The sequence below is a fragment of the Silene latifolia genome, chromosome X, assembly GCF_048544455.1.
Source record: "Silene latifolia isolate original U9 population chromosome X, ASM4854445v1, whole genome shotgun sequence".
Classification (NCBI taxonomy): domain Eukaryota; kingdom Viridiplantae; phylum Streptophyta; class Magnoliopsida; order Caryophyllales; family Caryophyllaceae; genus Silene; species Silene latifolia.
In genome coordinates, this window is record NC_133537.1 from 193,877,765 (window position 1) to 193,949,853 (window position 72,089).

Genomic DNA, 72,089 nt, shown 5'->3' on the forward strand with positions numbered 1-72,089 from the left:
ATCCTACCTCTACTTGCCACTCTACTAAGAGCAGTTTGTTGAGATTATAAATATTGTTTGAGGGTATAGAATAGACGACAATTCAAGATATCATCAAATACAAATAATAATAGCAACCAAGATATGCAAATGCTCAATAACCAATTCACATCTCCGAGACACATATTCATCCCGCCAATCCCTGGACTGCGGTATTCACATGTTATCCACCAGCGACTAAGCCTGGGGCCTTCCCATTCACACGTTATCCACCAGCGACTAAGCGTGGGGCCTTCCAATACTCATCCAACCAATTCAACAATATAATATATGTGTAGCATGAATACTCAACAATGGATTAATAATAATAGTCCACATTACCAATCATCCAGCAAATAACATCCAACTTCCAAATAATAAACATATGTCAATTAAACAAAATCATATTCGAGTTGAGTAGATAACCTACCTTTGCAGCTAAAATACAATTACGGAGTCCAAGAATAAATTAGAAATACACCACTTCAAATCCGCCACCTAAGACAATATTATAATTTATTTATATTAATTTTACCATAACTAATTTATTAATTAATTACGATTAATTATTATTAATTATAATGTTTAAGAAACAAAAACCCGTCTTTAAAGAATTAGCCCAAGGTCTCATAAAACCACAGTTTCAACCCGTGTACTCCTTCCTTGACCCAACACCCAAAACCACGGCCAAACACCCCGACACAAGGTCCATACACTCGTGACTCACCGTGGTTAACCACCCACTACCACGATGAACCCAGCCAACCACCACGGTTCCGGTTGAGCCCAGCCAGTAGACCAAACACCCATGCCCTAGGACCTACCTGTACGGACACACCCAACAACACACCAAAACCACCGTGTATATATCCCACAACCACGACCAACACAATGACCCACACCTTCATTGGCCACCAGCATAGCCACTACTTACTCATGGCGGTTCCAGTGGTGGTGCCCAACCTCCCTCGAAGCAACCACCATGGCCACAACAGCCGTCTTAAGACGGTTTCAATCAAAACAACCCCAACTCCCATGTTTTCCTATTTTTCGGCTACCACAACCACCAAGGTCAAACCTCTAACTCTCCAACCGCCACCACTAGTGTCGACGCCACCACCCACGACCAACCAACCCAAACCCAGGTCATGACGTTCAACGAAAAGGGTTCAATTTCCCGTTTTAAATCCTGCGGCACAACCATACCCTAGCCCCGAAAATAACCCAATTACCACCCTAGGTCAGCTGTCGACGGTCACATAAGGGTTAGGCGAGGTCACGGTGGCCCAAGCTAGCCCATGGTCGAAGTCATAGTCCCTTGGGTTGCATGTATGGTGGTGCACGGTGGTCTTAAACACGGTGTACAAGCGATATAAACATTAATTAATTAAATTATGAGATAGTTTTATACGATCTTAATCCCTTCCTCTTTCTCTAGATCACTTGTTCTCCCTTCTTATGGATTAATTTCAGTTTTTTTATGATTGAATAAGCTAGGGTAAGGTCCCCTTTTCTCTATTTATAATTTGGTAGAAAGGCAATTAGGAACTCTATTATTATTATTATTATTATTAATTATAAATATCACTATTATTATTATTAATATTGACTGAGTAATACATGGTCAAACACGGCTAAATACAGGGCCACTGTAATTTCTGACTCAACCATTACTTATTATTTTATTCTATTATTCCGTCTCATTTATTATTATAAATTATAAACATCACAATTAATTCGTTAAAAGTTATTATAAATGTTACCAAAATACGGGATATTACAACTGTGTCTTTCATCAAGGGAAGGGTCGTAATACAGAAAGGTACTTTAGATTAAATGAGTAAATTCAAGATATAATCGAGAATGGAACGATCCCAATCCAAATTGGAAAGCCCAACAATGTCACCAACCCTTTTGGTGATCATCCTAACTTTGTTGCTATCGTAAATAACGTCGATTATTCCCATCTCATTCATCCTTGCTACCTGAAACGGGTGTTTATTGGAAATATATTCGTGGATTGCTCCAAGTTTCTGCCAAGCCCAGTGAATGAAATTCTAATTGGGGACTTTGCTATTGACTACACTCCTTATATTATAAAGAGTGCAAATGATGTTTATGGTGTCTGAGATGAGGATGAAGACGATGTCTATCTCACCGAAGGTGCAATTGTCCCTCATACTCAAGAAGGAATCCTAAGGGTAAGAAGAGATGCTCTCGAGTCCAATCATCTGACTCGGTCAGGGCGTCCCTATCGTATTGAGAAGGCTAGCCACGCCTCTACTTCTAAGGGTGTCCCAGATAAGGAACCTTCCAAAGAGCTAGCCGTAGTCAAGGTTCTAGGTGAAGGGTCGACCTCAGAGGCCTCCCTCATCAAGCAGCTCCAAAAGACTAAGGCCGATGTGTCCATTTGACAACTTATTTTGAGTTCCTTCGAGCATCGTCAAGCTTTGCTTCAAGCTCTTATGAATATGACTTTGTCATCAAGGGCCACTCCCAATGATTTGGTCACCTACATTGTTCAAAATAAACCATGGCTTACTAATGCCACAACGTTTTCTGACGAATATCTACCATCGTTCGGGCCCCAACATAATTTAGCCCTCCATATTGTTGTAGTGTGCCTTAACAAGCACATTCTGATTACCCTTGTCGACGATGGGTCCGCTGTCAATGTACTTCCTCTAAAGACCACCCACATTTTAGGCCTCGAGAAAAATGACCTCATACCCACCACGCAAACGGTTCGGACTTTCGATGGCACAGTGCGTCGAGTAGCCGGACTCGTCAATCTAGTGGTGCAGACTGGGCTAATTAAAAATAAGATCAGTTTCCAAGTGATAGATGTTTGCTCATCTTTCAATATAATGTTAGGAAGACCTTGGATCCATGGTCCAAGGGCCGTGACTTCGACCCTACATCGAAAGATTAAGATTCCACTCGACGGCGAAGCCTACACCATCAATGTCACCCCAATCATGGTAGATGGAGGGGACGTTACTTCCGAAATAAGGGCTGACATCACCAATGACGCGTGTGGTTTCGAAGTCATTAGCACAATCGAATTGAACCCCGAGTTAGAAAACTTGGACTTATACACAGGAAGCCATGTCTGTAAAATAATTCTTGAGGCTGGGAAGTATTTTGGTTTCTCTATGTACCCCCGAAGGGGGTACGCATTTAAATTTAAACTACCTATAACCAAAGGAATGACATTTGGGATTGGATATGGGCCCACTGAGGAAGATCTCCGGAAGAAAGGGGGAAGGTTGATTGAGGATCGAGATATCGACATAAGGTCATACCACTTAACTCTAAATGGCCATTTCGTGAAAGCCGGAGAAGAAATTCTTTTCATGGACTTTCCCGAACCCCTCTTTGACCTAAGGAGGAATCAAATGGTCCCGGGAATCGAATTTTTCCGAGATTTCTACTATATTACTAGGGATATCTGACAGTAATGCCGTCTAAGACTGAGTTGGTGCCTTTCGTTGAAGAAAAAGTTATGTGCTTTCTTTTTGGAGAAGAAAAGAAGTCGTGGGTACCAAACCAAGATTTGGTAAGTATGATCTTGCGAAGTGAAGGGTTTGATCTATCTTCCCTCATCACCAATGTAAATCCTCAGAGGACTAACATGGGTTGGCAGAAAACTATCAAATGGACTGACAACAAAGGGTTCCTTTTCAAGTTGACAAGGGGAGAAGGAAAAATGTTCAACCCGGATGATGATTCCGATACTGAGTCTAAGTCTGAGTCTCAGACTGAGTCTGACTCTGAGTCTGAGTTAAGTTTTAAGGTTGAGTCTAAGGTATCAGGTGTTGAAAATACCCATCCCCAACCTTTCATTCCCATATACCCTCTCCTAGCCTAAGTATTTTGGGGCTGTCCCGAATATTCCTATCCCACAATTGAACTCTGATCAGTGTGCCCAAATGTTAGCCTGTTTTGCGCAGTTTCAAATCAATAATAATGTGAACCAGTTTGGTTAAGACTTGTCTCTTTTACATTGCAATTCGATTTCTGAAAATGATTGTTTTGGTGATGATATTAAGAATGAGTTCGAAAACAAGAAGGTTGAAGAAGAAGAGGAGGAGCTAGAACCGCATCTTCAGTTAATAAAGGGTTTGGAAGAATATGAACAAAGAACATCGGTAATTGAAGATACCAAAACCATTAAAGGAACTACCTTAGATCCTGCAGAGAAACAAGGGTTCATTGACTTATTATCTAAGTTCAAAGATGTTTTTGTGTGGTCTTATAAGGACATGCCGGGTATTTTCATAGAAATTGCAGAACACATAATTCTGATCAAGCCAGGTTATAAGCCAGTTAAACAGAAGTTGTGCAAATGCGAACCGAGTGGTCTTTGAAGGTTAAAGAAGTTGGGTTTATCAAAGTGTCAGAATACTCAGATTGGGTAGCCAATGTTGTTCCAGTGCTAAAGAAAGATGGGAAAGTTCGAGTCTGCGTTCATTTTCGAGATTTGAATAAAGCAAGCCCAAAGGACGATTTCCCGTAACCTCACATCAATATCTTGGTTGACAATACCGCGAATCATGCGTTACTCTCCTTCTTGGATGGGTATGCCGGTTACAATCAGATAAAGATGGCCGAGTAAGATATGCACAAGACTACATTTACCTAATAGTGGGGTACCTATTATTATACAGTGATGCCTTTCAGCCTGATAAATGCCGGGGCTACCTATCAGAGAACGGCAACGATGTTGTAACATGACATGATGCATAAAGAAGTTGAGGTCTATGTCAACGACATGATCGTGAAATCAAAGGAGCGTAGTAGCCACCTTAGTTCATTACATAAGTTCTTTGAGAGATTGCGCAATACAATATGAGGTTGAACCCTCAAAAATGTGCATTCAGGGTTACTTCTGGTAAGCTCTTGGGTCACATCGTTAGCCACCATGGCATCAAAGTCGATACGTCAAAGATAAAAGCTCTAATGAAAATGCCTCACCCGACGACCGAGAGAGAACTTCGCGGTTTCTTGGGTCGAGTTCAATACATCAGTAGATTTGTTGCAAGGTTAACCATGATATGTGAACCAATCTTCAAAAAGCTCAAAGCTGGAGAACATATCATGTAGGATGATTAGTGTCAAGCTGCCTTTGACAGCATTAAAGAAGTGTTGTCAATTCCACTAGTTCTTAGTCCACCTATAGTTGGGTTGCCATTGTTGCTATATCTCTTGGTTACGAATACTACAATGGGGGCAATGCTACCCCAAACAGTCGATAAAGGAGAAAGAGCAATTTACTAAAATAGTAAAAATTTCTTGGGATACGAGTTTAAGTACACCCAATTGTAGAAGACATGCCTAGCTTTGGTTTGGGCTACGAAGAAATTACGACACTACATGCTTAACCATAGTGTCCATATCCACTCGAAGATGGACCCGATCAAATATTTGTTTGATAAACCGGTACCCAACGGAAGAATGTCGAGATGGACTCTTGTGCTCTCTGAGTTTGACTTGAAATATGTACTATTCAAAGTGATAAAAGGCAGAGCCGTGGCGGATTTCCTCGCCGATAACCCCGTAGAAGAAACCGAAGTTGTGGATACATGGTCATTTCCCGATGAGGATATTGTCCACGTAGAAGATGATATGTGGCACCTCTACTTTAAAGGTGCGTTTAATTACAAAGGATACGGGATAGGTGTCTTACTTTTCTCGCCAGATGGTGAACACGTTCCTATTTCAATCAAATTGGACTTTAATGTCACCAATAATGCTGCGAAATATGAAGCTTGTCTCCTCGGTTTGCACGGTGCTATCGAGTTAGGAATTAAGAAGCTTACGGTGCACCGGGACTCGTCGTTAGTTATCAATCAAGTATCCGGGACCTGGAAAATCAGAAGTGATAGTCTGGCCCCATATCAAGCAAAGATAGACGAATTAGAAAAATTCTTTGATGATATCAAGTACGTTCACCTTCCAAGAGGTGAGAACCAATTCACTGATGCCTTGTCAAAACTGGCTGCTTTAATAAATATACCCGACCATATTGATAGTATGCCCTTGTGCGTGGAATGACGTTCCGAACTAGCTTATATCAATACCATCGATGATGACGGGGAAACCGAGACCGAGCCCTGGTACTAAGCTATTTTGAAATTTAATGAATCAGGAAAATACCCACTCGACACTGGTACTAATGGAAAACGAGCCATTCAAATGCTGGCACCCCAATTCGTTAAAACTGAAGAACGGCAGTTATACAAAAACACTGCACAAGGTATCCTATTGTGATGCATAGACATGCCGACGGCAAAAAGAGTTATGGAAGAAGTCCATGATGGTGAATGTGGTCCACACATGAATGCCCATATGCTAGTCCGTAAGAATATGAGGCTAGGGTATTACTGGACCACGTTGGAAACGGATTGTCGCAAGTATGTTAGGCATTGCCACAATTGCCAGATTTTCGCAAATGTGCAACATGTGCCACCTTCGATGTTATATACTTTGACCTCACCTTGGTCGTTATCAACGTGGGGAATTGACATTATCCGGAAGATTAACTCCTATGGAACAGGCGGGCACTGTTTCATCTAAGTTGCCATTGATTACTCCATGAAGTAGGTAGAAGCCAAGTCATATAATGTACTAAATGCGAAGCACGAAGCAAAGTTCATCCAAAATGATATCATTTGCAGATATGGGGTACCACACGCGTTCATCAATGACCACGGTACTCATTTCCAAGCTTAAACTACCGTAATACTTGAAAAGTATAAAATCAAGCATCACAAGTCCTTGTCTTATCAACCACAGACAAACGGTGCGGTAGAGGTCGCCAATAAGACAATCACTGCTAACCAAAGGAAAATATCTGATAATTACCGTGAATGGCCGGAGAAAATACCCTTCGCATTATTGGGATACAGAACATCGACTTGAATTGCAATGGTGCAACACCGTATTATTTGACATATGGGATGGAAGCAGTACAACATGTTCAGTTGGAAGTACCGTCTCTAAGGATCTTGTTGGAAAGTCGGGTTCCCGAATTGGATTGGTTAAAAGCCCGATATGATTCTTTGATTGTGCTCGATGAGCGGCATTTAAATGCTTTGCATCAAGTTCAGCTCTAACAGAAAAGGATAGAGAGAGCGTTCAACAAGAACGTGAAATCCCGAGGGATCAAAGAGGGAGACATGGTCTTAAAATCAATTCGAGCTCTACTTTCAGTTGACCCAAGGGGTAAGTTCAAGCCAAACTGGGTCGGTCCCTATTTGGCAAAGAAGATAATATTCGGGGGAGCAGCACACCTGACGGATTTGGACGGAAATGATTTCGCAAACCCAACAAACTTTGATCAATTGAAGAAGTACTATCCATAAGGACTCGTTCTCAATGTTACGAAATGAAATTTCAAATTGTAATGTTTAGATAGGTAGGAGCCACGGAACTATGTCGTGCTGATTTTGTTTCAAATTGAATTATTCTTTGTGGAAGTACGAGCTCAGTTTGATCCTGTTAATAGCAAGTACGTAGGCAACTCTTTACAAGAGTACAACCGCCCATTTTTTTAATAAAAATGAAATTTTATTTATGCATAAACTGGGGATTTTAATAAATAATAGACTTTTTATTTATTCTTACGAACCATTACAAGCATTCAAAAGAAATAGCACACTGAAAAAAGACAAGATTAATAGTAATAGCAGATAATAAAGTCAATGACTACATCTTGCCCTTGCCTTTGTCTTGACCATGTAACCTATCACTAGAGGACCCTTCTCCTGTCTTGGACCTCTTTCAAGGAGGAGCAGATGTTTCTTTTCTAGGACCTAGCCTGTCTTTCGCGCTAGGTCTAGGACCCAGTCGACCTTCTAATGTGAGCCCAATTTCCCTCGAGCCCAACCTATCCCTAACGCCTGACACTGAAGAATCAGTCCTAGGGTCTGTCTTGGTCTTTGTCTTGGTCCTAGATAAAGTGGGTGTCGTTGTTTTGGTCAGTTCAATTCTCTTCTCCTCCCGCGGGTGATACTTAAGTTCAGTGCCTTCATCTTTGAGTAATTTCTTCTTAGCAGCAGCAGAGGACCCTTTGGTCCATTTCAGATATGAATTAGACACCCAAGTAACGGAACGAGGCTCCATCACATGCCATACAGTTCGAGTAAGCCATCTCTGAAGCCACGCTTCACACCTGGCATTAGTAAGTTCTAAGGGTCGTTGAATAACAGGCTCCTCGGGTGGAATCACTTAAAGGCGTCCAAGCTGACGAAGAATTCGATAGGGAAAGATTTAAACAAAATACCTCAAGCCCAGTAATGTGATGTGCCTTACCCTACTGTTGTCAGGAAGCCCAATGAAAGAGGTTAGACGAAGCCAACGGAGAAACCAGCGGATAGGGCGACCTTTATCTTGGTCCAGTTCCTCATTCCAAAATGTTAGGTCGTTGCCTTGTCCGAAAGGGATGCGAAGTCGTCTGGAAGTCAAGTTGTTAGCTTTATATGACTCAGGGGCCAGGGGCGGTCCATGAGTCGGAGTCTTTCAAAGAGCAGCACCTGTAATAATTAAAGGGGATGAGTCAAAAAGAAAAAGAAGAAAAAAAACGGAAAAAACGGAAAAAAAAAGAAAGAAAAAAAAAGAAAGAAAAAACAAAAAAAAGAATGACTCATACCTGTAGAAGACGGGTCGATCCGAAAAATGCAGCATTTGGGTCGGTTTTCTTTGCATCCAAGCCCAGGATCGTTTTAGCAAAAATTAGCAAAGCATGGCTGCGCTGGGCCGTCATCAATTCAACAATAGCAATACATTTCGCTTGTCCTCGATGAGTGGTAGGATGAATATGCCCTTCAAAAGCATATAGGTGAAGCATGATCAGTCAAAAGGCTCTATGATAATGAGACCTAGTCACTAAGAAGTCAGAAGAATCCCGAAACTTGTTCAGAATGGCAAGAAGATCGACGTGTTCTCCATCGACAATGGCGCAGACCTCGTTAGCAGATAAACCTAAGAAATCACAATATTTGTGTACCCACCCCGGAAGGAAAATGGGTATAGCTCGAAGAGCTTCTAGTTTTCACCCTCCAATGGCAACAAATTCTTCAGGTAAGGGGCAGATTTCCCCATCAGGAAAGGCGAATACGTGATTCTTCCCGTCCCAGAATTTGAGGCATTCTTCCAGAAAGGCAGGTTGCAATTGAACTTGAGGTAATGTGATGAATTGAATCAATCCAGCATCGAGGAGCCATTGGGTCTTCTGGGCCATGGTTTTCGCCCAATCCTTCAAAGCACCAATTTACACATTCATGATTTTGAAGAAAGATAGCAACGGATGAGAGAATTTAGAAAGAAGAATTCTTGATGCAAAATCTCCATCAAACCTACTCCGTATATAGAAAATATAAAGGAAGAATTTAACCGGAATTTGGAAAGTGTTCAATCCAAAATTAGGAAAGAGGAGGTAGAAGCTCCAGCCGTGGGCTTCACGGCCTTAGGAGTCGTGCCCAGCTCGTCATGGGCCGGTCCATGTTTTGCTTCGTTGTCACTTTTTTTCGAAGCCGGATTGGCTAATTTGCATCTTTGCCCCGACGGGTCAATATTTAGATCAAAACCCATACATTCTTACGTGTGTCGCCTAAGTCACATTTCATGCATATCCATCAACTTCAGAACGAAAATTCAAAATTCAAAATTTTATCTTCAAGGATCGATGATCCCTTCATATTTTCAAAATGGATCTCATTTTCAAGATCGATGATCCGGGATTTAGCCTAATTCATATTCAAGTTTTTTTCGGGTCGATGACCCAGTTCTTTTTCAAGTGGCCGTTTCAAAATGAATTCAATTTTAAAAGATCGGTCATCCAAATGTACTTTTGTGATGATTATTCGTACGTTCTCGTGTTTCAAATGTTAGCTGGAAATGCTCCAACTGGGGGCTCTAAAGTCGAACTAAGGGCCCTGAAGTCATTGGCCTCAGAGCTGTCGGAATAAAAGGATGATATCCACTGATATTTCAATTAAATACAAGAGTCAATACAAGAGCGTGAAATGGAAGAATTCCGCAGCTGAAAGCAATGATAAAAGGACATTAAATAATAGATTTTGGGCCAATGTTAGCAACGCCGAACTACGAAGCGGGTTTGATTCCATCATAAACGGATACGTAGGCGCCTGAGGATAAGGCTCAACCCACCTCCTATGAAAAATGACGAGTCGATGACCAGTATGATCAAACGAAGTGAATGTAAGAGTTGAGGCGTCCAGAACCGTGTTTCATGTATGATCTCTTATTATGGTTGGCCATCGAGCTTATATACGCAAGTTTAATGGACTATAAACGACCCGCAGAATCCTCAGTTCAATGGACTTGGGGTATACTTTGACTTTCGCCTTTGTCCATGGCTCAGTCAATGTGAGGCTAGGGGATGTAGATACCCATATCTGTCGATGTTGCATTTATTGAAAATCCGGCAAACACCCGATGATGATAGGACAACATGTACTCCGTTCAACACTGTCATTATTTGGGATATTTGTTTTATGACGTAAAATGGAATTCGTCGATGAAGAATTGTTTTAATTTAAATGATATTTAAATTAATCTTTGTGTTTCAAATTCATTTTACAACTTAATTTGAATTTGATTGTCAATTTATTTTATTGAAAATAAAATAATTATTTGATTTGAAAAATCATTTTCAAAATGTTTATTTGATTTGAAAAGTCATTTTGAATGTGTTATTTTAATTGAAAAATAGATTTCGAGAGTTTAAATCGAGTTGATAACTCATTTGGTCATGCGGTTTTAGAGCTCGTTTTAGCTCAGTTTTTTAGCACGTTTTCTTTGCGAATTGGCACGAATCACAATTTAGCTAACCCACTTGGCCATCTACCCCATCCACCCATGTTTGAATCCCATATAGCCATGCCCAATCCTTAGCCAAAACCGACATAAGCAGCCCCCAAAACAGCCTCTTACCCATGTTTGCTATAGCCAATCGAAACCTTCTCTAAACCAATCCAATCCAACCCAAACCCGTATCTTATCTCCACCACTCTATACTACCCGTCTCCCTCTGCCTTGACCACCAAGTAATCTTTCAAAATATCTTCTATAACCCCTTCCCCAAGTTTACCAAAAACCGAGTCCAACTAGGACTTTCCAAAACTCGGTTTTTTGCCCCCAACTTCTAACCCTTCGACACTCCTTATATATAACTCCTATATTCCACACATTTGCATCTCCGAAGCTCTACACACATCCATCTACCATTAACCTATAATTCACGAACCATAGAAACCCTAATTACCTCCCAAAATCCTCGACAAAATCGAGGCATACAAACCGTGTTCTGGTTTGTGTGTTCCTCGTGTAACCCTTCGTTCAACTCTAAAATATCCATTATAATTCAAGCTTCTTGTTCCTAATTCGTCTTATAACATCTCTACACATCCCTAGCCATACCCTTGTGCAAGAATCCCCCTCTATTGCTCCAGAATTCCCTCGAAAAACAGAGTGTTAAACACTTTGTTTTCGCGGTTTTTCTATGCAGACCAGTTCTATTTATGCTCATTTTTCATGCCCAATTCTTTAAAACGAGTCCTGCTTACTTAAAAGTCTTTAATCTACATTCTTTCTAGTTCTGGAAACATCTTTCTGGTCGTGTAGTCGTTATTTCAACCAAAGCAAAATTTATATCTTTACAAACTACTCTAAGTAGAGTGATAAGCAAAGGTTGGATCCCAAGGAACGGGTATCGATTTAAGATTTCATTTGCAAGTAGTTATGTCTTTAGGGTGTCACAATTTTGGATTGAGATGAGAAGTAATCTAAACTAATCAATAAGATGAATGAAAACAGTAATAAAAGGTGTTTGTAAACAATTGATTAAGGGCACTAGGGTGTCATCGGTTCATAAGGGAATCATGGAAATAGATCATACAAACATGTTCTCAAATAGATGCAAGCAACTTATTGTTGTGATGCAATCGAGTTAGTGTATATCTTACAATTCCTAGGAAGATTTAGGTCCCGGAGCCGAGTCGATCAAGACTTTACAACACCTACAAGTCAACTTGGTCTCTTCCTATTCAACTCTATGCATGGTCTAACAAGGCTTGAGTTGGCTTATATCTTACAAGCCTCATTGAAAAGATAATAGATGGGTAAAAAAATCCAAGGTTTCATAGTATAGCATTTCATCAAACATAACATGTGCATAGGTTGAAATCACAACAAGAAAGCAACTAATTATGGAAGCATATTAAATTAAGTATATATCTAATCCCATGATTGATTCCCCTAATTCCCCATTAACCCTAGCTAAGAGACTACTCATTCATGATCAAGTTTAACATGCAAATAAGGATGTCAATCATATTAACAAAGAAAAACATGATGAATAAGTAATGTAAATAATAATAATTAAGGAAAGGTAAAAGGGATTATACCAACTTGACATGATCCAAATATAAAGCAAAGAATAATAGAAGGAAACTTGATGATTGATGGAGAGTTGTCAATCCTACAATAAACTCCAAATAATCTTCTAATTACCCAGCTAAAACTAAGAAAAATTGAGAGATTAAGGAAAGATTAAGATGTGATTAATATTGAAATGTGTATTACAACTTGATTTAAGACTAAATTAAGAGATTTAGAAGGAGATTAGTACTTGATTCTAAGATTGATGTTAAGCTAGGTAGTACAATAGGGTATTTATACTAAAATTAAGTACAAGGATTAGGGTTACTAAGGGCTTTAAATGACGATGAAGACCCTAAGAGAAGCTTGATGATTTGCAAATCCCGAGGGACATGCGCGTCCTGAGTAGCAACTCCCCTGGGACACACACGTCCTGGCTTAAAGTATGCTCGGGTCTGTAAGGGGATCCACGTGAGCTGAGCCTTGGGATGCCCGGATCCTGGGCTGGGACGCTCGTCCAGATCTCGGGACGCCCAGATCCTGGGACAGGGTTCTTCTCTTATTCTTGGCTACCTAACAATCCGTGGGGACTATCTTAGGGACGCGCGGATCTTTCATCATTGCCCAATTCACTTGATTTATTTGCTTAGACCTTTAGTATTGGTCTCCTCTTCGATGCTTGGTCATTAGATGCGATCCATTTTGCTCCATTTTGCTCCATAAATGCAAGGCTAGCAATCCTCTCCTACCAAGGACAAAAAACCTCAAAGAATATGCAAAATAGGGAACTAAAGATATGAAATGACCCTAATAGTTGCTAGAAAGTATGGGAACGAGGTTAATTTGGGGACTAAATGTGCATAAATATGAGTCACATCACTTTTAGATCGAATTTTCGTTGAGAGATGAGAGAAGAATTGCAGGTTGAAAACTGTGTTTCAGATTTGCAAAAAACGTGTTTGTTGTTGTGTTCTTTGTCGACGAAGGCCCCCTTGAGACAAGTCCTACGATTGATTACGACCCAAGATGGTTTCAACGATACATGTAGGTTGAGGGTCAAATCCTCCTTCTCCTCTCTTTATTTCTTTTTTTTATGTTGTTTTATTTCGTTTATTTCGTGTATTGTGTTCGTTTGTTTAACTAGTTAACTATGAAGCTAGTTTAGTCTGAGTACGTGTTAAAGTGTCACTTAGAACACCCGCATTGACTCGAGTTAAAGGGGCTTAATTCGTCTGAAGTGATTGATAGCCTCTACTCGATTACATATCCTCGTGTTCAAGGTAGGACAATAATAAAAGGAATTACGACGTTGTGTGTCACGGTTTGACCCCTTTGCATGTTTACTCAATTCGGCCTATCCTATGACCATGCACATGTTCATTCGACTTCTGGCCGTCAACCCATGATCAATTTAGATGACATTAGATTGATTTAATAACTTAATTAGACATGTTAGGGTGCTTCGACATAGCTTTAAAATCAAACAATCAAATTCTCTAAACTAATTGAATACTTTTCATCTTTCACTCGATTTCTCGCTAGTATAGGAGTGTGTGATTAGCATCTTCCTATTAACACTCGATGAGTAAGATTCATCTTTTAAAATATGACCTAATTCAACCCTTTAGGCCATGTAGAACACACGTTTTATGCGACATACTCCAACATCGTCTCAATCTTGTTTCTAACCTTCGTTTTCAATTCGTCTTGCTAATATAACCCAACAAATGAACCTAACCTAGGAACTAGGGATGCCATAGCTTGGCCATGTGGTTTAACCATGTGTTTGATGGTGTTCATGTTGGAGTATGTGTCCTCGACAATAATGCGATCACATGTTTAAATCTCATGATAAGAATATATGAGGGAAAGTAATATTTTATTGTCAACTGATCCACATTAATCGGTAATGGTTGGCTGACTAGAGTTTGACATTACTATCGTATGACGGTGGTGATCAGTTGATTCCTTAAGGTCATACCTCTAGGGTAACACTCTTAATTGATTAATTAATTAATTGTATGTTGATACAAGTTAATTAATTCCTTAAAATTGAACAAATGATTTTGTGAGTGAGAATAGGTATCTTTTTATAATTTGATTAAATAAGATTCGTACTGAGTAATTAAATTGTTTTATTACTTAGATTTATTTATTGTTTATGAAACAACTAAAATAAGAATGAATGGTTTATTATAAATACAAGATGTTGTGATTTATAATTCAATGACCCATTTTAATTAATTGTAATTGTGAATTACTAGTTAATTTTTGTACGTGATTTATTTTGTTTAAATATTAATTTAAATAAGTTAAAAATGCATTATTAAACAACATGTCTAGTAACATGTCCAATATGTCACACTACACAATTTAACATTTTGACAAACTTAAAATGGACCCTTTTTTTATCTAAAGGGTGTCGTGTAATTAAGGGGTGTGGGAGGTTGGTTGTGTCTTGATTATTTAATTAACAAATACAATTATACCGTACTAATGTAGGCATGCAAGGCTAAGTATCTTAAGAAGAAAAACTTGCAAAGGTATTGGGTACCCTTCCCTTGGTCTACCCGACCACCCCATGAAAAAGTGGAGAAGTTTTTTCTCTTGAATTCATTCATTCATTCATATAGAATTATATTGATAATTTTAGATACTCTCTATAGCTTTTGTTGATGAACACACTAGAAAACTAACTCACAAAATTCTCTAATATTATCTCATCTTTACTAGTAGTAGTAAACAATAATATTAGTATTATTTTAAGGAACATTTACTAATTTCTAGTAACAAAAATTAGTTTATGTTTTAAGAGGCATTACCTTGGTACTGTTGGAATATTTGTCCTCCGACAATAATGCGATCACGACTGTTGATCATGATGATCACATGTTTAAATCTCATTATAAAGAATACAATTGGGAAGTAATATTGTTGTCAACTGGTCAACATATATCGGTAATGATTGGCTGACTAGAGTTTGACATTAATGTCGTGCGACAGTGGTGATCAGTTGACCCCCTAGGTCATACCTATAGGGCAACACTCTTAATTGATTATTTAATTAATCGTATAATGTTACGAGTTAATTAAATTACTTGAAAAATTGACGGACGATTTTGGAAGTAAAATTTACGTATCATATTGAAATGTGATTAAATAAGATACGGTCTGAGTAATTGAATTGTATCATTACTCGGATGAAATTATTGTTTAAAGAAACAATTGAAATTGAATGAATTATTATAAATACAATCTGTTGTGATTTATAAATGGTAAAATATTTTGGTACAAGTAATTATGAAATTACTGAGTCGATTTTTGTATATGACGTATTTTTATTAATACGTTGATTTTTAATATGTTAAAAATACATAACAAATTTATGTTACATGTGACATGTTACATGTTACATATTGAGAAATTGACAAAAATAATATAGACTCCATATTATGATTGTACCGAAATTAATAGGGTATTAGGTTAATATTGTGTTGATTAATTTATTAAGTAAACACAATGATTACCTAATTGTCTAGCCATGCAACCATATTAACATTGTTAAGAGCAACATTTGCATGCATTGGCTCCCCCAAAAAGCCCCCCTTCCACCCGGTTTTGAGAAGGCAAAACCATCATGGTTTTTCATATATTTTTACCTAATAATATACAAAATGTGTTGTATCACAATTCATTCTAACCACTCATCCAAAATACAATTCTAGAGAGAATAATAATCCTCCTCTTCTTCTCTCTACAAAACCGAAAATAATTAAGTGTTTATATTATTTTTGGGTCATTTTTCTACTACATTAATATTATACTAGTTCATGTAATATTAATTAAATTAAGGGTAAGCTTTGGGTATTAATCCTAAGGAGAGATCCTACACTTGGATCTTGTTCTTCCATCTTAGGAAAGCTCAAGAACAAAAGAAAAGGAGATTTCTTTTGTGCCCAATAAAACCGAAATCACCAATGTAAGAACATGATTTCTCCTCTATTTTATCATATTGTTTGCATGCATAAAATCCGTATTTAATTTTATGACAAATTAATTTAAACATATATGAGTATGTTAGTATGTATAAAGATCTACATTTCTTTCAATCGGTATCATGAGCCACGGTTGTTTGCATGCAAATCGGTTAAAAGTTTTTCCGAGTTATAAGAATAACAAATAAAACTTGTAAAATTTGTGTTATTATAAGATATCAAGAAATTAATCCATGCATGTTAATATTTCTGGTCCTAAAATGTTTTAGGATATTTTGGTTAACTTTACGGATTTTTATTGTTCATATTTTACTATAATGGCATTTAAATATGATTTTATGAGTAAAAATGTCATTTTTAGTCTAAAATTAGCTATACTTCGAATTTTCAGTTGATTTTAGGATATGTTGTCACATATATTATTTTGAGATAACTTGTAAATTTTCATAATTTTTGGACTTGTTATGCTCGAAAAATGAATTTTTCATTATTAAATTCGGATTTAAGTGAAAAATAGGTTAATATGAGTTATATTTCGAATCTGGTCATAGAAAATTAATATGTTGTCACATGCAATTTTACAAGATGTGTGTAAAATAATTGGCTATAAAGAAGTCTTTTTGCATGATTTATGGATTTTTGAAGAAAAATAGCATAAATAGTGACATTATTAGTGGAAAATTAATAAAACATAATCTATGACTTAGGAAAAACGTCTAATGTTGCATTTTATTATCTTTTTCAGATCTAAAATTGAAAAGTTAATGAACATATTTTTCCATGTTTTTATGATTATTTTATTAGAAACCGATAAACCGCAACATTGTTTTTCCGGAAAAATTTCGAAATTTTTAACCTAAGATTTTGAACATTATGAGTGTCATGGTATTTTTCCAGAATGTTCATAAGTTTAAATTTCAAATTTCAAATTTATTTGAAATTTTGTGATTTATTTGAAGTTTATAGCCTATTTTTGTAATTTTTGGTCCATTTATGAACAATTTTATAAAATATGGGTTAATTATGGTCAAATTATTAGTGAAGACTAAATTTTGAGTCCTAAGAGGTTAGGGTAATTAACTTATGCATAAATATGAGTTTATGTATTTTTGTGATTATAAAATGTTGAAATCACGCAAATCCGTAAAAACCGAGTAATATACGATATTGGCTAATTAAAGGCGATTTAGCATAAAATTGAGCATTTTCATACATATTATAATGCTGCATTTTTCCTTTATGATTGTCATAATTTTAATTTATGTAATTTTGAATTATGTAATTTTACTTAGTATGGCCTTAGATTTTAATTGGTATTTCCCGAAATGAATGGGAATATCGATTCGGTTGTAATTTTTATTGTGATCTCGTATCACCATTTTGTAATTTAATAGATTTATTTTATTTTAGTTACAAATGTATAATAGGAAATTATGTAATTTATTATGTAATTTTATTCATTCCGGAGTTCCCAAAGACGGATTTCTTCAAGAATGGCGATACATAAAGACGGTGTTACCTCGAGATGCGTGCCACAACCGAAGTTCAAGGGACCAATGGAGTTGGTTTCCGAATATGTAATAGTTAAATAGTTTTTCTATTTTAGGAAAGGCCATACTAGGATTTATTTATTTTTATGCTTGCATTTTATTTTATGTCACATGCATCGCTAAATCGCCATAACTAAACATGCATTATCATTTTATCGAGTTTATCGACCGTGTCAATTAAAATTATCGTAGTTCACCGCTTTAGTTCACTTAAAACGTGATAGATAATAAATTGACATGACCTCTCGCTAAAACAATCAATTGAGACATAGCCTTACCAAATAGTAGAAACCATGAAAACCTATTTCGCGAGGGAGTGCACTCGGCCCTACCGGGGTACAAACCTTGTTACGTAGGGGAAGTGGGTGATGAATGTTAATCCACCGAATTCGTATTGATAAGGGATGAATCGGCCCTACCGTGCCCAAGTTGATATGGATTTGGATCATGGACACATTTATTCGAAATTTGGATTGAAATCAACAAAAGTTTTTGATAAGGGATGTATCGGCCCTACCGTGCCCTTGTCGAATGTGTTTTGGGCTAAAGATAATTGTTAATGTAATATTATCAACCAAGAGTTCTAAAAGTAGAATCGATTAAACGTTAATCCACCGAGTTATATTGATAAAGGATGAATCGGCCCTACCGTGCCTAAGTCGATATGAATTTGGGTCTTGGAATCATTTATCTAGTTGGGTAGAGGTCACTAGAAAAATGCATAAAACTTGTTTAAATCATACATTTTTACGAGTATTATTAAAACGACATTTGTTTTACTCCTTATATTTTGTTTTGTAGACCACTTCTTTTTCATAACAAATGGCAACACCAACACCAACTCCTAATGCTACACCTCTCGCTAGTTCGTCATGGCTCCGATCCTTTATGGATCGATGTAAACTTGAAAAGAATGGGTCAAATTTCTCCGATTGGGATGCCCAACTCAAATTAGCCGCCGAAGGTGACGACAAGCTTCGTTACCTTACCGAGGCCTCTCCACCCGAACCCTCCACTAGGTCCACCGCGGCCACTAGGGAAGCATATGAGGCTTACCAAAAGGAGTCCGCCGCAATGAAAAATGTCTTAATATTTGCGATGGAGGCGGACCTCCAAAGGAGAGCCTTTAAAATGGGCAATGCTAATGAGATTTACTCCAAACTTGTGACCATGTTTTCACAAACTCCACGGATCGTCCAATATGAGGCGGCCGCGGCATTCTTTGATCTCGACTTCAAAGAGGGCCAAAAGGTTAGCCCTCATGTGCTCAAACTATTGGAGCTTGTCGAGACCTTGAAAATTCAAAAGGTTGAAATCCCCAAAGAACTCATCGTAGATAGGATTCTACACTCCTTGTCCAAAGTCAAGGCATATGTGCAATTCCGGGTGAATTTCAACATGCAAGACAAGGATGTGTCTCTTGAGGAGTTGCACAAGTTACTTGTGCAAGCCGAGAGGGACAAGGGGTTAAATGTGAACCCTCCCAAGGATGTGCTTAACATAAGCACTAAAAGTAAGGGGAAGTTCAAGAAGAATGGGAGAAAGGGCAAGAAGCTAGCTCCCACTTTCACCAAAGCTAAGTCTTGTGAAGCTAGCACCTCAAAAGTCAAGAAGGGTCCTCTTGATAAATGCCATTATTGTAATGGCATGGGTCATTGGAAAAGAAATTGTTCCAAATACCTTGGTGATATCAAAGCTGGAAAGATCACTCCAGTAGGTAAATGACTAACCTTCTTTTATGTTTCTAATACAACTATGGTATTATGATGCAAAGTTGTGATAATGTATCTCCCTTTTTATTGTAAATAGGGCCTCCATCAAGCAAAGACAAGGGAAAGGAAAAGCAAGCATGAGAAACCATCAAGAAGCTAGGGATAGCTTTTATGGAGCTTTGCTTTTCATTGTCTTACTTTAATTTATGTTTTGAATCTTTAGAACTTTAAGTTTCCGTGTTCGACATGGAAAAGTATTTTGGATAATGGTTTGTATTTTGGATGATGGTGACTTGGTTTGCAACCCAAGTCACCCGTTTTATCATTTATCCTTTATGTTCTAAAAATTTCATCTTTAAATGCTTGCTCTTAGGAACATAAGATTATTCACTTAAAGTGATCTAATAGACAAATATAATGACGGGTTTCATTATAAGTCCACATGCTTAAGGCTTGTGTATGATCATTTATAAAGCGATTTTGAGTCTATGAACTCTCTTAAAGGAATGTCAATCACCAAGTACACATATGAAATCAATAACCATTAGTCTATCTATGAGATAGTTCTCCTTATACTTCAACATCATTAATTTGTGTCTCATGTGCTATCTTTGAATCTATAGTGCATTTATTCTAAAGATAGAGTGGGAGAAAAATGAGGACACAACACACAAGACGAAATAAAATTGTGTACTTGTATAAATGAAGATCTATGCAAGAGAGAATGATTTGAATGAAGGTATATCTATTTCCATAGTATGCCGAATAGATGAGATCTATGGTCTCAAGTTAGTTCTATATGACTAAAGAGACCAAGTGAAGTAATCATAAGAGTATATTCCCAAGATAACTACACGAGGAGACCAAAAGAAAGTTTTGGAAGAAAAATGACTAATGTAAAGTCTTAACAAGTTTTTGACTAAGTTTATGAAACATTTGACCAATAGTTTCAACCTTGAGATTTACTTAAGAGCCTAAATGAATCATAGTATGTTACTAGTTATGATCGAGTTGCAAAGATTGATATACCGATATCTTCAATGGCCAAAGTTTTAACCACGCAAATGTCGTTGCTTAACCTCACTATGAAATGGTTAAACCTCCTTCCAAAAGGGTATTTGAGAAGGACATATTCTAGATATTGTTTATATTTGAATAATGACATTACTACACATCATTATGACATGAGTGTGTTGGAGATTTAAAAATCTCTTTCTGTAAGGTTTAAGATGAGACCACTTCAAAATAGGTATTTTGAAAGGATATTATGGGAACATATATGGTTTTATCCTAATAACTTGGCAATGCAATTTATATTTCAATTCTTGAATAAATTTCGATTGAGAAGTCAATTTCGAAATGTGTAGAATTGAGTGGGAGTTAGGAAATTCTCATGTGAAGACATGGAATATAGTGGGAGCTATCATCCTTTGAATATTTACAACTCATCACTCATTAAAGAATAACGAGCTAATACCTTCTTTCATAAAGAAGCTTTTGAGTTTTCAATTCTGGATGAAAATGGACAATGATGAATCCAATTACATTGAGAGGTATTGGATTTGTATTAAGATATACTCATTGTATCAACATACACATAGGTTATTCATATGAATGAAAATGGGATTACCATTAGCAGTCATGGTAGTTCATTGAACCTAAGAACGGTTGGTCTCATGATTATTAGCTACTAATGTTTCCGCCATTAGAATAATCATGCACATGTCCAATTATGAATCATATGCATCAGAGCATGATGATCATTGGTAAGCCATAATAGAAACGTCATGAATTCTCGAATAGAATCCGATGAGCGATTTCAGTGTTTGACGGGATGTTCCATTGTGTGTCAAGAGGTTGCACATATTATAGAAAATCCGAGCACATATGAGGATTTATGAGAATCCCAATTCTTTCAAGCCTAGAAAGAGAAATGAGAAGTTTTGGAAAGATGCTTGGTTGAATAAGAGGTTATTCAAAAATAATCTTTCCTAGTTAAGCCAGGACTTGTGAGAAGTGCCAAGCTAATAATCTTGTCAATTGTTACAAGATTCTACAAAACATATACCTAGTGCATTGTGTGTGGATGGAATACTTGATCAGTACAAGTTATATCATTCATCACAAATTCGTTCGTTATGTGATAGTCGATAAGAAAGTTCTTTCAAGTTAAAGAACCGAAACCAAGGTCGGGAACCTTGATGTGTACTTGGTAAAGTTCATGCTATGAGAGAGAACATGAATGTAAAGGAAAATGCAAGTGTAAGAAGTTTGAACACATGGACACATGGGATGTTAAACTTCTATTGCAATCAATAAGTGTTTACACTAATGATATACATCACAAGGTTGTAATATGATATTGACTACCCGAGTGTGATGTCGACATTTGTCGTTTGAGTTATTATTAACTCACCTTGTACATTGTTATATCCAAACGAGTTGTAGAGACAATTGAACCCCGTTAAAGTGAACATGGATTAACATTGTAATTGCCCATAAATACTTATATGAGGTGACGTCTCGAAGTGACTAGAGTGTGATGCGATTGATGGCAAGTTCAAGTGCCATAGAGTCATGTGAGATGACTAGTCGATCACATAGGCAGACTGTTAGGAACATTTTGTCGGGCCTAATGACCGCTTATAGAGTTCTGGCAAATTTATATAGCCTGGTCGTGGCAAGAGCTACTATAGTATTCAAATGAGTCGATTCTTTTGACTAAAGACTATTCGCCTAAGATGGCACAGTTTCAGATTAACTTTGATTTGTGTTACTACGACCTTCGTAAATGGGGTCAAATGGGCATATTTGGGTTATGATGGCTGTGGCTAGTCGAAGGGAATGAGTGCGATAGGAATTGTCCACCCCTAGTCAGGGTTATCACAATATCTCAGGGCCACTCGAGGAGTAATGAACTGGAAATGCGTGGCCACGCTCGGAAGGTATCTATGGTAGATAAGTCCGGTCAATCAGTTATTCTCCAGATCGAGGAAACCACTCTCGATATGATCACTTGCAAGTACGACCTGAAAGACACCTTGCATTGAGTGAGAGATAGTAATAGGACAAGAGAATTGGTGACGCACACTTGTCGAGGACAAGTGGGAGATTGTTGGAATATGTGTCCTCCGACAATAATGCGATCACGACTGTTGATCATGATGATCACATGTTTAAATCTCATTATAAAGAATACAATTGGGAAGTAATATTGTTACTGTCAACTGGTCAACATATATCGGTAATGATTGGCTGACTAGAGTTTGACATTACTGTCGTGCGACGGTGGTGATCAGTTGACCCCCTAGGTCATACCTATAGGGCAACACTCTTAATTGATTATTTAATTAATCGTATAATGTTACGAGTTAATTAAATTACTTGAAAAATTGACGGACGATTTTGGAAGTAAAATTTACGTATCATATTGAAATGTGATTAAATAAGATACGGATCGAGTAATTGAATTGTATCATTACTCGGATGAAATTATTGTTTAAAGAAACAATTGAAATTGAATGAATTATTATAAATACAATCTGTTGTGATTTATAAATGGTAAAATATTTTGGTACAAGTAATTATGAAATTACTGAGTCGATTTTTGTATATGACGTATTTTTATTAATACGTTGATTTTTAATATGTTAAAAATACATAACAAATTTATGTTACATGTGACATGTTACATATTGAGAAATTGACAAAAATAATATGGACTCCATATTATGATTGTACCGAAATTAATAGGGTATTAGGTTAATATTGTGTTGATTAATTTATTAAGTAAACACAATGATTACCTAATTGTCTAGCCATGCAACCATATTAACATTGTTAAGAGCAACATTTGCATGCATTGGCTCCCCCAAAAAGCCCCCCTTCCACCCGGTTTTGAGAAGGCAAAACCATCATGGTTTTTCATATATTTTTACCTAATAATATACAAAATGTGTTGTATCACAATTCATTCTAACCACTCATCCAAAATACAATTCTAGAGAGAATAATAATCCTCCTCTTCTTCTCTCTACAAAACCGAAAATAATTAAGTGTTTATATTATTTTTGGGTCATTTTTCTACTACATTAATATTATACTAGTTCATGTAATATTAATTAAATTAAGGGTAAGCTTTGGGTATTAATCCTAAGGAGAGATCCTACACTTGGATCTTGTTCTTCCATCTTAGGAAAGCTCAAGAACAAAAGAAAAGGAGATTTCTTTTGTGCCCAATAAAACCGAAATCACCAATGTAAGAACATGATTTCTCCTCTATTTTATCATATTGTTTGCATGCATAAAATCCGTATTTAATTTTATGACAAATTAATTTAAACATATATGAGTATGTTAGTATGTATAAAGATCTACATTTCTTTCAGGTACAATCCCTTAAAGAGTAGATCCTACTATTGGATCTAGGGTTTTTCACTTGGAGCATTTGGATTTTTACTTAAGAAGACTAATTGGAAGGAGTCCAATTAGTATATCCTATTCGGCCTCCATTGTAAGAATAATATATTCTTCTCTTTTATTCATTTGTTTTTGCATGCATAAGATCTAGATTAGTTTATGACTAAACTAAGTTTTTATTAAGTTATTAGTAATGACTAATAGGGATTAATGAATCTAACAATTGGTATCAGAGCAAGAGTTGTTGCATACATAATCGGTTTTGTTTTTCAGAGTTAAAATGTTAATATATAAAACTTGTATTTTGTGATTTATGATGATAAAGGCCACGAAATTTTTGCATGTCAAACATTATGGTCCTAAATTGATTTTAGGTCATTTTTGATGATTTATGGCATTTTATTGCTCTTTAATATGATTTTAGTATTTTTATTACATTTTTATTGAATAAAATGTCACTTAAATTACTAAAATTAGTTAGACTTCGTCTCTGCCCATGAAATTTTAATATGTTGTCACATACAATATTTACACACTATATGTAAATTTTGAGATAAAATGGTTTTATTTTGCATGATTTATGATTTTTAGATGTAAGAATCACATAAATAGTGACTATTTTTGTGTAAATAGCTAAAATAAATTTTATGGCATGAAAATTTTTTCCAATGTTGTATATATGATATGAACATCAGATCTAAAGTTGCATGTAAATTTTTGTATGATTTAAATGGTTATTAATTTTTATGTGATATAAATTGATAAATAGCAACTTTAATAGTCATAATTGTAAATTCGATTTTTGAGCATAAAAATTTGTCATTTCCAGGTTCTAGAAACTTATTTAGAATATTCAAAATTTTAATTTTAATTTATTGCATGATTTTATGTTTAATTTCGAATTAATAGTTTAAAATTATGTTTTATACGATTTATTTGTGAAATAAATTAAATAATCTAAAGGCAAATTTTTATTAAAATTTTGGGATTTTGGGAATTTTCCAGAATATAAAAAATTACGATTTTGAAATTTTTATGACTTTTTGGGAATTAATTCCTTATTATTATGAATAATAGTGTTTAAAGAGCAATTATATAATATCAAGTTGAATTATCGTCAAATATTTAGTGAAGACTAAATTTTTGAGTCCTAAGATGGTTGAAGTAATTAACTTGGACATAGAATTGATTTATGTAATATTGTGTGATTTTAAAAGGTTAATTGTCACAATAATCCATAAAGCCGGACCGAATTTATGATATTAGCTTAAATAGGGCGATTTGGCACATCACATGGCATGTTTCATACATATATTAATGCTACATTTTTAGTATGATTGTCATATTTTGTTTTATATAATTTTGAATTATGTAGTTTGTACTTAGTATGACCTTAGTTTTTAATTGATATTTCCCGAAATGAATGGGGTATCGATTCGGTTGTAATTATTGTGATCTCGTATCACTTTTATTTTATTTTGTTTTGTTTTTCATTTTATAATGTATAAAGTAGAAAAGCTTTGTAATTTATTTATCCCGGAGTTCCTTGAAGTCGGTGCCATTCGAGAACGCGGTCCGACAAAGACGGTGTTGCCTTGGACTGCGTGCCAAATGAAGTTCAAGGGACCAAAGGAGTTGGTTTCCGAATTTTTAAATAGTTTATTAGATTTACTATTTTAGGAAGGCCATACTAGGATTTTATTGTTTTGCTTTGCATTTGTCTTATATGTTTGCATGCATAGCCAAATCGCCATAACTAAACATGCATATTATTTTATCGAGTCATCGACCGTGTCAATTATATTTATCGTAGTTCACCGCTTTAGTTCACTTAAAACGTGATAGATAACGAATTGACAAGACCTCTCACTAAAAATAATTGAGAATAAGCCTTACCAAATAGTAGAACCATGAATCCCAATTTCATAAGGAAGTAGCTCGGCTCACCGGGGTGCTAAACTTGTTACGTTGGGTAAGTGGGTAGTAAATTGTTATTACATCGAAATTTGGATTGAGCTCAACGGAAGTATTCGTGACCGTAGTCGCATGTGTTCCGGGCTAAAGATAAATATTAAAGTAATTTTATCGACCTAGAGTTCTAGAAGTAGAATCGATTAAAGAGTTAATCCACCGAGTTATATTGATAAGGGATGAATCGGCTCACCGTGCCCGACTTAATATGAATTTGGATCTCGGGATCATTTATAATAGTTGGGTAGAGGTCACTATATAAATGTTTGAAACTTGTTTAAAACGTTTGCAAGTATGATTAAAATGATAAATGTTAATATTTCCTTTACCTCCATGTTTATAGTTTATAAATCGCAATGGATCCTACCAATGCAACAACACCTATTACCATTGAGTCTTGTCATAACTTATTTGACGATATTTGCTCCAACAACAATCTCGATACTACTAGAGAGCTTCATTTTGGGATCGGTTCCGATGGAAACCTTAATTTCATTACTTCATCCATACCTCCTACTATGACTAGATCTTTTGTGAATGTGTCTCGTGAAGACCATCTTGCTAAATCTATGGGATCCTTATCTTTGGAAGAAAGGGATGCCAGAACTCGTGGGAGTCCTAGCAAGCAAGCTCTTGCAACTAAAGGAAAATGGTTCAAAAAGAAGGGAAAGAAAGGTAGAAAATTCAACAATGGAAACAAGATGGCTAGTGGGACTACCAAAGGAGCCAAAGTTGATTATGAATGCCATTACTGTCATGGCATGGGACATTGGATGAGGAATTGCCCCATATATTTGGGAAATATTAGGGATGGACTTGTTATTCCACTTGGTAAAATTCCTTCTGAAATTTATGTTATTGATGTAAATTTTACATCCACCACAACGTGGGTATTAGATACCGGTTGCGGTTCTCACCTTTGTAATCATTTACAGGGGTTAAGAAACGTGGAAAAGCTAAGCAAGGGCGATGTTGATCTCCGACTTGGGAATGGAGCTAGAGTAGCGGCCACATCCAAGGGAACTTATATACTTATTTTAGCAAAAGGATTTGAGTTGTATTTGCATAATTGTTTTTATGTACCTTCTCTTTCTAAGAACATTATTTCAATTGCTATGTTAGACATAGAGGGTTTTAATTTTGCCATTAAAACAATTGTTGTATTATTTCAAGAAATGACTTGGTCATAGGCCGAGGCTCTTCTATTAATGGCTTTTATGTTCTAGAAACTTCAAATCCAAGTAAAGACATCTATAACATACAATCCAAGAGACTCAAATCAAGTGATCCAAATGAATCGTACATTGGGCATTGTTGATTAGGTCATATTAACGAGAATCGCAATAAAAGATTAGTTTCAACTAATGTTATTAAACCATTTGATTTTCAATCATATGGTATATGCGAATCTTGCCTCCTAGGCAAAATGACTCGTAATCCTTTTAGTGGTAAAGGGACTCGAGCTAGTGAACTATTGGGCCTTATACATACCGATGTATATGGACCAATGACTATCACTGCTAGGGGTTATTATGACTACTTCATTACCTTCACCGATGATTTAAGTAGATATGGGTATATCTACTTAATGAAGTACAAGAGTGAAGCTTTTGAGAAATTTAAAGAATTTCAATATGAAGTAGAAAACCAATTGGACAAGAAGATAAAATCACAATGATCCGATCGTGGTGGAGAGTATCTTAGTAATGAATTTGATTCACACTTGAAAGATTGTGGCATTGTGTCACAACTCACTCCACCCGGCACACCACAACTTAATGGTGTTGTTGAGAGGAGAAATTGAACCCTACTAGATATGGTTCGATCTATGATGAGTCAAACCAAGTTACCCGACTCGTTTTGGGGATTTGCAATCCAAACCGCAATCAAATCATTTAACAATAGTCCGACCAAAGCAACTGAAAAGACTCCATATGAGATATGGAAAGGAAGGGTTCCTAATATATCCTATATGAAGATTTGGGGATGTCATGCTTACGTCAAAGTAAAGACAGACAACAAGTAAGCCCCACGATCCGAAAAGTGTATCTTTGTAGGTTACCCCAATACCTCCCGAGGATATTACTTCTACAAACCTCAAGAAAACAAAGTGTTTGTGTCTAGTGAGGCTGTCTTTTTAGAAAATGAGTTTATTTCTAAAAGACAGAGTTGGAGAAATTTTAAACTTGACGAAGTTCAAGAGCCGCAAACCGAAGTAGAGACGCAAGAAGGCGTTCCTTCATCGTCTAATTATGTTGTTATTCCTCAACCGAGGAGGTCGGGTCGAGTTTCTCGCCATCCTGATAGATATGTTGGACTTATCCAAGACGATGGGAGTCTTGATGTGTTACTTCTAGAAAGTGACGAACTCGCCACCTACAAAGCTGCAATCTCTAGTCCCAATTCAGCTTTATGGCTTGAAGCCATAAAATCCGAAATGAGTTCTATGCATGAAAATCAAGTTTGGAACTTGGTGGATTTGCCTGAAGGGGAAAGACCTCTTCAATGCAAATGGATCTTTAAAGTAAAGAATGTCATAGAAGGACATGATGATGTCTACAAGGCTAGGCTAGTGGCAAAAGGTTTCACCCAAGTTCATGGTCTTCACTATGACGAAACCTTTGCCCCCGTAGCCATGCTGAGATCTATTGGGATACTGTTAGCGATCGCCGCATTTCATGACTATGAAATATGGCAAATGGATGTCAAAACCGCCTTTCTAAATGGGCATTTAGAAGAGGAGGTGTACATGATACAACCTGAAAGTTTTGTAGATCCTAAAAATCCTAACAAAGTATGCAAGCTTAAGAGATCCATTTATGGTCTTAAGCAAGCATCAAGAAGTTGGAACCATCGATTTAATCATGTTATAAAAGAAAATGGTTTTACTCGAACTGTAGAGGAACCATGTTTATACATGAAGTTCAGTGGGAGCAATGTTGTGTTCCTAATATTATATGTGGATGATACTACTTATTGGTGACATTCCTATGTTGTCGTCCGTCAAAGAGTGGCTAGGAAATCATTTCCAAATGAAGGATTTAGGAAAAGCACAACGCATATTAGGTATCCGGATCTATAGAGATAGACCCAAAAGGATATTGGCATTAAGTTAAGAATCTTATATTGACAAGGTTCTTCGACGTTTCAACATGGGCCAGTCTAAGAGAGGCTTAATTCCTATGGGTAGTGGGATAATTTTGAGCAAGTCTTAATCACCCTCTGAACCCGAAGATGTTGAACGCATGAAGTTGATTCCCTATGCTTCCGCTGTTGGATCAATCATGTATGCCATGATATGCACTCGTCCAGATGTCTCATATGCTTTAAGCATGACAAGTAGATATCAAGATAATCCAGGTGAGAGTCGCTGGATAGCTGTTAAGAACATCCTCAAGTACTTGCGAAGGACTAAGGATTCTATTTTAGTGTTTGGAAGAGACTCCGAGCTATGTGTTAAGGGTTACACAGACTCGAGCTTTCAAACAGATAGAGATGACATGAAATCACAAGGTGGATTTTTGTACATGCTCAGTGGTGGTGCCGTAAGCTGGAGAAGCTTCATGGAAGCTGTGATTGCGGATTCTACTACGGAGGCTGAGTACGTTGCAGCATCAGAAGCTGCCAAGGAAGCTCTGTGGATTAGGAAATTCATGGAAGGGCTAAAGGTAGTTCCTACCGCCAATGATCTCATTACTCTCTATTGTGAAAATAATGGGACCATCTTCCAAGCTAGAGAGCCAAAGTCTAGTAATAGATCTAGACATGTACTCATAAAATTTCATATTATTAGAGATTTTATTGAAGAATGGAAATTGCGATTTGTAAGGTTGGGAAGGATGATAACATAGCTAATCTGCTCACCAAGCCTTTATCGCAGGCTCAACACGATGGATATATTGTTTCCATGGGGCTTAAACGTATGCCAAATTTGTACTAGATTATTTGATATGAAATAAAATATTGTTTTATTTGCTCATATATGATAATCGCATTTGTCTTTTAAATTTTTATTACTTTGTCATATCCTAATGGGTTGTTGAGACAATATTAAACCCCATTAAAGTGAACTAGATTGACATAGTAATCGCCCATAGTTAGTTACATGAGGTGACATCTCGAAGTAACTAGAGTGTGATGCGATTGATGGCAAGTTCAAGTGCCGTAGAGTCATGAGAGATGACTAGTCGATAACATAGGCAGACTGTATGGGACACTCTGTCGGGCTTATGACCGCTTATAGAGTTCTGTAAAATTTTATAGCATGGTCATGGCGAGAGCTACTATAGTATACTTATGAATCGATTCTTTGACTAAAGACTATTCGCCTAAGATGGCACAACTTCAAAGTAACTTTGATTTGTGTTCAATGACCTTCGTAATTGGGGTCAAATGGGCACATTTTGGGTTATAATGAGTTGTGGCTATGCGAAGGGAAAAGTGCAATAGGAATTGTCCACCCCTTGTCAGGGTTATCTTATATCTCAAGGCCACTCGAGGCGCAATGAACTGGAAATGCATGGCCAAACTCGGAAGGTATCTACGGTAGATAATTTCGGTCAGACAGTTATTCTCCAGATCGAGGAAACCACTCATGATATGATCAAAAGTAAGTAGGACCTGCAAGACACCTTGTATTGAGTGGAAGATAGTAATAGGATTAGAGAATTGGTGACGCACACTTGTCTCGGACAAGTGGGAGATTGTTGGAGTATGTGTCCTAGACAATAATGCGATCACATGTTTAAATCTCATGATAGGAATATGTGAGAGAAAGTAATATTTTATTGTCAACTGATCCACATTAATCGGTAATGGTTGGCTGACTAGAGTTTGACATTACTGTCGTATGACGGTGGTGATCAGTTAATCCCTTAAGGTCATACCTCTAGGGTAACACTCTTAATTGATTAATTAATTAATTGTATGTTGATACAGGTTAATTAATTCCTTAAAATAGAACAAATGATTTTGTGAGTGATAATACGTATCTTATTGTAATTTTATTAAATAAGATTCGTACTGAGTAATTAAATTGTTTTATTACTTAGGTTTATTTATTGTTTAGGAAATAACTAAAATAAGAATGAATGGTTTATTATAAATACAAGATGTTGTGATTTATAATTCAATGACCCATTTTAAGTAATTGTAATTGTGAATTACTAGTTAATTTTTATACGTGATTTATTTTGTTAAAATAATGATTTTAATAAGTTAAAAATGCATTATTAAACAACATGTCTAGTAACATGTCCAATATGTCACACTACACAATTAAACATTTTGACAAACTTGAAATGGACCCTTTTTATCTAAAGGGTGCCGTGTAATTAAGGGGTGTGGGAGGTTGGTTATGTCTTGATTATTTAATTAACAAACACAATTATACCCAACTAATGTAGGCATGCAAGGCTAAGTATCTTGAGAAGAAAAACTTGCAAAGGTATTGGGCACCCTTTCCTTGGTCTACCCGGCCACCCCATGCAAAAGTGGAGAAGTTTTTCTCTTGAATTCATTTATTCATTCATATAGAATTATATTGATAATTTTAGATATTCTCTCTAGCTTTTGTTGATGAACACACTAGAAAACTAACTCACAAAATTATCTAATATTATCTCATCTTTACTAGTAGTAGTAAACAATAATATTAGTATTATTTTAAGGAACAATTACTAATTTCTAGTAATAAAAATTAGTTTATGTTTTAAGAAGGATTACCTTGGTACAATCCTTTAAGGAGTAGATCCTACTATTGGATCTAGGGTTTTTCACTTGGAGCATTTGGATTTTTACTTAAGAAGACTAATTGGAAGGAGTCCAATTAGTATATCCTATTCGGCCTCCATTGTAAGAATAATAGATTCTTCTCTTTTATTCATTTGTTTTTGCATGCATAAGATCTAGATTAGTTTATGACTAAACTAAGTTTTTATTAAGTTATTAGTAATGACTAATAAGGGATTAATGAATCTAACAGTTCATCGTTGTTCTTATTTCGCTTTTATCTCATTTGTTTACCTTTGTTTTATTTAGCAATATCGAGTTGTAAGTTGTATTTTGTAATTTATTTTGAGTTGTTTTCTATTTTGTCGAGTCAAAATGCTTTCTAAAAACTTAGGTCTCGTTGGGCTAGGTTTGTTGTGCCCTAATTCATGCAAGAGCGAAGTAGATCGCATAACATTTAAGGTGTTATGGTCCGATCTATGCTTGAGCACGTTTTGGTGTATAACTTTATAACTAAGTCGATAAGATCTTGTGGATGTGCACCATAAGGAGAAGCACACGGCCTTTTCGGAGTCTTGTGGCCGTGGCTCCCCCTTTGTACGAGTCCTAGTCTTTTTGTTATTGCTCATTGCATTCTAAGAGCGATCTTTGGGCAACGATAAGTAGTGTTTACGTCGTGTAACAAGCGAGCCGTGTGTGTGTCGTGTGTTAGGCGTGTAGCTGTGTTGGATTTAGATCGAATTGTAATCTTTCAATTGTTGTTGAGTCGGCATGAAATACCCGAGATGTAGTAGAGTAGCTCCCCACGGCTCCCCACGGCTCCCCGTCTCCCATCAAGGCTTGTTTGTTTACATGGTTTGTTGCTTAGATCAATCAACCCACATGCTAAAAAACAACATTGACAAAGTTCGTTTAGTTGCATCTAAATCGACATAGAAACTTTACATGCTAGGATTTAAAGTGAATTGTTTGCACTATCATTTCGGAGTAGCTATGACTTTATTCACGACCATTGCTTATTGGAGTAGAGTCCGTTATGGGCGGGTTTAGTGTCCTTATTGGGCTTCCTAACACGTAACCTCACCACGAGCCTATGTCTTTGTTTAGCGGATCCGTCCGATAGCCTTTGCACGATTTCTAGATCTTCCTAAGATCTAATGGCAACTCTAATGAACCATATTGCGAGAAACGCTTCAAATGCCGGTGGAGTAATGTCCATAATAGTATGAGTGTATGATTGTACACTAAAACTTTATAATTCTTGTTAATAAAAAATAATTTGTCGAGAGAGGCGTGGTTTTCTTCCCTTAGTTGAGAAGGGTTTCCACCTGAGAAATTGTTGTGTTACTTTATTTGCTCTTACTTATGTTCATTGTGTCTGTTCCTTCCTAGTATTGTTGTTGGGCGAGACTCTTCCCGCACCGGGTTAACAGGACGTTTTCCCAACAGTGGTATCAGAGTCAAAGGTTATGTATACTTGGAGGTGAGGGAGATTTCGATTTAAGGAGGAACTTATTTATCGTAATTAAGATGGCGGAAAAATTTCATGTTCCATTGTTTGAAGGGAAGATGAATTTTATGGTGTGGAGGACACAATTGAAGACTTTCAAGTTTAGTCAAGTCTTGAAGAGGCTTTGGAAGCGACTAAGCCGTTAGATATGAGTAGGTCTAATTGGGAGACAAAGAAAAAGAAAGCCGTGAGTATGATAAGGTTGGCGGTTGCACCGAAGATTAAGTTTAATCTTTTGGGCGAGAAGGAGTCAAGGGATTTGTTAGAGAAGTTACAAGGCATGTATGCGTTAAAGTTGCTCAACAACCGACTATGTTTGCGGTGGGAGTTGTATCAACTCAAGATGGGGGAGGGTGATATAATTTACAAGACCACATAAATAAATTCAACCAACTCGTATGTCAACTCTTGAATGTCGATGAGAAGATAACGGATCAAGAGCAAGCTATCTTGTTATTGGCTTCATTGCCGAAGAGTTTTAAACCCATTGTGATGACGGTGCTTATGGGTAAAGAGAAAATTTCTTTGGATGAAGCAATAACGGCGGTGAGAGAAAATGAGAGAGTGATGAAAAAAATAGATGGAGATGGATCAAGTGATGGGCACTAGTGGCAGATGGTTGTGAAAGAGGGAGAAAATCACAAAGATATGGAGATGGCCAAAGAAGTAGATCGAAGTTGTGCGCGAGGGACAGGGATAGTGCGGAGTGCTACGATTGTTATGAGATAGGCCATATTCAACGAAATGGTCTAGAGATGAAGGAAGACTTGAAAAGTATGAAGTCTTTTAAGAGAAAATTTGGGCAAGGCTAAAGTTGATGATGTAGGTGATTCTTCAAATGTAGTGTGTGGTAATAATAGTGATGAAGATATATTCTTGACTACTCGAGTGTCAAGAAAAATGGGTGATGGATTCGGGTGCCTCTGTGCATGTGTGTAAAGACCAAGGAGCATTTGATACTTTACAAACAAATGGAGAATTTGGGGTTGTCAAAGTGGACGACAGCCTCAAATTAAAATTTGTGGGTGTAGGGAGTGTGAGAATGAAACACCATAATGGCACCATAAGAACTTTAAAAAATGTGAGGTATGTCTCTAAAGCTTGTTCCAACATTTTTTCTTTGGGTGTGTTGACGACCCAAGGGAACTGTTATGTTGGTAATGGTAAGTGGTGCAATGTGTGCCGTGAGAGGGGCTTGGTGGTGCAAGGGGTGAAATTGAAGAATAAGATTTGCTATGAGGATGGACATAGCGTGAAAAGGAAGGCCAGCGTAAAAAAGAAAGTCCGCTTTTCTGTGATAGTTCAAGTGTTTAGAGCTTTGGGTCGAGAGAGAAAATTGTTGAATTAATCACCCAAAACTCCTGATACTAAATGAGGAAATAAAGTGTGTTGATGTTTCAATGCAAATTACGTAGATTCATTATGTTTTTTTGGAAGATAAAACATCAATGTACAAAAGGTTATAGTATTATTTTTAATTACAACAATTAGTGACTTGTTAGGAGTTTTGAGAGCCACTTAGTGTTAGGTTCATATACCTATTATTAGACATTTCTAATAGTGATTTAATCAACATATTAAACTTGTCATAGTGGATCTAGTGCATGCATAACAAAATAAAAGAATAAGGAAAGAAAAACAATGTTCCTTACATTGTTGTATGGCACGAAATGGGCACAAGTAAGGTCTCTTACCTTCACTTGTTCTTGAGTTATGATAAGTATTAGGATGATCATCCAAAACTCTATATTAGGAGCCCTCCTTTTGATTGCACCCAAGATTATAACCCAAAATTACTACTAATTTTAACTAGATATTAAGTAGTAATGTACCCTTAATTACTACTAATATTACTACACTAGTAATATATCACAAAATATTAGTATTTGAGTGGTTTTTGAGGTTTTTGCATGTGAGTAAGAGTTGAGCATCTAGAGAGAATTAATATGAGAAATATTGAGAACAACAAAATGTTCTTCTCTCATATTGAAAGTTCCGGCCAAAATGCTCTTTATAGAGCATTTTTGTCTTCTCCAAAAAATCACATGCAAATGCTTTATTGGTAGTGTCATATTATGTAGAGGCAACATCACAAGTGGTGCTTGTGTCATAAGATTTTTAGGCAAAATAGAAGACTTAGGACAATTGTCCTATCTACTCTAAAAATCAGTGGCCATGCTCTATTTTGGTCCATTTTTGTCTTATAATATTTGTCCCACAAATGCTTATAAGTCTTATGTTTAATTATCTTACATAATTAAATATTAATTTGATCATACAACAATTATGTGATAAATTAATAACCATATATTCACTCAACTTATTGAGTAATATTTTACCATTATATCAACATATAATGGATCCCATAATATCTAGTTAGTTAAATTTACAACCTCTTGTAAATGTAAATAACTAATTATCTCTACCTCGAAATATTTATAAAACCTCAACAGAATTTAGTAAATTAATATATTAATTCTCTAAATCGAATCTTATTTTATCACATTACAATAAGATACAAAATCCAACTCATATAAATAAGGGATTAATTAATCCGTATCGAATACAATTAATTAATTATTTATTTGGGTCTCATCCTATAGGTGTGACCTTAAGGGATCAACTGATCACCACCGTCAATGGAACAGTAAAGTCAAACTCTAGTCAGCCAATCGTTACCAATTAATGTTGATTAGTTGACTATATAATTTATCATCCCTTTCGTATTCTTAATTTGAGATTTAAACATGTGATCACACTATTGTTGAGGACACATACTCCAACAATCTTCCACTTGTCCGAGATAAGTGTGCGTCACCAATTCTCTTGTCCTATTAAAATCTCCCACTCAATGCAAGGTGTCTTGCAGGTCGTACTTGGACACCTTGCATTTGATCATATCTTGAGTGGTTTCCTCGATCTGGAGAGTAACTGTCTGACTGGAATTATCAACCGTAGATACCTTCCGAGCGTGGCCACGCATTTTCAGTTCACTACTCCTCGAGTGGCCCTGAGATTTCAAACAACCCTGACAATGGGGTGGACAATTCCTATCGCGCTATTCCCTTCGTATAGCCACAGTTCATCATAACCCAAAATATACTCATTTGACTTCAGTTATGACAGTCGTAGAGTATAAATCAAACCCAATCAGAAACTTGTGCCAACTTGGGCGAATAGTCTCTAGTCAGAAGAATCGACTCATAAGAATACTATAGTAGCTCTTGCCACGACCGGGATTTATGAATTTCCAGAACTCTATAAGCGGTCACTGCCCGACAGAGTGTCCCATACAGTCTATCTATGTGATCGACTAGTCATCCCATATGACCCTATGGCACTTGAACTTGCCATCAATCGCATCACACTCTAGTCACTTTGAGACGTCACCTCCTTTAAGTAACCAGGGGTGCATACTATGTCAACCCAGTTCACTTCAATGGGGTTCAATATTGTCTCAACAGCCCATTTGAATATAACAAAGTATTGGATGAGTTTAAAGAAACTCAAACGATAAATGCGAGTATCATATATGAATAGTCAATACTTTATTACTACTTCATATCTCATAATCTATAGTGTATATTTTACACTAGTTGATATTTAAATAAAATCATGGTAAGTGGATATACCATGTATCCATACATTGAAACTTTATAAATTGTTATTTCCTTCTATTCAATGTTATTTCTAATAACATGAATTTATCTAAGTAGATGTCTAGTCTTCTTACTAGACTTGGGCTCTTATACTTGGAAAATGCTCCCACTGTTATCATATAACTTGTGACAAAGTCTTTGGTAGAGGGATCTACTCTCATTCCCTATGTAGACCATCTCATCGCAATATACTTAGATTCTGTTTGTAGAACTTGCAATGGTTGAAACTAAAACTGTAACACCCCGGTTTATAAAAGAAGTCCTCGTCAAGACATTCCCTCATAAAACGGACTGTTACCATCTCGGTTTCCCGAGGTAGTGAATAACAAATTAAACTCCAAGGCAATTTATGTAATATTTTAACTTAATTATTACAAATACTCTTTTCAACTCAAATTACAAGAACTGACATAATTAAAAGTGAAAGTCTTCTAGATGATGATCTTAGCTACTAAGTCGTCTGATCCAATGTCTCACGCCCATCCAGCTCCCGTTCTATCTCTTAAACCTGTCAAGTCTGCTCGCCAATATTTGGGTCGTCACGGGTGTTCACGAATACGGTGGTCAACCGCGAGGTTGAGTAGGGAAAACAATAAAACAATAAAATATGATATGCATGGTACTCCGCCACCTCCATCTCCATCTCAACTCATCACACACATCTCATAACCAAACGCTTGACCATACCGATCCCCGGTAGAGACTATATATATCGACCGAAGCCGATCCGCAGCTCAATAGTGAGGACACCGGGCAAGTCTGCAGAACCCGCCTGGGCCTTATCACAACATCACATCGTATCTCAATATCGTCATCACCACATCATCCTCCAACTCCAATGCATATGAAATGCTCAACAGTAATTAATGCAATGCAATATGTATATAAATCACTGAACTGATAAATCATAAGGTCATGCCAGTTACCCGATGTTGTGATATCATACTCAATACGATCAAATCAGTCAATCACCTTTCCGAATATAAATGATAACAAAAATCAACAACCAGGAATCAAGTCAACACAATTCAACTATGACGATAATAGGACAAGTGTATTTCCCTACCTCAAGTGCCAGCAAATCCAATTAAGCAGTTAAGCAGTCCAGAAATAAAGCAATGAATTTGATTATCGATCCTTCACGAATCCGTCACCTAAAACAATTATAATATTTATAATTACTAATTGCTAAATATAGATATCTCCCGAAATAGAAGTTTTCCCCGAAATACAATCCCGACACCAACTTATGCCCAATTGATAGCTAAAATAACCCGATTAGTATTTGACCCAACTTCCCAAAATAGAAAGTTATTAAAGTAGAATTTCTTAAAATGGAAACTTTCCCGATATAGAAATTTTCTATTTCAACAGACCCGATTCAAAACCCGACTTGAATTATTTAACTGACTCGGAAATTAATTTGGATAACTAATATGATAATTAAATGAGTTATATGATTAAAAGAATCCGAATCAACATTGAACAACTCGACAATCCCGACTCAAAATCCATTTCCAATTATTTAAACGATTCGGGAATTAAATCAAATAATTTATTTAAAGGACTCGGGAATTAAATTAAATAATTTATTTAATGTCTCGGGAATAATTTATTTCAAAGACTCGGGACTTAAATTAAATAACTAATATGATAAATAGAAGATTAAACGAATTAAACGTTTTAAGGAAAACCCGAATCAAACGTAAACAATACAACAACCCGACTTAAACCCGTCTTTAATTAATTAAACAACTCGGAATTAAATTAATTAATTAAGCATACGATAACTTAACGAATTCCAACGATTAAACAATGACCAAAAACCCGTTTCAAACACTAAACTAACTCGTCACTAACACCACCCCTTCACTCTCACCCACGCACCACCACCGGCCACCACAAGGCCGTGACAACCACCAGGCGTGACACCCACTCGGACCCAGCCTCCACCAAACACCCCCACTGGGGTCGACCCTCGCCGGCGAGGTGAACCACGGCCGCCATTTGGCCTGGTTCACCACCACGCATCCCCAAACACCTCCTTTCTCCACCTGACCACCACCGCAACCCATAACTACCCTATGCCAAACCACCGCCATTCGACTCGCCGCCAACCCACCAGCACAGACACCGTGGCACCACCACTTCGACCTCCCCCGAGTCCATGGTGGTGCCACCCCAAACCTAGTCGTCTAAACTCGCCTGAAAATTACTGTATAAACCCGTTTCTACCACCTCTGTCGCTGCCCCCTTTTACCGTCATTATCACCACCAACAACCACCCTAGACACCACCACTACACTCGCCCCTTACCACCCATTACCCCTACCCTGCTAACAACCACCAACAACACCTCTATAAGACACGAAACTACAACCAAAGATCCGACAGCAACAATGAAAAACAGAGGAAAGGTTTGACTGCTTACCTAAACCGCCACCAAAACAGCCACCATGGCCACCCACGGCCGTCGACCACCGCTCCTATCTCTTCCCTGCTGCACGGACAACAACCCAGCTCACTCTCTCCCTCTCTTTATGCGTGAAAGCAGGTGATGGGTGTTGGTGAAAAGGAGGGACAACACATGGGAGAAGAGGTGTAAAGAAAAAGAAAGAAAAGTAAGGTATGGTGGTAGTATTAGTATAATAACAATATTAGAATAATAATAATGGTATATTTTAATAAAAGTAGAGTTAGTTGTAGTAATGATGTAATAATAATATATATAAGAAAGATAGACTCACATTTCGAATTTCATATAAACCCGTCACAATTAACTTATATTGATACAACGCGGTTAATTAAAATAATTTACGTAATTATCGACTCAGCAATTATCCCGCCTTAATTAGTAATATAAAATGTATAATAATTAATATATAATAATATCCGTTTAATAATATCCGTTTAATTCAATAATATCCGTTTAATTTATTATATAAAAATACGGGGTATTACAGTCTTCCCCCCTTAAAATGAACTTCGTCCCGAAGTTCGCTCCCATACTCAACAACAGAAATGTATTGTATATTGTACTTACGAACGTCACGCAATTCTAACACGGTTAACACACTCTTTTGACACATCAATTAAACATAACAAATACGGAATGTTACATTCTGCCCTCCTAAAAATAAACTTCGTCCCGAAGTTTAACTCATCATTACTTAACCAACTAATTATAACTAATAACTATCTGAGAACACAATGTATAACACTATATAATCATCTGAGAACACCGTCATCTTCCATCTAAATTCCGATCTCAAGCTCAAGTAACTCAATAATCATGGTCGCACTGGATCGCAAATGTAACTCGGCACAAAGGCCCCACAACTCATAACTCACTACTAGTAGTTTAACTTATACTATCCTTTTAAACATCAACCAACTAACAGAAGTAGGAACAACACACATAGAACTCATTTGTATAGGTACCCCACAACTAAACATCAACTTGGTCAACTATTATCTACAAACAAGTGCAATTTAAGCATTAAGATTTTACAATCCTCCCCAACTAAAGACATGGTTACGTCCTCGTAACCTTCATTATTATAACTAAGGCTCTCAAACTACTGCCAACAACTGTAAGAGGATAAGAGATTCCCAACTCACGCTCAAGTTAACTTATCTTTACCAAAGACAATCGATATACTAGCTCTCTCAAGGAAACTACCGTTACCAGTAAAATCATTAGTAATTATCCATTTTACCAATCGTTGTAATCTCACACCTTAGAGACATAGGGGATCAATCAATCACCTACGAAAAGAATTAGGGTCATCACTTGATAAATCGATTTATGAAAATTTATAACCTAATAGGTCCAGTCTGACTTTCCTTTACTTAATTGTATCGATTTAGGTCAAGACACAGAATCCTCAATAAAGTGAAGACAACCAGCTTCGCAGTACATATCATCTTAGAAATATTTTCAATCCTATCTTTACTAATGGACGACTATCATTGGGACCAATGCACCTCATGTGAATCATCAAAGGGTTATCCTATTATAATTGCCAATATAATTATCATAAACAATCTTTATTAAAGTATGATTGATAGTAACGACTTGAGAATATAGATATGTCAAATGTCGTGCTACAATTGCAATAATCACTTTAGCATTTTATGACAATTATAATAATGAACATATTCAATAAAGAATAACGACATGGTTTATTATCATGTTATAGGTTTTAGGTTCGACTGAAAGAATTTAATGCAATGAAAGTAATAGGTATAACTATAGGCACACAGACTCACATAAAAGGCCTTAGACTCAGATGACATCCTACATGTGGGAATATTTAGACAGAATTATTATAATTATTCATGCGAGTATATTAGAACAATCAATTAACTTTTAACGCCATCAACTTACAAAGATATGACAATATTGTTTTATATTTATATATATCCGACCATTATGCAAATATGATGAACGCACTAGAAATATTAAAACATGCCAAATGTATATAACGTATGCAACCAACTGGACTCGTATGAAATATTTCACCCCTTGATTAGAAATCAATTTAAGCTTATTCAATTTTACTCATACTATCATGCCAACAATGTTATCAACTAAGTTTTAAATTTTTGTCACTTGTCAAGATACATAATTACTGAACATGCGTGCTACTATCGCCATATGAAACATTATAAATTCACATTATTAAACTCATGAATTAACCAAACAATTGCATGAAATTTTAACATAGAATGCACATTTTAAATGTTTTGATTTACGTTGTACCTTCCAAAAATCAAGAATAAATAATTGTTCGACTAAAACTTGTTTCATATTATTTTTATAACACACGGAGAGTTAAAAACACAGGGAAAAAGAATTAGGTTTAAAGCACAAGAATTCCATTTTTAAAGAATTTTACAACTTAGTTGGTCCAAACAAACATGTGACAGCTATTGGTCCAAAACTTGGGTCAGTTTGCAAAATTTATTATTTAATATTGAAACATCAAGATTTTTCGTGGCTTATAAATTTGAAAACATATGCGACTCTTTTGATCGATGGAGTTGGAATTATGCGAAAATTATTAATACAATTTAAATGAGGATTTTATAAAATCATTGGTCAAACATCACTGCACGGGAACTTCCTAACCACAGTTCACTAAAGTATTTATCACTCATAATCCGTATTTCATATAAGCGTGAAACTAACGTCAATTGATCACTAACTCACGAGGCTACTTCCCATAAAATTCTCATTGATAGGCAATAACCAGAAAAGAAATGGTAGTAAGGTCAATTAAAGAGTAACATCAACCAAAACAAGTTTCATCACTAAGTCTTTCATTTCCTATGTCCCAATTCTTACAACTATACTATCGATACTAACTCATACCAACTTAGATCTCACACTGTACTTACGTAAACATATACCCCATAGAATCCCTTCGCATCTCGATCTACTCATTACATCTAAATCACGATTGTGATGACTAAAGATATGAAATTCTATCGTGTTTCTTATTACTATCACAAGACTATACTAACATGGCTTCGGGATCACATAACCGCATATTACTTAGTCATAGTAGTACTATCAACACATTATTCATACAATTTACTTACCGTAGCGTTGTCCTGCAATAATCAATGTATCAATCAATTAACACTTAGGCAACGATATATGAATTTCCTGTTCATCCTCAAGCAACTGTTCTACCCTTTCTCTCGTATACACTCATGGTTTACGGTTCAACTGAGAGGACCACTGGTTCGGTGTGAGGGGGCCCCTAACTTATCCCGTACCTTAGTGTGCTCCTAACAGTTCTATCCCGGAGTTCATTTTATTTAGACACATCCTATATTCATTGGGCTCATTGGTTTAGGCCTGAGGATCGTTCGCTCTGATACCACTTTGTAACACCCCGGTTTATAAAAGAAGTCCTCGTCAAGACATTCCCTCATAAAACGGACTGTTACCATCTCGGTTTCCCGAGGTAGTGAATAACAAATTAAACTCCAAGGCAATTTATGTAATATTTTAACTTAATTATTACAAATACTCTTTTCAACTCAAATTACAAGAACTGACATAATTAAAAGTGAAAGTCTTCTAGATGATGATCTTAGCTACTAAGTCGTCTGATCCAATGTCTCACGCCCATCCAGCTCCCGTTCTATCTCTTAAACCTGTCAAGTCTGCTCGCCAATATTTGGGTCGTCACAGGTGTTCACGAATACACAGGGTCAACCGCGAGGTTGAGTAGGGAAAACAATAAAACAATAAAATATGATATGCATGGTACTCCGCCACCTCCATCTCCATCTCAACTCATCACACACATCTCATAACCCGAAATGCCCAGCCATACCGATCCCCGGTAGACTATATATATCGACCGAAGCCGATCTGCCAGCTCAACAGCTGAGGACACCAGGGCAAGTCCTGCAGAACCCGCCTGGGCCTTATCACAACATCACATCGTATCTCAATATCGTCATCACCACATCATCCTCCAACTCCAATGCATATGAAATGCTCAACAGTAATTAATGCAATGCAATATGTATATAAATCACTGAACTGATAAATCATAAGGTCATGCAGTTACCCGATGTTGTGATATCATACTCAATACGATCAAATCAGTCAATCACCTTTCCGAATATAAATGATAACAAAAATCAACAACCAGGAATCAAGTCAACACAATTCAACTATGACGATAATAGGACAAGTGTATTTCCCTACCTCAAGTGCCAGCAAATCCAATTAAGCAGTTAAGCAGTCCAGAAATAAAGCAATGAATTTGATTATCGATCCTTCACGAATCCGTCACCTAAAACAATTATAATATTTATAATTACTAATTGCTAAATATAGATATCTCCCGAAATAGAAGTTTTCCCCGAAATACAATCCCGACACCAACTTATGCCCAATTGATAGCTAAAATAACCCGATTAGTATTTGACCCAACTTCCCAAAATAGAAAGTTATTAAAGTAGAATTTCTTAAAATGGAAACTTTCCCGATATAGAAATTTTCTATTTCAACAGACCCGATTCAAAACCCGACTTGAATTATTTAACTGACTCGGAAATTAATTTGGATAACTAATATGATAATTAAATGAGTTATATGATTAAAAGAATCCGAATCAACATTGAACAACTCGACAATCCCGACTCAAAATCCATTTCCAATTATTTAAACGATTCGGGAATTAAATCAAATAATTTATTTAAAGGACTCGGGAATTAAATTAAATAATTTATTTAATGTCTCGGGAATAATTTATTTCAAAGACTCGGGACTTAAATTAAATAACTAATATGATAAATAGAAGATTAAACGAATTAAACGTTTTAAGGAAAACCCGAATCAAACGTAAACAATACAACAACCCGACTTAAACCCGTCTTTAATTAATTAAACAACTCGGAATTAAATTAATTAATTAAGCATACGATAACTTAACGAATTCCAACGATTAAACAATGACCAAAAACCCGTTTCAAACACTAAACTAACTCGTCACTAACACCACCCCTTCACTCTCACCCACGCACCACCACCGGCCACCACAAGGCCGTGACAACCACCAGGCGTGACACCCACTCGGACCCAGCCTCCACCAAACACCCCCACTGGGGTCGACCCTCGCCGGCGAGGTGAACCACGGCCGCCATTTGGCCTGGTTCACCACCACGCATCCCCAAACACCTCCTTTCTCCACCTGACCACCACCGCAACCCATAACTACCCTATGCCAAACCACCGCCATTCGACTCGCCGCCAACCCACCAGCACAGACACCGTGGCACCACCACTTCGACCTCCCCCGAGTCCATGGTGGTGCCACCCCAAACCTAGTCGTCTAAACTCGCCTGAAAATCACTGTATAAACCCGTTTCTACCACCTCTGTCGCTGCCCCCTTTTACCGTCATTATCACCACCAACAACCACCCTAGACACCACCACTACACTCGCCCCTTACCACCCATTACCCCTACCCTGCTAACAACCACCAACAACACCTCTATAAGACACGAAACTACAACCAAAGATCCGACAGCAACAATGAAAAACAGAGGAAAGGTTTGACTGCTTACCTAAACCGCCACCAAAACAGCCACCATGGCCACCCACGGCCGTCGACCACCGCTCCTATCTCTTCCCTGCTGCACGGACAACAACCCAGCTCACTCTCTCCCTCTCTTTATGCGTGAAAGCAGGTGATGGGTGTTGGTGAAAAGGAGGGACAACACATGGGAGAAGAGGTGTAAAGAAAAAGAAAGAAAAGTAAGGTATGGTGGTAGTATTAGTATAATAACAATATTAGAATAATAATAATAATGGTATATTTTAATAAAAGTAGAGTTAGTTGTAGTAATGATGTAATAATAATATATATAAGAAAGATAGACTCACATTTCGAATTTCATATAAACCCGTCACAATTAACTTATATTGATACAACGCGGTTAATTAAAATAATTTACGTAATTATCGACTCAGCAATTATCCCGCCTTAATTAGTAATATAAAATGTATAATAATTAATATATAATAATATCCGTTTAATAATATCCGTTTAATTCAATAATATCCGTTTAATTTATTATATAAAAATACGGGGTATTACAGTCTTCCCCCCTTAAAATGAACTTCGTCCCGAAGTTCGCTCCCATACTCAACAACAGAAATGTATTGTATATTGTACTTACGAACGTCACGCAATTCTAACACGGTTAACACACTCTTTTGACACATCAATTAAACATAACAAATACGGAATGTTACAAAAACATTTTTCTAATCACTTACTCCTAAGTCAATAAATTCAGCCTAGGATTTCGATAAATCCTAATAGGTTTGGAAACTAGAGTTTGTCTAACTCTTCAATACACAACTTAGTATATTATCCAAACTTAAGAACGAATCCTCAATTCTGCTCAAGAATCTTAAAGGATGTTGTTCTTTAAGGCTTTCAAAAGACCTTCATTCGAGTTAACTTGTTATTGACTTATTATGCTCCAAGCATATGATTCATTACGGCATGTACATTTAATGGCATACTTGATCGTTCTAATGGCGGAAACATTAGAAATCGATTTCATGTGATCAACAACTTATTTAGGTTCAGTGAATGACTATGACTCTATCATAGTAATTCCACTTTCATCAATATGAACAACCTACTCAACCTTATTGATGTTTAAGATATGAAAGAACTTATCATCATAAGGCTCTCAACTCTATGCCAATATTCTCTCAAATTTAACACATAGATTCGAAAATCTAGAATACATTACACCTTTTCCTAGTCTCCCAATCACTATTTCACAGAGGAGCGCATTGGTACATTATTCTCAATGAGTAATATGTTATTAACATATAAGACATGGAAAAATAATTCTGGCTCCCACTTAACTTCATGTATAAACATGATTCTTCAACAATGTGAATGAAACTATTATCACATGAATGAAAAGTATGATTATTACAATACTTTGATGCTTTCTTAAGACCATTCTAGGATTGCTTAAGTAAGCTTTGCATAATATGTTAGGATTCTTAGATCTTTATCTAAGTTTCTGTGTTCCGTACACATCTTTCTCTAAATTCCCATTTTAGAAAAGCAAATTTTTAATATCATTTGCCATTCATCAAAATGAAATGTGGCAATTCCTAACATGATTTATCTTGATTAACATCTTTATGTCAATCTATGCTTTTAGGTACTCTAAAGCTATATTTACTTTAAAGAGACCATCGCCTTAAAGTAAATCTACTCTTGAGTATAAAAGTTTTTTGGATTGTAATGTTATGGCTTTTATGCAACAAAGTCGATTTGGGACTACTCACAATTGATCATTCAATAGGTCATAATTCCATTAGTTTCGAAAAGTAACATATTAACAATAAGACATGTGTACTTTACTCCCACTCTATCTCAATAGATTATAGTTCCATTACTTTCAAAAAGTAACACATTGACTATAAGACATGTTTGTGACGATCTACTCCCACTAATCTCTTAGAAATACTTCTATCTTCTTAAGAGATAACTTTGTGAGTCACAAACATATATGGTGAAGTAATACAAGTTCGTCTAGACTAACGTGTTAGCTCATAAATAGACCGGCTCTATTATGGTAGCTTGATTCATATAAAATGCGAGTTTGATCCAAGTCATTTGTTAAATAGACTTGCTATTTTAGGTATCTCCAGGTTGACCCTTTGTTTTAAAATAATGTGTCCATTTTGGATTGCAAATCCCCAAAAGTGAGCTCGACAACTCAACCCGACTCATATTAGTTTGATCTTATAGGTAGTGACACAAGGTCATAATCCATAAGTGAGAATCAAATTTATCACTTAGATATTAGCCACCACGATCGGATCGTAATGTTTTAATTCCTTTTGTACAATTGGTTCTCTACTTCATTTAGAAATTATTTAAATTTCTCAAATGCTTCACTTTTATTTTTGATTAAGTAAACATACCCTATCTACTTAAGTCATCGGTAAAAGTGACGAAGTAGTCATAATTTCCCCTTGCGGTGATGCTCATTGGACCACATACATCGGTATGCATTGGTTCCAACAAATCACTTGCTCGTGTCCCTTTACCACTAAAGGGAGTACGAATCATTTTGCGAAGGAGACAAGATTCGCATATTCCATATGATTGAAAATCAAATGGTCCAATAAATCCAGTCGAAACTAGCCTTTTAATGCGTTTTTCATTTATGTGACCTAATCGACAAAGCCAAATGTACTAATCATTTGGATCACTTGTTATGAGTCTTTTGGATTGTATGTTATAGACATCTTTAGTTGAGTTGGAAGTGTCTAAAACATAAATACCATTTATAGATGTGGCTTGGCTTACGGCCAAGTCATTTTCAACAAAATACAGCGATTGTTTTTTATGGCAAAAGAAAAAATCCTTCCATGTCTAACATAGAAATGGAAATAATGTTTTTAGACAAAGTGGGTACATAATAACAATTATGTAGATGCAACTTAAAACCACTTAGCTAAGGCCATCACATAGGTTCCCTTGGAAATGGCGGCTACTCTAGATCCATTTGCTAATTGGAGATCCACGTCACCCTTGCTAAGTGCTTCCACACTACTTAACCCCGACTGGAGTGACAAGTCTAGCTTTGATATCTCCCAAATACTTGGGGCAATTTCGCTTCTAATGGCCCATGACATTACAATAATGACATTCATCGTAGGATTGGGCACCCTTCTTTTGATATTGGTTGTGGTAGTCTCACTATCCACTTCCAATCTATTATCGGATTTGGGTTTCTTACCCTTCTTTGCCTTTCCTTTAATAATACCATTACTCCTTTCAGTTGCAAGGACATTCTTGCTAGAACTCCCACTCAATATAATATTTGTCCTTGCTTATACAAACAAGGATGCCATGGAATTTGTGAGGTTCTCCTTATAATATTCTCTTACCAAAGAGGTGGGCATGAATATGGGAGTGGGAGGTGTGGAAGTGGTAAGGTAGCAAAGATTTCCATCCTCACCAATGCCAAAGCGTAGTTCTCTAGTTGTATCATTGTCATACAAGGAGCATTTTTCATTGAATGATTGGAGCCATGAATTAATGGTGATCGATGTAAGAGTATTAGATGAATCCATTGTGGATAAATAACTACAAAAACGGAGATGAAGGAAACAATATTAACATTTATCGTTATAATACTTGTAAATACAAGTATAGCATTTATATAGTGACCTCTATCCTACTATAATAAATGATTCCGAGATCCATCTTTATACAAATATGGGCACGGGGAAACCAATACATCCCATACTTATACAAATTTGGTGAATCAACTCTTTAATTGATTCTACTTTAGAACTCTCGGTCGATGTTTTTCATAAAACCCATCTCTATCCCCGGAATATAAGACTAGTCATAATATCCCGTTGAGACCAACCAAATTTCACGTGTAATAACGTTTTATTACCCCACTTACCCAATGATAAAGGCACCTCGGGAAAACCGAACCTACCCCAAATGTTACGGGGAGTCATGGGTCCTACTATTGGGTAAGGCTAAGTCTCAATCTTTTAAAAGTAAAGGTCTTGTTAATTTATTATCTATCAATTTTAAGTGAGCTAAAAGTCGAATTATCGATAATTATAATTGACACAGTCGAAGACTCGATATGATATGTATGTGTTGTTATGTCTATTTGGCAATGCATGCAACATATTAAAAGAAATGCAAAACAAATAATAAATTTCTAGTATGGCCATCCTAAAATAGAAAATCAAATAATTTATTACAAATTCGGAAACCAACTTCTTTGGTCCCTTGAATCTTCAAGTGGCACGCCTCCCAAGAAAACCGTCTTTGTCGGAACGCCTTTCCGAATGGCACCGACTTGAAGAAAATCCGGAATTCCAAATAATAATAAAAATACATAGTTATTCCTATTATACATTTGTAACATGAAAAACTAGTAAAAATAAAAATGATACGAGATCACATTAAATTACAACCGAATCAATATCCCCTTACATTACGGGTAATATCGATTAAAACTAAGGCCATACTAAGATAAAATTATATAATTCAAAATTACATAAATAAAATATGACATTCAACAATGAAATATGCAGCATTATAATATGTGTCTATCATGCCAAATTATGTGCCAAATCGCCCTATTTAACTTATATCGATCATATAACCCGGTTTCATAGAAATTCACGACTTTTAACTTATTAAAATCATGAATTAATACTAAAATCTAATTTTAGTCCAAGTCAATTATCCTAATACTCTTAGATCTCAAAAATTAGTCATTACTCAATTTTTGACAATAATTCAACTTGATATAATTTTATTCTCATTTTGACCCTAAAATCATAACATTTATGAAATAAATCCAAATTAAATTACCATAATTTCAAATTTTAAATTTTAAATTTTTAAATATTCAGAAATATATCCATGACGCTCATAATGTCAAAAATCATGGTTAAAATTTTTGAATTTATTTCGAGAAAAATGTAGTTGCGATTTATCGGTTTTATCAAATAAAACATCTAAAGTATACAAAAATTAATCTAATCAATTTTACAACTTTAGATATGATAATTGGGATATAAATGCAACCTAAAATAATTTTCTCATGCCATGTAATTTGTTTTAGCTATTTATGCTAAAATAGCCACTATTTATGTTATTTTTTTACTATAAAAATTCATAAATCATGCAAAATGAATCAAGTTCATTTTAAATGTTATCCACAGGAGTAAAATATGCATGTGACAACATATTAAAATTTCATGGCATGTTTCAAAGTTTAACTATATTTAACCATTTTACCTCCATTTAATTCATTTTTATCTCATAAAAATCATAAATTATGCAAAATAAATCAAATTTATACGAAATTTTACATACAATAAGTAAAATATGCATGTGAGGTCATATAAAAATTTCAAGGTCAGAGACTATGTCTATCTATTTTTAGTATTTTAAATATCATTTTAGCCATTAAAATATAATAAAATTACTAAAAATCATTACAATGAACAATAAAATACCATAAATCATAAAAATGACCTAAAAACATTTTAGGACCAGAATATACAACATGCATCAATATTTCGTGACTTTATCTAATAAATCACAAATTTATAGTTTTAATTAAGTTACTAATAACTCGAAAAAACTATAAATCGATTATGCATGCAACATCCTATGCTCTGATATCAATTGTTAGGTTCATATACCTATGATTAGACATTTATAATATTGATTTAATCATCATATTAAACTTGTCATAGTGGATCTAGTGCATGCATAACAAAATAAAAGAATAAGGAAAGAAAAACAATGTTCCTTACATTGTTGTATGGCACGAAATGGGCACAAGTAAGGTCTCTTACCTTCACTTGTTCTTGAGTTATGATAAGTATTAGGATGATCATCCAAAACTCTATATTAGGAGCCCTCCTTTTGATTGCACCCAAGATTATAACCCAAAATTACTACTAATTTTAACTAGATATTAAGTAGTAATGTACCCTTAATTACTACTAATATTACTAATATTACTACACTAGTAATATATCACAAAATATTAGTATTTGAGTGGTTTTTGAGGTTTTTGCATGTGAGTAAGAGTTGAGCATCTAGAGAGAATTAATGTGAGAAATATTGAGAACAACAAAATGTTCTTCTCTCATATTGAAAGTTCCGGCCAAAATGCTCTTTATAGAGCATTTTTGTCTTCTCCAAAAAATCACATGCAAATGCTTTATTGGTAGTGTCATATTATGTAGAGGCAACATCACAAGTGGTGCTTGTGTCATAAGATTTTTAGGCAAAATAGAAGACTTAGGACAAGTGTCCTATCTACTTTAAAAACTGGTGGCCATGCTCTATTTTGGTCCATTTTTGTCTTATAATATTTGTCCCACAAATGCTTATAAGTCTTATGTTTAATTATTTTACATAATTAAATATTAATTTGATCATACAACATTTATGTGACAAATTAATAACCATAAATTCACTCAACTTATAGAGTAATATTTACCATTATATCAACATATAATGGGTCCCATAATATCTAGTTAGTTAAATTTACAACCTCTTGTAAATGTAAATAACTAATTACCTCTACCTCGAAATATTTATAAAACCTCAACATAATTTAGTAAATTAATATATTAATTCACTAAATCGAATCTTATTTAATCACATTACAATAATATACAAAATCCAACTCATATAAATAAGGGATTAATTAACCCATATCGAATACAATTAATTAATTATTTATTTGGGTCTCATCCTATAGGTGTGACCTTAAGGGATCAACTGATCACCACCGTCAATGCAACAGTAACGTCAAACTCTAGTTAGCCAATCGTTAACGATTAATGTTGATCAGTTGAATATATAATTTATCATCCCTTTCGTATTCTTAATTTGAGATTTAAACATGTGATCGCACTATTGTTGTGGACACATACTCCAACACTTAGTATAAATAGCTAGTGGTGGTAGTATTTTAAGATACACACAAAAAAGAGAGACAAATTAATACAAACTAGTTTTGTTGCTCGTGAAAATTGATGGGACTATTTATGATTTCCTAATGTAGCCTGTTTATAATATATCCTATTTTGAAATCTTGTGAAGAATTATGAATTATATCCTAGCCTATTACCTGGAAGAGAGGGTGTGAGGGCAAACCCGTCACATATTCAGACTTGTGACGGGTTAGCCGTCACAAATGCGTTTTTTGTGACCAAAAATAGTGACAGTCCTATTTTATGGGTAATAACTTACAAAAGCGCTTTTTGTGATGGAAGAATCTTTTCCTCAAGGATTCAACCGTCAATAATCCTTTTTACCTTGCAGTGTTGACATCCTTGTTGTAGAACATCATATACATTGTATAATGCTATATTGATGTTTATACTCAAGTTATACTATAAGACCATCGTACAATCACTTAAAGGAGACTACTTTGTGGTAAAAGTGACCATTTTATATTAAAATGTGACTGCCTTATATTTTTATAAAATGACCACCTTTTAGATTGATCACTTTTTAACATAAAATGATTGGTTATGATATAAAATGATCACTTGACATCCAAATTCTATCCTTACTAAATCTAAAGAAGGGACAATAATTTAGGATAAATTTTGGAAGAAATGGAACTAAAATTGGGATGTAGCCATATCAGGAGTAATACTTTGGAAATTTGACCTTAAAACCATTTACATGTATTGTGTTAATATTTGCGTAAGCGATGAATAATCCTCATTAAGTGCCTTACCGCCTATATTATTTATAATAAACAATCCTGAAGATGTTACGTCTCCAGACTTATATTCAACTTTTCCGAAATCAGTAACTAGTGTATGAGGCGAACTCACATTGTAAGACGGTCTTATTGTGTAAAAAGAAACTATTGAATAAAACGTTCTGACATTGTGAGACGGTTCGTTTTATTAAAATAAAAACTTAGAAAATAAGACGTGCTGTAACAACCTGTATTTTTAAGTATTTTTAAGACAAGGGTCAAATTAGGTTGACATGAACTATTTATTATTTACTTAGTTATTATCTTATTTAATTGATTTATATATTTACTCGTCATTATAATTAGAATAAATATAAATTTACAACATGGAAGTTTGTATGAATAATATTAGTGATGTTAATATATATATATATATATATATATATATATATATATATATATATATATATATATATATATATATATATATATATATATATATATATATATATATATATATATATATATATATTAAAAAAGAGGGGGCCAAAGTGGGATAAGAGAAGGAAAGGGGAAGAGGAGTGTTTGGAAGACCTTACCTAACCCTACCTAGTTTTCAAATATTTGTTATTATTTTATTATGTTTCAACAACTATTTATACTCACATACTCTATCACATAACCTCATATATATTCACAACACGAAACTCAAACATAAAATCTAGAGGTAGAGTAAGAGGGAGATTTTGAGACAACCTTCAACCAATATTCTCTAAATCTATTGCGTATGTACCTTACCTTATCTTTAATCAATTGTTTACGTTTACTATTGTTATTGAGCAATGACTACCTGATAACACTTAACCGACCAACGACCCGCCGTTGACCGCCGATACCCAAGGCCGAGGCTACTGACCACCGTGGTTGATGTGCCGTGAAGGTGGGGGTGTTTGTGTGAGCTTTTAAGACGGGATTTGGGGAATTGTTGTGGGTAGTTTACATCTTAAGTTATTTTATAAGACTAGTTAGTAATTGAATATAATTATCATCTTAATTTAGGTGAAGAATTTGTGCAGGAGCGCTTTTGATTCTTATCTTGCTTAATTAATTGGAGAATTACTTGAAAGGTAGGAAACTACTCAATCATACTTCTTTGTGGACTTGTTGTTGCAACTATACATGTTAGCTGAATTGAATTTATTATGAGATGAATTATACTATTGTGAGACGATATTTCTGAGATGATTTACTTATCTAATTATCTGATGCCTATATTATTGTATTGTTAATTTTTAATTATACTCCTGGATTATATTAAACTGTGGATGTTGGAGCTATTATGAGAGTTTGGTAATTGTCTATTTGGCATGAAATGATATTTTTATAGGCCAGGCACAGTTGCGGTTGTGGACCTTGGATTGTATTGGTCAGGCATGAAGTGTAGAAGAGGCGTGGACACTACTACAAATCCAGCAACTACAACGCCCCTTCAACAACGATTATTCACGAAAATCACAATATACGTTGTAGAATGTATGGCGCGAATTTTACTAAAATGAATTACAACGGGTATGGTTATAAAAACCGTTGTTATAAGTTTTAACAACGGGTTACACATGCACAACCGTTGTTAATAATTTGGCGCAAAATTGACGCAAAGTTAGTGAAAAGTAATCACAACGGTTACTTTTGGAACCCGTTGTAAAAACTTATTTGACAACGGTTGTTGATTTACAACCGTTGTTAAAACTTATTTGACAACGGTTGTTCTTTATAACCGTTGTCAATACCTTCCATACTATAAACCACACAAACACAAGTCTCTGACCACAAAACACAAACCTTAATACACAAACACAAACCCAGCAGACAAACACAAACACAAAACACACTTTCTCATCGTCTCTTTCTCTCTTTCTCATCGTCTCTTTCTCTCTTTCTCATCGTCTCTTTATCTTCTTGCCGTCACTGTTGATTTAATCGTCTAATTATCAGGTAAATCTCGCCGTCACTGTTGGTTTCATCGTCTTTCATCGTCATTAATTTCTTTTTCTAATTATTTTATTTGCATGTGTATGTGTTAGTTTTTATCGACCATTATGTTATTTCTTTAAGTATTATTCGCTTAATTTGTCTTTCATCGTCATTATTCGCTTAATTAACAAAGAAGAAGCAAGATGATAGATAGGAATACCGATAAAAATAATTATATATATATATATATATATATATATATATATATATATATATATATATATATATATATAATAAATACATAAATTAAAAAAAAAATTATATTAATAAAAATACAATTCTTATATTTTCATAGAGGGTCTTATTCTCCTCTATGATATCCGTCCTCTCCTCCTTGGCTATTTGGAGGTTCCGTTCAGCAGTTGCTATATCGTCATATAGCTGCAACTACTGCTGCTCCGTCAAGCCATCCTCTTTGGCGTCCTTCAGAATGGATCGAGCATCCGCAAGGTAGCTCCTGAAACTTTCCTCAATGTGGAGCAACCGGCGGATGAAACTGTTGTTGTTCTCGATCATAGTAAGAGTCTTAAGGATGATATCATTCATTTTGTTGGAGTTTGGGGTTTGTTTTGAAAGATTAAGTAGGGTTAATTTATTTGGAGTTTGTTTTAGCAGTTAGGGTTTGGAGATGTATATAGTGAGATAATGGAAATGTTAGTTGAGATAATGCATGTATTTATACTAAGCAATGTGTGGGTTGAGTTGTTTTTTAATTAATATATATGTTAGGAAGTTGTGTCATAATCATCATCATATCTCTCAATGCTGCTTCAAATCTTATTACTAACCCTTCTCATTCCATATTGTCCGTTCATATGCACAGTGATGGCAGTAATAATGCATTCATCGGAATTATAACGGGCCGTAATTATGCATGCATCTAGTAATATTTAATTTAATTTTTTTTATTTTTTAAGAATAAACAACAACGGTTATTTATTAAAAAAACCGGTCTTTAGTTATAACAACGGTTTTGTATATTACAACCGTTGTTATAACTTTCCCCCCAAAATTGAGTCACACTTTCCACAATGAGTTTTTATACTTAAAAGCGTTGTTAATAGTTTTAACAACGGGTTCCTTAAGAAAATCAACCGTTGTTAAAACCTTTTACAACGGACGCTTTAACAACGTCCGCTTTTTTATATAACAACGGTTTTTAACCGTTGTTATAGCCTGTATCTGTAGTAGTTGGACCTTGGATAGAGTATAAGTCAGGCAGGGTGGTGTATGGGGTTGTCGTGGACCTAGTGTTGGGAAATGTGTCCTCAACAATAATGCGATCATATGATTTAATATCATAATTAAATCTCAAATTAAGAATACGTGAGGGATGATTTTTATATATATATTCGACTGATCATCATTAATCAGTAATGATTGGCTGACTAGAGTTTGACATTACTGTCGTGTGACGGTGGTGGTCAGTTGATCCCTTAAGGTCACACCTAAAGGACAATTCCCTTAATGGATAAATTGATTAATTGTATGACGATACGAGGTAATCAATTCCTTAAAAGTGAACAATGTACTTGTGAGAGAGAAGAATAATATCTTATTATAATGGGATTAAATAAGATTTATTTTAGTAATAAAAATGCTTTATTACTAAAATTGCATATTGTTTGAGAAACAATAGAGATAAGAATGAATGGTTAATTATAATTACAAGATGTTGTGAATTATAATTTTATGACCCATTTTATTTATGTGATCAAGTATCACTAGTCAATTTATTGTATGAAATTTAATTAATTTGTAAAATGATGTTTATGGGATAAATATGCATTAAATTAATTAATAACATGTAAAATACTACATGTGACATATTATGTGACAAATGACAAATTGACAAAATAAAATGGTAGTCCATTTTATGATGTATGGACCGAAATGGTGTGTGTGCTAATGGGTAGTGATTATTTTATATTATGTGATAATATTTATATAAATAATTGTACCTACCTTTATGTAGCCTTACACACCTAAGCTATTGATAAGAGAAAAAGAGAAAGGAGATTCCAATTTTTGTTTGGTTCCCCTTGCCTCTTCCCACCCGGTTTTCCAACTCTTATTATAGAGTTTTTTGGTCTCTTATCTTACTTACTCATTCATTCAAAGTATACATGCAAGAGTTTTTGCTCCTCCTTCTCTCTAGCTTTCTCCAACAAGTTTTTGGAGATTCACAAGTTCTTGCTCATCTTTTCTAATATCAAAACAACATTGCTAGTGTAGTAATAACAATAATATTAGAATCATTTTAAGGATACTAGTATAATAATCTAGTAAATTAGTATACTAGTTTAAGGGTAAGTCTTGGGTGCAATCTAAGGAGGATTTCTATACTTGGGATCTTGGAATATCATCCATCATTATAAGCTCAAGAACAAGTGAAGGAAGGTGACCTTACTTGTGCCCATAATTTCGAACCAACCAACAATGTAAGGAACATTGTTTTTTCTTATATATCTTTAATTTTGTTATGCATGCACTAGATCTAAAGAACATATAATTAACAAGTTAATTAGTTCACTATTAGAGGAGTCTAATAAGAGGTATATGAACCTAACAAGTGGTATCAGAGCATAAGGATGTTGCATGCATAATCGGTTATTGTTTTTCCGAGTTAAAAGGTTAACATATAAAACTTAAAATTTGTGATTTGTAAGTATAAGCCACGGAATCACCATGCATGTTATATATTCTGGTCCTAAAAGGATTTTAGGTCATTTTTATGATTCATGGAAATTTATTGCTCATTTTAAGGATTTTTGGTCATTTTATTACATTTTTATGATTAAAATGGGAATTAAAATGCTAAAAATAGTTAAATTTCGTTTCTGACCTTGGAAATTTTATATGACCTCACATGCATATTTTACAAGTTGTGTGTAAAAGGACGTGTTAATTTGATTAATATTGCATGATTTATGATTTTTATGAGATAAAGATGGATTAAAAGAGGTAAAATGGTTAAAAATAGTTAAATCTCGAATTAAGCCATGATCTTTTAATATGATGTCACATGCAAGATTTACAGAGTGTATGTAAATTTCTAGATTAATAGATCTTCTTTAGCATGATTTATGGATTTTTGAGTAAAAATGGCATAAATAGTGACTATTTTAGCAAAAATTAGCTAAAACGTATTGCATGGCTTGAGAAAATTATTTTAAGTTGAATTAATATCCCAATAATCATATATAAATTTATAAAAATTATTGGTTTAATTTTAGTATACTTTATACATTTTATGAGATAAAACCGATAAAAATGCAACTATATTTTCTCAAAATTAATTCGAAAAGTTTAACCATGTTTTTTGACATTATGAGGGTCATGGAATTATTCCAGAATGTTCAAAAATTTAAAATTCAAATTTTGAAACTTTTATGAATTAATTTGGATTTATTTCATAAATATTGTGTTTTTTAAGGTCAAAAATGAGCATAAAATTAAATCAAGTTGAATTATTGTCAAAAATTAAGTGATGACTAGTTTTTGAGTCTTAAAATGTGTTAGGATAATTAAGTTGAGCTTAGATGTGATTTAAGTGTTAATTAGTGATTTTAAAAGGTTATTATCATGCATTTCCATGAAACCGGGTTATATGTACGACATAAGTTAAATAGGGCGATTTGGCACATGATTTTGCATGATAGGTACATATTATAATGCTGCATATTTCAATTGTTTAATGTCTTTTATTTATATAATTTTGAATTATGTAATTTTATCTTAGTATGGCCTTAGTTTTAATCGTTATTACCCGTAATGAAAGGGAATATTGATTCGGTTGTCATTTAAGTGATCTCGTATCACTTTTATTTTTTTATTTCAGTAGTTTTTCCATTTTACAAATGTATAATAGGAATAGTTTTGTATTTTTATTATTATTTGTAATTATGGAGCATCTTCAAAGACGGTGCCATTCGGAAAGGTGATCCGACAAAGACGGTGTCTTGGGAGGCGTGCCATTTGAAGATTCAAGGGACCAAAGGAGTTGGTTTCCGAATATGTAATAGATTATTTGATTTTCTATTTTTTAGGAAGGCCATACTAGGAATTTTATTTATTGCTTTGCATTTCTTTTAATATGTTGCATGCATTGCCATATCGCCATAATAACACATGCATATTATATCGAGTCATCGACCGTGTCAATTATAATTATCGTAGTTCACCGCTTTAGTTCACTTAAAACGTGATAGATAATAAATTGACAAGACCTCTCACATATATTAAAAATTGAGAAAAAAGCCTTACCAAATAGTAGAAACCCACGAAGTACCAATTTCATAAGGGAGTTGAGCCGGCTTTACCGTAATACAAACCTAGTTACGTTGGCGAAGTAGGGTAGTAAAATGTTATTACATCGAAATTTGGATTGAGCTCAACGGAAGTATTGTTGACCGTAGTCTCATGTGTTCCGGGCTACAGGTGAGAATTAGAGTAATTTTTATCGACCGAGAGTTCTAAAAGTAGAATCGATTAAAAAGTTAATCCACCGAGTTATATTAATAAGGGATGACTCTGCTTACCGTACCCGTATTAATATGAATTTGGATCTCGGAATCATTTATGTAGTTGGGTGGAGGTCACTATATAAATGCAATGCTTGTAGTTAAATTTACGAGTATTATTAAAACGATAGATGATAATTAATTCCTTCATTTCCTATTTTGTAGTCAAAATTTGTTTTAATCAACCGCAATGGCAACTCCAAACGCGTCCGCATCCAATAGTTCCACCACGCTTACCAATGTGTCATGGCTCCGATCCTTTATGGATCGATGTAAGTTAGAAAAGAATGGGTCCAATTTCGCCGATTGGGACGCGCAACTTCGCTTGGCCGCGCAAGGTGACGACAAGCTTCGTTACCTTACCGAGGCATCTCCCACCGAAATTACTACTAGGTCCACCCCCGCCGCTAGGCAAACCTATGAGGTTTACCAAAGAGAGTCGGCCGCGATCAAAAATGTGTTGATCTTTGCTATGGAGGCCGAACTCCAACGAAGTGCTATTAAGATTAGCACAGCTCATGAGATCTACATGAAGCTTGTGAACATGTTTTCACGAGCTCCTAGGGTCATTCAATATGAGGCGGCTTCTGCATTTTTTGATCTTAACATCAAAGAGGGCCAAAAGGTGAGCCCTCATGTGCTCAAGTTGATGGAGCATGTTGAGACCTTGAAAATGCATAAGGTGGAAATTCCTAATGAACTTGTAATTGATCGAATTCTTCATTCCCACAAAGAAAATCAAAGCATATGTTCAATTAGGGTGAATTTTAATATGCAAGATAAGAAGGTTTCCCTTGATGAGTTGCACAAAATGCTTGTGCAAGCCGAAAGGGACATGGGGCTAAGTGTTAGCACCACCAAAGATGTGCTCAATGTCAATCATAAGAGCAAAGGAACCTTCAAGAAGAGCGGGAAAAAGGGAAAGAAGCGAACTCCCAACAGGAACATAGCTAAGACTTATGAAGCAAGCTCCTCCAAGCCCAAGTACAGTGCCCCCTCCGGGGACAAGTGCCACTATTTTTGTGGTGTTGGACATTGGAAAAGAAATTGTTCCAAATACCTTGGCGACATCAAAGCTGGAAAGGTTATTCCAGTAGGTATATAACTATCCCTATATTTTATATTTCAATCTCAATTAGTATGTGATACAAGTTGTGATGATTACCCTTTTTATTTTAAATAGGGGCTCCTACCAAGGACAAAGGCAAGGAGAAACAAGCCTAGAGGATCACGAGGGAAGCTAGCGTAGCCAACCATGGTGATGGATCAATGGAAGCTTGACTTTAATTTGCTTTGTCTTTAATTTTATGATGTATTTCATGTTTTAGAACTATTTTGATTTCCTTGTGTGACTTGGAAATTGGTTTGTATCCTTTAAACACGGGTTGTATTTTGGATATTGGTGATTTGGTTTTCAACCCAAATCACTTGTTTTATTATGTTATTTGTTCTAAAATCATCATCATTAATTACATGCGTAGAGAAACATTAGATAAACAACTTAAATTGATTGTTTAGACGATTATGATGATGGGATCATTATATGTCCATAAGCTATGAATTTGATTCTCCTTATGTCATTATTACTAAAAGTAACAAGTTACTTATCAATTATAAAGTTGTAATGAGTTTTTGAACTCATCAAGTAGGGAATTTACGATACCATATGGACACATTATTCTAAACGGATGGTTAACCATGAGATACCTAGAATAGAGAGTCTATTAAACCAGATTACATGGATCAGACTGTCATATAATCAAGCTGCCATGTTAGGATGGCCTTTTGAAGGCTAATACATTATCTTGGATAAATCTTAATACTCCATTAAATATATATGTTTGTGCCTCCCAAAGCTATCTCTCAAGAAGTTAGATATATTTCTGAGACATAGAGTGGGAGTAGAATGTATCGTCACAAACATCTCTTATAGTTGAAATGTTACTTTGTGAAAGTAATAGAATTATAGAGTGGGAGTTGGTATTGAACTATTATCTATGAAGATAGTATGAGAGCATAGTTCAGTGGGAGTTTATCGCACATGTCTTATTGTTCAAAAATATTACTTTGTGAAAGTGATAGTATCATGACCTTGTTACATACGAGCCGAAACATTACAATCCGAAAATTGTTGCTCATGAGTAGATTTACTTTAAAGTGAGGGTCTCTTTAAAGGTAAATAGAGCTTTAGAGTACACAAATGCATAAGATTTACATGAAGATGTTGATCAAGATAAATTGTGTTAGGAATTGCCGCATTTCATTTTTATGATGAATGGCAAATATAATTCGCTTTTCTAAAATGGGAATTTAGAGAAGGAAGTGTTTGAAACACAAAATCTTAGATGAAGATCTAAGAATCCTAACATATTATGCGTAGCTTTCTTCAATGATCATTAGAATGATCTTAAGCAAGCATTATAGGATTTTACTTTTCGTTCATGTGATTATAGTGAATTGTTTCATTCACATGATTGAAGAATCATGATATACATGAAGTTAAGTGGGAGCTAAAATTATTTTTCCAAGTCTTATACATTGAAGACATATTACTTATTGAGTATTATGTACCAATGCTCTCTTCTGGCAAGAGTAATTGGAAGACTTGGAAAGGGATGCAAAGTATTCTAGATTTTGAATCTATGTGAGAGTAAATTGGCATAGAGTTGAGAGTCTTATGAAGATAAGTTCTTTCAGATCTCATTTTAACATCAACAAAGTTGAATGGCTTATTCATGATGATGAAAGTGGAATTACTATGATGGAATCATAGTCGTTCACTGAACCCATTAAGTTGTTGATTACATGAAATCGATTGCTAATGTTTCCGCCATTAGAACGATTATGTATGCCAACAGACGCACGTGCTGTGATGTACCATATGCTAGGTACATGATGAGTCAATAATAAGTTAATTCATAAGATGGGCTTGTGAAAGCCTTAAAGTACAATTGATGACTTGTACACATGTTTGGATGATAAACTAAGTTAGGTGTTGAAGGGTTGCACAAACTTTAGTTTCCAAGCTTATAAGGATTTGATGAAATCCTAAGCTAATGTTATTGACTAAGGAGTAAGAAACTAAGAAAAGTGTTTTAGTTTCACGCATTGCAAATTCTACAAAAAGGATTCTAAGTAAATAGTGATTAAATAGTCAATGTAGGGATTAAGGGTGAATCCCTCTACAAATGACTTTATCACAAGTTATGCGATAACAGTGGGAGCTTCTTTCAAGTTAAAGAGCTCAGGTCTAGTATGATGTCTAGACATACACTTGGATAAAATTCATGTCATTAGAGATGACATTGAATGTAAGGAAATAGCAATTTATAAAGTTGGAATATATGGATATCGAGTATATCCACTTGCCAAGCTTGTATTGCATTTTAACTAGTGTTATAATACATTAAAGATTATAGAATATGAAGTAGTAATAGTGTATTGACTATTCATATGCGATAATCACATTTATCGTTTGAGTTTTATTGAACTCACCTGCTACCTTGTCGTATCCGAATGGGTTGTAGAGACAAATTGAACCCCATTAAAGTGAACTGGATTGACATGGTATTCGACCCTAGTTACTTATATGAGGTGACGTCTCCAAGTGACTAGAGTGTGATGCGATTGATGGCAAGTTCAAGTGACATAGAGTCATATGGGATGACTAGTCGATCACATAGGCAGACTGTATGGGACAATCTGTCGGGCATTGACCGCTTATAGAGTTCTGGTAATTCATAAAGCCTGGTCGTGGCAAGAGCTACTATAGTATTCTTATGAGTCAATTCTTTTGACTAGAGACTATTCGCCCAAGTTGGCACAACTTCTGATTAGCTTTGATTTATACTCTACGATTTCGTAAATGAGGTCAAACTGGGTATATTTTGGGCTATGATGGACTGTGGCTGAACGAAGGGAATAGGGCGATAGAAATTGTCCACCCCTTGTCAGGGTTGTTTGAAATCTCAAGGCCACTCGAGGAGTAGTTAACTGAAATGCGTGGCCACGCTCGGAAGGTATCTATGATGGATAATTCCGGTCAGACAGTTAATCTCCAGATCGAGAAAACCACTCAAGATATGATCAAATGTAAGTACGACCTGCAAGACACCTTGCATTGAGTGGGAGATTGTAATAGGACAAGAGAATTGGTGACGCACACTTGTCGAGGACAAGTGGGAGATTGTTGGGAAATGTGTCCTCAACAATAGTGCGATCATATGATTTAATATCATAATTAAATCTCAAATTAAGAATACGTGAGGGATGATTTTTATATATATATTTGACTGATCATCATTAATCGGTAATGATTGGTGACTAGAGTTTGACATTTCGTCGTGTGACGGTGGTGGTCAGTTGATCCCTTAAGGTCACACCTAAAGGACAATTCCCTTAATGGATAAATTGATTAATTATATGACGATACGAGGTAATCAATTCCTTAAAAGTGAACAATTTACTTGTGAGAGAGAAGAATAATATCTTATTATAATGGGATTAAATAAGATTTATTTTAGTAATAAAAATGCTTTATTACTAAAATTGCATATTGTTTGAGAAACAATAGAGATAAGAATGAATGGTTAATTATAATTACAAGATGTTGTGAATTATAATTTTATGACCCATTTTATTTATGTGATCAGGTATCACTAGTCAATTTATTGTATGAAATTTAATTAATTTATAAAATGATATTTATGGGATAAATATGCATTAAATTAATTAATAACATGTAAAATACTACATGTGACATATTATGTGACAAATGACAAATTGACAAAATAAAATGGTAGTCCATTTTATGATGTATGGACCAAAATGGTGTGTGTGCTAATGGGTAGTGATTATTTTATATTATGTGATAATATTTATATAGATAATTGTACCTACCTTTATGTAGCCTTACACACCTAAGCTATTGATAAGAGAAAAAGAGAAAGGAGATTCCAATTTTTGTTTGGTTCCCCTTGCCTCTTCCCACCCGGTTTTCCAACTCTTATTATAGAGTTTTTTGGTCTCTTATCTTACTTACTCATTCATTCAAAGTAAACATGCAAGAGTTTTTGCTCCTCCTTCTCTCTAGCTTTCTCCAATAAGTTTTTGGAGATTCACAAGTTCTTGCTCATCTTTTCTAATATCAAAACAACATTGCTAGTGTAGTAATAACAATAATATTAGAATCATTTTAAGGATACTAGTATAATAATCTAGTTAATTAGTATACTAGTTTAAGGGTAAGTCTTGGGTGCAATCTAAGGAGGATTTCTATACTTGGGATCTTGGAATATCATCCATCATTATAAGCTCAAGAACAAGTGAAGGAAGGTGACCTTACTTGTGCCCATAATTTCGAACCAACCAACAATGTAAGGAACATTGTTTTTTCTTATATATCTTTCGTTTTGTTATGCATGCACTAAATCTAAAGAACATATAATTAACAAGTTAATTAGTTCACTATTAGAGGAGTCTAATAAGAGGTATATGAACCTAACACCTAGGTGTGACCGTGCAAATGTGGCTCGTGGTTGTGTGACCCACGACCGGAGGCGTGTGGTGGTGGGATGTGATGCGGTGTTGTTGTATCTTGGTTATATAATCTTGTTTATACAAGTGTTGCTAATTCATTATAATAAGTATTGTTTAGTTTTCTACTCAACCTTTGGTTGACGGATTCTTTCTTCAATTGTCAAAATAAAAATTGTCGTCTGCTTTAATTGCTGGTGGCCTGTTTATGAACCATTTGATAATTTTCGATCGAATGGGGAGAAGTTTATTTGGCAGGTTTGATTTAATTGTTGGGCTGGATACTTTGGGAGTTCGGGTCGCGAGATGACTAATACCTGGAGTCTAGGTATCACTCGATATTATCATTAGACGTTATTTTAATTCCGTTGTGTTGTACCCAGTTTTAATTTAATCAATTGGTTAAGAAGATTTTTAGTAACACAAGTTAAGACAGATTGTAACATTTATTTAAAGTACCTTTTGTATTATTCGTCTTTTATATTCATTACCTCGGGCAACTGAGATGGTAACACTTCTATTTACTTAGAAATGTCTTGCTAAAAGCTTCTGAATAAATAGGGGTGTTACACGTGCAATTTTCTCACTCATTCTCAGACTCACTTTGGTAGCTAGTAGGCTAAAAGTTTCCCCCCGTCAATATTGTATTCAATCGAAAACAATTAATCGCTAATAAAACAAACAAATCACTAAAATAGTGGAGGTTTTGATGATTTGGTGATATAGGGAGCGCGCATTTTCATCCCAACATCTCAAAACATATACACCTGACAAAATAAGAAAATCATAGAGCATCCGCAAAGGTGGAAACTTACCTCCCAAATTGCCCTCTCTCTCATCAAATGGGAAACCTCACCATTGCACATACCTCCCCATAATATGAGGTTCCACTGTTTTTAGGGGAGGTCCCCAAAGAAAAAGTAAGGGTAATTTGTATACTTTTGGGGAGGTTCCCAAATTATAGGTGTAAATTAATATTTTTGGGGAGCCCCATTGTTGCATATATGTAGATATAAATTGAGGAGGGTAGATGGAAAAGTTAGTGGAAAATGCGGTGGACGAATAAAAGAAAGAGAGATAAAATATGGGGCACCTCACCTTTGCGGATGCTCTAAGGACATGGCATGACATACACAGTAATCAAAAGTAATATATTAATAAATTAATATTACTTACTAAAAAACACACACACACAAAAATCATATCAAAATAGAACATAATGCTTACCTCTCAAATCTTCTCCGATAGAGGACAATATATCGGTGTATTTGAATTCCCATCAAAGAAATCCTACAAGATAAATAATGGAATACAAGTTAAGATAGTTTTACAATTGAGGTAAAGAAATTCCGATAAACACTTGGTAGCAAATGTGTGCCACAGAATGCATTTGGCGCGTAACGTGGAAGACGTCATTTACAATTTACCGAAATACTATCTGCAAAACAAATTGTTTGGTTTGAGTAAAACTAAGAAGCAACTTTGGAGTACTATGTAATTGGTAGAGCAAATGGTGGATATGAATTATGAAATGTAAAGGTATTTATCTATTGATTCCAATAATAAAAATGACAAAATGAATAAGACTTATAGATGAGTGGAATAAATGGTAGAATTTTAAATGATAGAATTAATAAGCTCATAGATGTGCGAAGTAAATGGTGAAATGTTAACCGTTTTTTAATTAAGTTGCTCAATTGTTTGTCTTGATAGTTGAAATCAATTCAATTAGAGATAGGAAAAGTTATAATTAAAAGGCAAATTTAACATAAATAACCCAACATTTATAAAGTCTTCCAAAAATAACCAGACCTTTTAACTTTAACAAAAATAATCCAACCTTTATATTTGTGCTACAAAAATGTCCCAAACTATTTCATATGCATAACTTTTTACCTAATTTAAGATTTCAACAATTTAAAGTGATATTGGAAGTATAATTTAGGTAAAAAAGTTGTAAAAATTTTCAATAATGCATTAAAAAATCGGAAAAATATAAAAAAATACATAAATGTAACATTTAAAACTTTAAAAAAATTTGATTCTATATTGCCATTATTTTTTTCTCTTCAACTTTTCATATTGTACATTACAATCAAGAACTAACGTTAAGGAGTGTTCATGCTATATATTCTCATTGCTTGGCAATTAAATTTCAGAGAAGGAAAAAGCTTGGTGTTTTAAAGTATCAAATGCTCCAGCTTTTTTCATTTTTTTTAATTTTTTTTGGGTATTTCCAGGTTTTTAATAGATATTGAAAAGTTTTACAATTTTTTTTACTTCAATTATATACAATATCACATTAAATTGTTAAAATCTTAAATTAGGTAAAAAGTTATACATATGGAATAATTTGGGACATTTTTGTAATACAAACATAAAGGCTGGGTTATTTTTGTTAAACTTAAGAGGTCGGGTTAATGTTGGAAGACTTTATAGACTTTATAAATTGTGTTTGAAGATAACTACATTTGAGATGTTTATGCAATTTAGATGGCTTAAGAAGATGTCATGTCACTTGCTCAAGCTAGCCTTTTTTATATTATTTATAGATTGATGAGAATATTTTTGTTCTAAAAGAGAGAAACGAGAATATTCAACATCCATTAGAGATAATAAGAGTGATATAAAGTTTGAGAGAGTGGATGACGATACTAGTGTGTAATTGTACTCTAAAAACTTTGTAATTCTTATTAATGAATTAATTTCTCGAGAGAGCCGTGATTTTTCCCCTTAGTTGAGAAGGGTTTCTACGTGAGAAGTTATTGTGTCACTTTATTTGCTCTTACTTACGTTCATTATGTGTGTGTTCCTTCCTAATATCGTTGTTGGGTGGGACTCTTCTCGCACCGGATTTACAGGACACTTTATTCCCCAACACTGTCTATTGTAGATAGGTACCTTATTGTCATCTCTATGATAGCCACATGAGCACAAATGTTAACATTTATATGTAAAAGTATATAATAAAATTATATATATGATGTTACAAACTAAGTTAAAGGGCTTAAGCTTGGCAAACAAGTGTGTGGGGGTTAACGATAGCCCAAGTTCAAAGGCTTAAACAAAGTAAGTTGTCAAAAATAGTATCCCCCGCTGATCAAAGTACCGAACCAATGCAACAACTTCCCTTCAAAGCTCCGTTTCCCTACATCTTGAATAAAAGGAGTATATAGCGTAACATGGTTGATTCTGAGAGGTTTCTTCATTCTTCATAAACTTAATTATGCGATTAAGTATTTGAGAGTATGCTAATCCGATCCCCAACGCAAAGAGTTGCAATTTTAAACTTTTTAGCGGGGACAATATATATAAATTGCGTTAAGCTTGTCCCGGTGTTTGTCGGGAATTTCGAGCTCTCCTGAAAAATATTTAGAAATAACATAAATATACTAGATGATCATTTGAGATAATTGTGCTACAAGTTATCTTAATTACAATAATGAAATATCTACAATGATGATAACATTGATTAGCAGGCCCGTCTAACACTAGGAGCTCTATGTGCATTTGCACTGGGCCTCAAGTTTTTGGGGCCCAAACTTAACATTACCCAACTTAAAAAAAAAAAAAAGAAAAAAAAAAAATAGAGGTAAAGTAGTAAAGTCAAAAGGCATCGTACACTTTATACCAACTTTCCAATCATCAATTATCTCCTTCCCTAAATATAATTAATCTTTCCCAAAAAATTAAACTTGCTTTTTATATAATCTTCCCATAAACCTTTCTAACATTTTATTTAATCTTTAAATATGATTTATGATTATCCTAAATCAATCATCACAAATCATTCCATGTTTATAATTAAAGAGACGAGAATCAAAACTTTGTCATTTTGTCAATTTCAATCGTATCCAAAAATCTCAGATTTACTCTTAAATTTCAGAGAAACTGAAATAGGTAAGTATTACTTATTAATTTTAATAAATTTAATTATGATTTTAATGAATTTAGTGATAATATATTTTGAATGAGTCAATCGAATATTCGTGAGGGCCGACTATAATTCTGGAATTCGACATCAATAAGATTGTTTTGTTTCATCACATATCTCTATTTTTAATTTATACGAGTATTACCTAGAATAAGAAAATTTGATTCTGGATTCGAAAAACGGAAGAAAAAGAAGCGAATAGAACATCTAATTTGCATTAATATTTTATATTAACGAATCTTTGATTCTGTAAATTTGAGGCCTTATTTTATTTTTTTTTGCGCTGGGCCTCCAAATTTTTTTTGCGCTGGGCCTCCAAAACGTGAATGATGATGATGATAGTGATGACGATGAGTTTGAGATTGGTCTTGTTCGAAAAGACTTCGTGTTTGAGAATGAAGAAGCTCCCAACGCTGACTTGCAACAGACACAGGGACTGTCACCTTCAAAGGAGATCAGCAGTTCAGGGGGAACACGTAGCACACTGCCGTCTTCTTGTTTCCTCTATGGAAGCAATGAGACCCAACGATCGTTGCCTCCACCTCCGTAATCGAATCAACCCAAAACAGTGAGGATGAAGATCCCCCTCCAGGCCAAAAGAAGAAAGTCACTATGATCGATCTTGTCAGCGAGGGGGAACAAGCGTTGTTCCAAAGAAGTGGAAACATCAAAGCTCTCATCCACTCACTAATCTCACAAGTGATCTCAACTCGGGAATTAGAACAAGATCATCCCTCAACAATCTCGCTCATCTCAATGAATTTTGTGCCCACAATGCCTTCCTTTCTCAAACTGAACCTTCAAATATAACAGTCGCCTTGACTGATACAGACTGGTTGCTTGCCATGCAAGAAGAACTCGATCAATTCAAGAGAAACGAGGTATGGCACTTAGTCCCTAGACCGCCTAATCGTACCGTCATTGGTACTAGGTGGGTCTTTCGCAATAAGCTTGATGACTCGGGAGAAATTGTAAGGAACAAGGCTAGGCTAGTGGTGCAAGGTTATAACCAACAAGAGGGTATTGATTACGATGAAACCTATGCACCGGTAGCTAGACTTGAGGCCATACGATTGTTTATAGCTTTTGCGGCTCACAAAGGCATTAAACTCTTCCAAATGGATGTCAAAACCGCTTTCTTAAATGGATATTTGGAAGAAGATGTCTTTGTAGAGCAACCACCGGGTTTTGAGAACAATGACTTGCCTAACCATGTTTTCAAATTAGACAAAGCTCTTTATGGTTTAAAACAAGCACCTAGGTGTTGGTATGATAGATTGTCTAAGTTTCTTATTGAAAATGGTTTTAAAAGAGGCTCCGTTGACAAAACATTGTTCTTGAAGCAACAGTCCAGTGAACTGTTGGTTGTACAAGTATACGTTGATGACATTATATTTGGTGCAACAAATGAGCTCCTTTACTTATATTTTTCGGAACTAATGAAATCGGAGTTTGAAATGAGCATGATGGGTGAGCTAGGATTCTTCCTTGGGCTCCAAATTAAGCAATCAAAGGATGGAATCATGATCCATCAACAAAAGTATATTAAGGAAATGCTTAAGAAATTCGGGATGACTAATGGTAAGTCTCATGATACACCTATGGTAGCCGGGTCCAAATTGGACAAAGATGAACTCGGTAAGAATGTTAGCGATAAGGTGTATAGAGGTATGATAGGGTCACTTCTCTACTTGACCGCAAGTCGTCCCGACATTCTCTTTAGTATTTGTTTATGTGCTAGGTTCCAAGCAAATCCGAAAGAATCACATTTTAAAGCCGTTAAACGAATTCTTCGGTATTTGATTGGAACACAAAACCTATACTTATGGTATCCCTTACATTATCCTTTTGATCTCATAGGCTTTTCGGATGCGGACTATGCGGGATGCACGGTTGATAGAAAGAGCACCTCCAGAATTGCAACATTCTTGGGTCCTTGTTTAATCTCTTGGGGATCAAAGAAACAAAATATGGTAGCTCTTTCAACGGCCGAAAGTGAGTACGTTAGTGCCGCACATTGTTGTTCTCAATTACTTTGGGTAAGACAACAACTCTTGGATTTTGGTATTATTTTTGACTCCGTTCCCATAATGTGTGATAATACGAGTGCAATAAATATTTCCAAAAATGCTATTCAACACTCTAAAACCAAACATATTGATATTCGTCATCATTTTATCCGTGATCATGTGGAAAAAGGACATGTTAAACTTATCTTTTGCAAAACCGAAAATCAAATTGCCGATATTTTCACTAAGCCACTTGCAAGAGAACATTTTGAGAAATTTAGACTAGAAATTGAGTTAATTAATTGCTTGTGATTTTTAGTGTGAGTTTTACAAATTTCCTTAATTGATTAAATTAAGATTGGATATATGTTCTTTAGTGTTCTAAGTGCATTCATAATATTTTTAGACCAAAAATTGACACCGTATTCGTGAGTCGGTAATCACTCAACCTCATATCTAAATTTACGTTTATAATATACTACCTTGCGTTTTATTTCGAGTAATTAAAATTAAGTAGTTGGGCCAACTACCTCACCTCCCTCATTTATTGGGCCATTTACTCCCTCAAACCCACCGAACACCCAAAACCCACGTCTCCCTTCATCTCACAAATCCCTCAAATCTTACCTACCCTTAACCCACCATGGTAAAGACTTCCTTCAATACACCTATACCCACCAAACCCATGAAAATGACCTCTCCACTTGTCACATCTGACCCACCACCGACCTCTCCAAACATGCCTGCCCAAAAAGTCTCCCATGCCTTTCCTTCACAAAACACAACCTCGACTCCATCTCCATCACCGAACCCAGAACCACCTAATCCTCATCCTACACCGATCTCCACGATCCCACCAACTACTGTCCCATCTGACGACATCCCCATCTCCGCTATGGTCGGGCGTCGTACTCGAGGTGGTCGAAAAAAGGGTGCCTCTGTCACAAGCTCCTCCACTGAGACCGTCACCGAAACCGTCACTGTGAATATCGATGACATTGAAGAAACCCCTATTGATTTGAATGAAAATCCGACCATGTCGCGATTGATTCGGTTAAAACAAAGAAAGATAACAAAAGGAAGGATAAAGCCTCTTCATCACAATTACCTCCCATCTCTGAAAGTGTCGAGCAAAGTGATATTGAAACCCCCACAATCAATCCCCCTGATGAAACACCCAGTGAACCACCCCTGAAAAAATCGAAGCAATCAAAGAAAAAATTGGTGTATCTTTCACCCTCTGATTCGGTTTCCCTAACCTCTAAATGGGATTTGGCTCTTGTTTGGGA

At 35.3% G+C, this 72,089-nt stretch overlaps 1 protein-coding gene and 2 long non-coding RNA genes across 3 annotated transcripts; 1 reads left to right on the forward strand and 2 right to left on the reverse strand.

Moving 5' to 3' along the window:
- Window positions 1-5,475: 5,475 nt before the first annotated feature.
- LOC141619020 (uncharacterized) lies at window positions 5,476-6,075 on the forward strand. Its single transcript, XM_074436060.1, has one exon. It carries the CDS (start codon window positions 5,476-5,478, stop codon window positions 6,073-6,075), a length of 600 nt encoding a protein of 199 aa, XP_074292161.1.
- Window positions 6,076-37,299: 31,224 nt separating this feature from the next.
- LOC141621680 (uncharacterized) lies at window positions 37,300-39,538 on the reverse strand. Its single transcript, XR_012532570.1, has 3 exons — window positions 39,401-39,538; window positions 38,036-38,123; window positions 37,300-37,486 (listed from the first exon to the last, which is right to left on the reverse strand). It is a non-coding gene; the product is annotated as an uncharacterized LOC141621680 (long non-coding RNA).
- A 3,424-nt stretch (window positions 39,539-42,962) lies between these two features.
- Window positions 42,963-45,205, reverse strand: LOC141621681 (uncharacterized). The gene is made up of 3 exons (XR_012532571.1): window positions 45,068-45,205; window positions 43,703-43,790; window positions 42,963-43,149 (listed from the first exon to the last, which is right to left on the reverse strand). It is a non-coding gene; the product is annotated as an uncharacterized LOC141621681 (long non-coding RNA).
- Between the last annotated feature and the right edge of the window lie 26,884 nt (window positions 45,206-72,089).

Excerpts from the sequence above, each read along its gene's own strand:
- LOC141619020 (XM_074436060.1), top strand. The coding sequence starts at position 5,476 with ATGTCGAGATGGACTCTTGTGCTCTCTGAGTTTGACTTGAAATATGTA.